The sequence below is a fragment of the Neopelma chrysocephalum genome, unplaced genomic scaffold (assembly GCF_003984885.1).
Source record: "Neopelma chrysocephalum unplaced genomic scaffold, ASM398488v2 Primary Assembly neopelma1_22b, whole genome shotgun sequence".
Classification (NCBI taxonomy): Eukaryota; Metazoa; Chordata; class Aves; order Passeriformes; family Pipridae; genus Neopelma; species Neopelma chrysocephalum.
The window spans coordinates 16,662,382-16,724,446 of record NW_020897690.1 but is presented as its reverse complement, the minus strand read 5'-3'; the positions used below and the strand labels follow the sequence as shown (position 1 = coordinate 16,724,446).

Genomic DNA, 62,065 nt, shown 5'->3' with positions numbered 1-62,065 from the left:
GCGGGCAGCGCGGGCAGCGTGGGCAGCGTCCCGCTCCGCCCCGCGCTGCGGCAGCGGCCCCGCTGGCCGGGCGGGCCGGGGGCGGCGACGGCGGGGAGGGGCGCCGGGAGAGACCCGCGGGTGCGTGGGCAGGTATTGCACACGTATGTATCGTATGTGTATTTGTGTGTGTGCGTGGCGTCGCCCGCACGCCCGGCAAATGACACCTTGGCAGCTCAGTGCACGTGTGTGTACACGGATAGAGCCCGCACGTAATGCAGAGACATAACAGCTCTCTCTATGGTCATGTGTAAGGACATGATGGCATTTTAAGTGCATCAGCGTATGTGTATTCACACCTACACACCTAAACAGATCTAATCACATATGTAAAGCATCTGCCTATAAAAATGGGAACTTATCCATAAAAGGGAACTTACAGGAAAGATGGGGCAAGACTGTTTATGAGAGAGTGTAGTGACAGGACAAGGGGGTATAGGTTCAAATAGAAAGAGAGTAGGTTTAGATTAGGCATTAGGAAAAAACCCTTTACTATATAGGTGTTGAGGCACTGGAACAGGTTACCAAGGGAAGTTGTGGATGCCCCATCCCTGGTGTGTTCAAGACTGGATTGGTTGGCTCTGAGCAACCTGTTCTAGTTGAAGATGTCCCTGCCCATACCAGGGGGTTTGGAACTAGATGATCTTCAAGATTCCCTTCCAACCCAAACCATTCTATAATTCAATGATGATTCTATGAAAAATCGATATATAAATGCAGTTGGAAAATATTTGTAAGTACATAACATGCATGTATATATATATGTGCGTGCACATTTCGGTATTTGTTGTGTTGGGAATGATGTGACAATCTGGGTTTCTTCAGCACAGCAGGTATATATATCCCATCCCTCTCACACCTGCTCACCTCCAGGCCGGGTAGGTCTGTCCTTGTGGGACTCTGTGTAGCACAGGAAGGAACAGCTGATTCCCAAAATCTCTGTCCCCACCACTTCTTACCTTCAGAGACTTGAAGAGAAAAAAAAAGTACAATAAATGCTCTGAATTGGGGAATAGTGAAGGCAGGGCCCAAAATGGGATTACGTCTGTTGTGTGGAGAATGTAAAGCAATAGGCAATGTGTGCATATAGCAGCATTATATTCCATAACACCTTTCCCATTGGGGGATCTGGAGGTGGAGGCCTCCTTGCTCCCACAAGACTCCATAGAGCAAGGTCAGGAGACAATGGCAGAGTTGACCCATGTGCTTCTCCATTAGCCTGCTTTGAAAGAGCTGTGACCTGTCAGTAAAGGCCCTGGGAGGCCCAGGTTCCACAACGCTGTCCTTGTTTCCTCTTGTTCTCCATGCTCTTGACCTGCCTGGTCCAACTGCCTGTCAGTGAGATAACTGGGGTTGCTTTGATCCTTCCCCAAGTGCAGATACCTGGGTCTGTTGCAGGAGGTGTTTGCTAAATTCCCTATCCCGAGAAGATCTGCATGTGAAATACTGTTGACAGAGTGTTTCTGGGGAGGTCAGATGTCCTGGGGAATCTGAAGTGGGTGTGGGCTGAAGTGTCAGGGAGTGTTCTGTCCATCCCACGTTCACCTCCTACCTCCTACTTTTGCCTGAGCAGTTGAGGAACCTGCAGTTTATAAGATATTGGAAAGTGTGTCCAAGCCTTCCCCTAACAGCCTTCTGGGGTGCCAGACACACTGAACTATTCCCCTGAACTACTGATGGCACATCCATGGAGCTGGGAAATTTCTGGAGTGCAGACAAACTGCACCCAGATATTTTGTGGTGTGTAACGCTTCCAGGAGACAAGTAATCTGTGCTTCACTGGGCAAATGACTCCAGCAGGACTTGCAGGGAGAGAGGCTGAGGCACACAAGGAAATTTCTCATTAGCAGATGAAGCAGGGCACAGAGAAACATGATGACTGGGAGGCTGCTCCTGCCCTGGTGCAAAAACTAGAAGTCACAGAAACTTCACCTGCAGCTTCAGTCCCCATGGACTGTCAAAGGGAACAAGGCACTCAGTGGTCATCCCTCGATGAATACCTAGCATAAGGCAGGGTGGTGGGGCATGTATGCTGAACTGAACCAGAATGCCAGCTAGCAACTTGAGCCTTTCCATTGCCTACATTAATGTTTTAAACTGAAAGGTCTCTGCATGGTGCTCCTGTGGCAGGTGGCAGCAAGAACTGTGATCATTAATTTAACATTATGGAAGTTATTTACCTGTCTCATATAACTGAGTATCTATCCAGTGGTCTCTGCCAACGGAGACCAGAACCAAGCAGCCCCCTCTGTGGCCTTGTGCCATTGCTCTGTGAAATGGTACAAGATTAATGATGGAACTGATGAGAAAGCTGTTTCAGTGACGTGAAAGGTGTGATAAGTGTGTCTGACCAAACAGTGTTCTGCTGTGTTCTGACAGGGACTGCTCTAGTGGTGTTGGAAGCAGTGAAATCTGACACAATCTGTGTCCATACTGTGTGCAGGGTTAAAAAGCTGAAGTGATGGAGTCAACTCTTCTTTTTCATACCCAGGCTTCCTCAGCAAGGAATTTAAGTGGTTAGTCCAGAGTGGACTCTAGAGGACTTAAAGTCAAGCCTTGCAGTAAAACAGCTTGCAAGGGAGACTTCTATATCTAGACTGTCCCTATCCATGTATTCCCTGACTGACAAAAAAACCCTCTGAACAGATCTGGTCCATGATCTCTCTTTACACATTCCTAATCAATTATTTTCCTTACTATCTTAAATAGTAGAAACATATCTATTACACATTTTCACCAGTTTTCCAGGTACAGGAGTCAAACTGAACTCATCTGCCATCTCCCAGATGGTGCTCTCCTGTCCTTGCCTTGGAGCAGGACTGGTTGATCCACTTACAGTGCATAAAGACATCCTAGAGCGATGCAATGACTTTCAAATCAGGAAGGCATCTGGGTATGAAAAACAGACTGACCTCTTGCAAATATTTTTCCTACATTTTCAGCTGGAGAGTTGCTTTCAGGCTCAGCCACTTATTAGCGACACAGAACAGCATTCAAAGCTCAAGTCCAGCAGCAGCCCTCGGCTCCACATGGAGCAGGATGCTGCTGCTGAAGAGTATCTCATACTCTTTTTGTGGTAGAGAAGCATCTGCCACTAGCTGGAGATTCAGAACTCTGAACTCCCATTGCAGTACCAATTTGGTATTGTTTGGGCCTACCAGGAAGGTGTGTTTTTTTTTCTAAAAGGATAATACTGGCCAGTGATTTTCTTGTTTTTACTGAGTTTGCAAAAAAGGAGTTACCCGGGACTCAGCAAAAAGTTCATATGTGTATTGTTTACTTCCACTTAAATGCAGCAGAATTTTAAGGCCTGAGTGGGTAGAAAATATTATTTAAATTGAACAAGTGAAAAGAAGCATTTCTAGCATGATTAGGGGAACAAAAGTCATATTTTCATAGGAGAATTAGATGATCTTGTCTTGTTTAGTATAGCCCAGCAAAGACTGAACAGGGCTGTGATAAGACTTTATAAATATATTTGAGAAGTAAATGTCAGAGAGGAATATTGACTTCATCACATGATCAAATGGCAGTACAGTGAGTAATTCTGAATACATCTGCTCTGGAAATCTAAAGGTTTCCAGTTATATGATGAATGAAGACCTCAAATACTCTCCCAAGCACTGGAAGGAGTAGCTTGCAGTCTTGTAGGATGGAGCCTGAGAACTTTATTGACATAATTGTACAACACAATAGAACAGAAGAATGCCTGAAGATAGAAAATTAAGCTTATAGTATGAATCCCTGGGTATCTGATGTGTCAGTATCCCCAAATGTGCGATAAAATAGATTAGATCACTGTCAATTTGCATTAGACTTATAATAATTCCATGCCTCAGGGCTTTCACTGGAGTTGGGAAAGATTTTATTTTATTCTTCCTGATGCGTGACTTGTCCTCTACTGCTCTTTTTGTGTCTTCCTCTGCAGGTCTGAAGATAGATTGTTATATGTGGCATTAAAATCTTGGGGTTTATGTGTCCTGCTGATATACTCAGGGATGGGCCAGCCTCTAGGCCTGGAACTTTAAAAAAAAAATTATATACCTAGGTCAGCTTGGCAGGCTCCATTGGTTTCATTTATAGCATGGGACACAGCCTCCTTCCTAGAACCAAATGAAGTTTTATTTAGCTAAGTCTTTGCAAAATCTGCAAACACACACCTTTTCAGCAAGCAAGTTATTTATTAATCTCTCCCTTCTTTGCCTGTCTGAGTGTCCCAATGCTTACTAGTATCTCACTGGGCACATTTGATTATTCATTTTTTTCTGCCTCCTTTCATACTCCAAAGTGACATCATCATTTATTTTTAAAAGAATATTCTGAGGAAAAGCATTCTCAGCAACAAACAGCAAGAATGAAGAAAGACACAAAAATGTCCATTCCTGGAACGTTCAAGCCTATAGAGGTGCACATGTGGTTCCTGTGTTCCTGTCGACACATCCTCCACAGTTGCCTTCTTCTCTGCGTCGGAATTCTGTATGGCAATTCTAATCTCTTTCACTGACTTAGATAAACAAAATTCTTGAGGTGATCGCCGCTCAACAGACATACTAAGCCCATGTAAATACAAAGGATACCTGGGTAAATGAATTAATGAGGTAAATGAATAGCCATTATATCACAGTGATAGCTTTTGGGAATGAGCAAGGTAAACAATATCCCTGGAGAATATGGCTGTCTGACTGGCACTACCAGTAGGTTCTGAACTTTCAGCTGGCACTCCATCCAGTGAGCTGCTGCCACCTTTTCCAGGACCTTACCTAATTCAGGTGCTACACAACTTGGCAGATTTTATCTGCTGCTTTTCCTTTCAAAGAGCATGTTTCAATTAACTCTCCACTGGATGTTATTAATGTCCTTGTTTTTCTTTTCTTTTTACTGAGTAACCCCTTTTGTGTAATTGAAGCAGCAGTCAGAGTCTTCAGCACTGGGTATGAGCAACCTGGTCTAGTGGGAGGTGTTCCTGCCCATAGCAGGGGGTTATAACTAGATGATCTTCAAGGTCCCTCCCAATCCAAACCATTCTGTGATTCTGTGATTTTTAAGTTTGCACATCACTGGAAATGCTCAGGAGAAGCTTTTTATGGTGTTCACCTTCATGTATTGCTACTTACTGATTAAAAGAGATTTGCATCCAGGAATCCTGAACCACGAAACTGTGTCAGATGTGACCATCTCATAAACACAAAGGTATTTTTAAATAATTGCACTCATACACAAATGGAAGATGGGACCAGTACTGCAAAGAGCAGAATCACTTATAAATTTCTCGCAAAATAGACATACAGTGCATCCTTTATCTTGTTCCACTTTTAGCTTTGGCATTTTCTGGCCACATTTTTGTCCTACAATATCACCTTTAAAGTCATTCTGTAGCTGCTCAGTGAGGAAGCTCTATCCCATGGAATGGTTGGAGGAATGGTAACTATAGGATGGGCCCTGTACTCTGGATGCAAAAATTTTTGTTTGTGTGACTCTCAGAATTTTCTGTCTAGAATTTTTACACGGTCTGAGATCATGAACTTTTCTAGGCTCCCACATAGAACCAGAGAGCCAGGGCCATTGGTGAGGCCTTACAGCTCTCCTGCTTTTAACTGGGGGCAAGAATATGCATCTGAGCCCTAGGTACCCCTTTTTTTCAGAGTATCCTGCTCATGATAGATGGCTTTTTACCCCAAGGAGAGTTTGAGTGGTGTCCTGCCTCAGCTGCAGTCCACATGAAGCTGAGGACTGCTTCCAGACCTGTTTCATTTGTCAGTGCCCAGTGGCTGAGCTTGAAACTAGCACTCCAGGTACTCCAGTACTGTGGTGCACAGCACCAAAGTGACACACAAATGTCTGTTATTACCCACTCAGAGTGCCAGATGAACCCCTGGCTCAGCAAAGGCACTGTAGATCATCTAATTGACAGAGGGATGTCAATGTTAACCACACAAAATTAACGCAGGGGAACCAACTTTAGTTAAACCTTAAAGGCAGAATGCTGGAATTTCAATAACTTAGCCTCGAATACCTTATATGCCATCAAATAATTTTTGGCTTCTGAAGTTTTAAAACTGCATCACAGACCTCTTGCTCACCTGAAGTGACAGGAACAGGATAAAGTTCAATAGTACAAAGTCCAAAGTAATATACTGAGGGGCCAATGGTAATGAGTTTTTACATAAATCTGGAGAAGCAAAGAAGAGACAAAGAAAGAACAACGTGGGTAAAAACCATGTGCTGTCAGAGTGATGCAGCTTTAAAAGAACAGGCTGATGTGACTGAAGATGGCACTAAGTGAGGTGCTTTTAGTGAAGATGGGGAAGTATTAGAAACTTTGTATAAGATGATAATAAGATCACATTTGGATCCCAGAACAACACACACTCATCTTTGATGCCTGCTTAACACTTTTTCTTTGACTCTGGTCAATCCTTTACCTTCATGTTCCCACTGTATTCTCTCATCTTCTTTACAGCACACAGCCATAAAAAAGGTCAATTGCAACACATTTACAGGTAATGAACTCTTCCTCCTTTATCCTAAGATCTTAATGTCAGCCTTGCCATCTCAACAGTAAGAGAAATGTTTTAGCTTTCTGTTTTGCAATGCCAAGTATAAATCCCAAACTACTATGCAAAAAATTCAAAAGGGGTGACAAAGGATTAGAGAAGCTAAATTCTTTTAAAAATAGATTAGTTGCAAGATTACTGACAATGGTTCAGTTTTTTAAAAGTGAGAGTGTGTATTTGCATACTGTGTCATGCAGTGTCACCAGGAACTGAGATCAAGTCCTCACAACCTGATCTTGGAGAAGCTGCTGCTGCCACCAGCTGGTAGTTCCCCGGTTCTTGGCTGGAGAGATGAATACATAGCTTACTCAAAGAAGTTGGAGACAGGTGGGCCTGAAGGAGGTCATATCTACAGAAAGTTACAGACACATTGCTCAAGTCCAAAGTACATTTTGGACAATGTCAAAAACCCTGTATTATGCGCAGATGTGGCATTTAGAGACCTGGTTTAGTGGTTGGTTGGCTCAATAGGAGATCTGGGAGGGACATGGCAGGTCCAGCACCCTTGTGAATGCATAGGTGAGCTGATGTTCAAACGTCATTCTCACTGCAACCACAGGAAATCAGGGGAAGGAGAAAAGGGGCTGCACCCTGAAGATCCCTTCTTTCCTTCTCCAAGTCTGAACCTCTCTACCAGCTCCCCAGCTCGGTCTCCTCTCACCTGCTGCCAAATACAGATAGATATTTTGCAATGGGGAGCAGGGTTGCCAAGTGCAGGGTGTTTATGTCACCTTCATGGCATATAGTCAGTCACAGGTAGATAGTGGTTTAAACTGGGTCTTCATTTACCTGCACCCAACCTTAAAAATCTTGCCACAAGATCCATATATATTCTTGGACTCTGGGCCAGTGGTGGCATTTGTATATGAAATGCAAAAGCAGAAAAATATGTGAAAACTGGAAGCAGAGGGCTTCTAGGTAAGGTGTGTTTATTTTCAGAACTGTCTCATGAGGCTTGGCCAAGGACTCATCCCTTTACCTGTGGTACTCATCCAAGGAGGCTGTAAGCAGGTCTGACACCGTGGTTCTGGTGGCCAAGGGAAGACAGAGAGTGGAAGTGCTGCTGTCAACCCAGTAGCACCAGGGCCTTGAGCAGGCAGGGGACCAAACATTTCCTGAATCAGTTTATCTTATTTGATTTCCTCCTGTTCTGAGAACAGATGGTCCCTTCCTCTTCCATCAGCCTTTTTCTGGCACCAGGGCAGGCTGTTCCCTACCTGTGCATGATCAGTCTTCTCTGTCATGGTCCCTAGGACACCAAGTGTCTTCTGTTTCTCCACCCTCTGGCAAACAGTAGATGCCTGCCAAGGTGGGAATCAGGGAAGATACACAGGTCCCCAGCCACGACACAGCACGGGGAACTGTTGCTCATATGGATTTTCTTGCTGACACCTCCATCTCACATTTCGTTCCAGAGGTGTTATTCCTGAACTTAGGGAAACCACATTCCAGAAGAACTGCTGGGTCAGGAGGGCCAGCTGGCATTCCCCAGAGTGGTGCTCTGAGGTTTTGTCTGAAGACCTGTGCTGGGGAGCAGAAGGGAGGCAACAGGAACAGAGAAGAGCCAAGCTATGTGGTCTGTGAGGTGATCGTTGTGAGAGAGGGCTTTTCCTGTTCTAGCTTTTGAAAGGAGGAGTCTGTGCTACTAGTTCTTTTGGAAAGTCAGGGACACTGAAGGACCTGAAAATAGTGTTTTAATGATATGATGACAAGGATGTACATGGTATAGCCTGAGCCAGGGCTTGTGGAGACATGTAGGGATGATGCCGGTTGGGATAGCATTGGACTAGTGGCCTGAGCAAGGCAAATCTGACACAATCTCATCCTTACAGTTTGTAAAAAGAAGACCCTGGAGCAATCCCTTATGCCAGACTTCACCTGGAATTTGCCTCACATTAGGCTGGTCCAATCAATCCAAAATCAGTTTTGGGAGCAGTGTGATAGACAAGGTGGTCTGCTCCCAAGTAGGACTTTATTTGGCAATATTGCCAGTAGAGTGCCCAGGGGACTGCTACTGCCATAATTTAATAGTTGTATTGATGATCTGGAGGTAAATTAAAAAATTGCAAATGAAAAAAAGAGCATACAGAAAGGCCAGCAAAGTGATAAATAGTGTGGAGGCAAACTAAATTGAATAGTTGTGTTTGTGAAATAAATGCATTTTAATAAAAACAAATTGCAAAGTCATCTTACTAGGAGCAAATCATACAAGTTCATGTACTGCAGACTATATTCCCTGTAGAGGGAAACTCTAAAGGAAATTAGTGGTCACAATGTACAAGATCATCACAAGTTTCCCATGGAATCTTCTCATGTGGAGGAATTTTGCAGTCCTGCAGTGCATAAAAGGGGAGGAGCAGCACAAGGCATGGGAGAACAGGGACCAATACCTCTGCAGAGACCAATACCAGATTGTGATGTGCAGGTCACCTTCCCTTTTCTGCTGATACTGAAAAAACAGAAACACTGAAAAAGCTGAAATTCATTAAAGAAAATGGTGTAAGGAATTCAAGTGTGTTTAATTTATCATATAGAAACCTGGGAGATGATTCAATTATTTGATTAAAGCACAGAATAGATATCTGAGAATAAAACTAACTGGACAATAAAGCATTTCTTCATCAGGTAGACAGAGGTGTGGAAAGAATCGATAGCTATAAATTGGAGTGTTCCTCAGGCGACTTCTGTAAATAAAACCTATTTAAAGACTGGATCCTGGACATGAACAGTAAAGTGTCTTTCCCAGTGATGCAAGCAGAATGTAAAGAGAGTGGGATATCAACACACAAGAGTGTGAAGAGTAAGTTTAAAACTGAAGAATTACTTGAACTCCTCCTGCCTATAATAGTAGAAATAGAGTCTTTAGCTCACTGCCTGCCTGTTTCTTAGTGCCTTTCAGGAAGGAATGCCAACTGACATGATAAGGTATGCCAGAGAGCCAACTGGCTAGGACTGTGTCCAAAGAGTCCACGTGACAGGATGGACTGAAGTAGCCATATACTCAAGCCTTTTGCCCCACCGTGTTCTGAAGTCACCCAGAGCCTACAGTTGCCCACTCATTCATACACCATTATTGGTTTGAACCTGGGCAGTTCAGAAATAGCTTGGAAGACCTGGTAGTCCCAGTTTGAACTGGAGGTAGCTTGTGGGCAGTTCTGCTGAACATGAGACACTTTGTGTTGATCAGGCTGAATCCTGTTGTGCTCGTTGATTCCAGCCTCTCCTACAGGACATCTACATAAAGCCCAGGACTATAAAAAGGAGGCAGAGCAACATTTTTACACAGATAGATAGTGATAGGACAGGGGGGAATGGTTTTAAATTAAAAGAGGAGAGATTTAGATTACGTGTTAGGAAGAAATTCTTCACTGTGAGTGTGATAAGACACTGGAACAGGTTGCCCAGAGAAGCTGTAGATGCCCCATCCCTGGAAGTGTTCAAGGCCAGGTTGGATGGGGCTTTGAGCAGCCTGCTTTAGTGAAAGTTGTCTCTACCCATGGAAGGGGGGTTGGAACTAGATGGTCTTTAAGATTCCTTCCAACCCAAACCATTCTGTCCTTTTCTCTATTCTATCCTTCTATGATACTCTAGCCCAAAGTTACCAGTGCCAGTAACTCCATACTGGCTGTGACCAGGGCTCTGCACAACTTGCTTATTTAAATGGTTTTCAGATGCATAACCCTGAATGCTAAGTAATTCTTCTTGTTTTCTGATTTGTCCTGTTTTGAGCCCATGTGGCCATTACTTCATTTTTCTTGCATACCATGAGTAATAGATCTACCTTATAAAAATGAGAAGTGACAGGGAAGGACACAAACACAGGAGCACAGGTATCCACACTGTTTAACAGTGACAAAGGTACCCAGCCCACTTTTTTATCCGGACCACCCATATTCTTCCAGATCTGCTTTAAGGTACCTTTCAGGAGCTGGAATACAAATAAGGGCTGCTCCATGCCAGCTGGACTCAGTGCTGGAAAATGGTCCCAGGTCCTTTCATTTGCTACCACACGTGGTCTGGGAGTCTTAGTAAATGTTACTGCCTGGGATATTCCTATGCCCTCTTTCCTACATTTTTGGTAATGAAAAAAAGTACTAGTTTTAAATACAAGGCTCTAGTTATTCTGAGCTACAGGGAAAAAATATTTGAAAAAACTCAACAAAAAACACAGCAATAGGCAAATCAGCCTTACTTTTTAGTATTGTATAATCAGAAGAGTATTTTTCTAAAAGTAATATATATATATGTATTTCTCACACCTGTGAAAAAAAAATCACATGAAGCTGCTTGATGAATATTAAAAGCAACTCTGTGTTTCAGAAGAATAGATCTTAATTTTGCTTTAAATGACATATGGCAGCAATATGGATGCAACATAAACTGAGTCTGAAAAACTGCAACATAAATGGAGCGGAAAAAACCCTAGATAATTCTACTGATTTCTCAGCATATTTTTGAAAAACAAAATTAAGAATCAATTCTTTATGGGATAATAAAGGTACTATGAAATAAAAGTTTTCAGTATTGCAGATCTAGATGAATTATCATTACACTGTGGAAATAATATTCCTGTCCTGAAACATATATGTAAGTCCTTCGCTGTGTTGCTGACCTCCTCGGAGCCAGCGTTGTGAGAACAGACTGTCATCCAATGTCCATCACCATCAATAGAAAGAGTCTCATGGGTCTCAGTTATCTTTGGATCAGGTCCCAGAAAATCCCCACATCTGCAGGACTTAGAAGACCAAAAACTGTCTTATGAACAGAATTCTGATCCTGCTACTTCTTAGATAAATAAATTTAGATGATTTCAATAAGATTGAGATCCAGCCATGATGCATAAATGCATCATCCTGCTAACTTGTGGTAAGATGTATTATTTCAAGTCATTAATGAGCATATTACTAAACACCAAATCTGTATGGAAACTGTAATTACAGCTCTTATTCAGTTGCATAATTGACTTTAAAAAATTGTTTATTGTATCACATTATTTTTGTGCAGTAAAATGCGAAAATACCACATGCTTCTGAGTCAGTTGAAAAACATTCTAAACAAAATACCATAAGCCCGACATATCAAGAGCAAGTAAATTGTATCGTCTGTGCTCTTCACATCTATCTCCCCTGCTTCTCTTCTGCTTATTACCTGTTGTAATTAAAACAGTGAAGGGTAGACGGCTCCCCAAATGGAATTCTTAGGTAGGTGATTCTCTCAGTTAATGGTCTAAAATTTCAACCTCCATTTCTTTGTCTGCAGAATGAGGAAGAAGTGATCGGTGCATTAGATACAATCATGCAGAAGAAAAGTGAGAAAGACAGAAGGAGGGAAAACATGAGTGACTGGAACTTGATGTGTTTTACTTTCTTTACTCATTTTCCTCCACTTTACTGGCTAGCAGTAGAATACAGGAGCTCAGAGGAGAGTCACAATTCTAGAGACGGAAAAAGAGATTAATTATTTGTCACTTTTTGTATTTCTGAGAAGTTGATTGTATCAGCACTTTCAGCAATGATTCTTAAACACCACATTGTGCCATATTGTATTGGACAAGTCATTTATCTGGAGTATATATACCACTAAACAAGAAAACAGTGAGTTGATCTTTTTGCAGACCTGAAAGCTGTTTAAACATTCTCAAATCAACCTTTTTATACTCTGCTTGATAAGAAACCACTATGCAATCTGTCTGCATCCTACACAGCACAGGCCATCCTTTGATGTTCCAGGCAGGCAGCACCTCACAGCAGTAACCCCCCAGATTCAGATGGCTACTGCTCAGAAGTAACCAGAAGCAAATGCTGAAGAGCAAAGACAAGAAAAACATCTATGAGACCTCTCCTGACTACCCTCCTGGCCTTGGGCTACCTTTGGTTCATGGAATTTCCTGAGCCAGGTGTGCTTTACCTACCTCTCTCTGACTCTGTCTACCAAGCATTTGTCCCATTTTCCCTTCATCCCAGCTAAGCTTTTGCTATATCCATTGGCAAATACTCCTACAAGGCTGATGAACTTTGCACAACAAAAATCACTGCTTTTTGCATGTTTTGAAGCTGTCTCTTCTTGTCTTTAATTTGATGGCCCCTAGTTTTTGTGCTGAAAGACAGTCTAGACTCCAGAGCGCTCATGGCTTTGTAGATCCAGTAAAATATTGGCTGTGGGCTCTCTCTGAAGCTGAAGAGTCCCTGTCGGTTCATGCTTTCCTATTACAGAAGCCATTTCATATCTACAGCCGTCTTGGCAGCCCTGCTCTGACTCCTTTCCAGGTCTACTCCAGGGAACCCGAACTGCATGCAGTATTCAAGGTTGGGGCAAACCATGGATTTATGCGGTAGCACAATGACATTTTCTGCTTTGTTCTCACATTCTTTTCCTAACCATTCCTAACTCTCCACATGACTTCTGATCACTGCTGAGCTCTGAGCTGATTTTTTCACAGAACTTTCTATGGCGATTCTCAAATCTTGCTCCTGTACGGTAACGGTCAAGAGGTCTCGAATCTTCATGTGAAACTAGGAGGTTTTTGCTCGCTATGTGCATTGCTTTACACGATCTGTCTTAAAGCCTTTTTACGTCCTTCTACAATTTCCTATAACCTGTATTCATCTTTAGTCTGCCAAATAACTTTCTCAGAAGCCAATTTTCTCATTGTACCATCTACCATCTGATCTTTTTTCTGGGTCATCTGTGAACACATTAAATGGCACAATTTTCAGCCTAGTTCCCTGTTGAACTCCTCTGGGATCAATTCTCCCCTGAAAGAATTAAATGTTTACTCCTATCCTGCATTTCCTATCTGGCCTTCAGTTCTTTATTTAGTCAAAGATTTCTCTCCTTATTCCACTGCTTTAGTTCCTGTCGTGGTTTAAGCACAGATGGAAATTAAGTACCGCGCAGCCACTCACTCAAGTTCCCCTCTCCTCCCTTCCCTGAGGAGGAGAATCAAGGTAAAATTTGTATGTTAAAAACAGTTCAATAATTGAAAATAAAGTAAAATACAATAATAATGGTAAATAATAATAATGATAATAAAAAGGAAACAAAAAGTGATGCACAATGCAATTGCTCGCCCCCTTCTGAACGATGCTAGGCCCCCCTTCCCAAACCCAGACTGGCCGTGCTTCTGGGTAACTCCCCCCAGTTTATATACCAGGCATGACATTCTGTAGTGTGGAATATCCCTTTGGTCAGTTTGGGTCACTGTCCCAGCTATGATCTCTCCCCCTGACAGAGCATGAGACAAGAAAAGAAGTCCTTGACTTAGGATAAACACAACTTAGCAAAAAATCCAACACATCAGTGTGTTATCAACACCATTCTCATTCCAAATCCAAAACACAGCACTGTAACAGCTACAGAGAAGAAATTAACTCTTCCCTAGCTAAAACCAGGAAAGTTCCTTAAAAGATTTTGGTCAAGAATTTCACTAAAAGCTGATGGGAAATCAAGTAGATTGTATCATTTAGATGGCTCTTATCTACATGCTTGCTGACCCCTTGAAAAACCCATTAGAGGTTTGCAAAACAGGATTTTCTTTTATGTAATCTGTGCTACTCTTCCCAAATGGGTCATATTGATCCATATGGCCTCTCATTCCATCCTTTATTACAAACCCTACTTAACTGCTAGTGCAGATGTCCAGCTTACAAGCTAGTAATTGCCCACTCTCCGTATGGAAATCAGGGTATGAGTGCAATATGGTTATTTACATCACGAGCTATGACATTTTCTTTCTAAATCTTTCTGTCTCTATGTACCTATTGATCAATTCATTTATTGGTCGGACTTTTCTTTCTTTCTTTCTTTCTCTCTTTCTCTCTTTCTCTCATATTGGAATACAGGTTTCACTTTTTTACTTTTTATCCCCTGAACATGAAAACACTGCCCAAGTTGGTGATCACGAGAAAAAATTAACAACTGGTAATACATTCATAGCAATCTTTAACCTTAAAAGCACTGCATACATTTATCCAACAAAATTCATTAATAGGATGACAATATTGTCAAGGCCTAGATCTGATAAATTGCTTTCTGCATCCTAGGCTTGTTTTTTTATTTCACATTTGCAGAGTACTATATCTTCTTTAATATTCAGTGCTCTTTACAGACACTTGCTTTTTAATTTTAGGCATACTTTATATTTTTCAAAGACCCAACTTTCTGCTACTGATCTAGCATGGTAACCCAGAACAGAAACTGACCATTTGAGGGTGGTGGTGTTGTTATTGATACCATAAATGGAAAAAAGAGATACATCCAAGAAATTAAGAACTGCTGATTTTGATGGTTCTCATTGTGGAACAGAAATGGCTGCAAGTTATAGCTACAAAATGCATAAAATACATTAAATCTGTTGATTGATTAGAATATCTATTCTTTCATGGCTAGGCTTCGCAAACGAAGATTTAGGAAGGCTCTATCCATGTTTGTTACAGGAATATCTATTCTAGTTAGTCCATATTCCATTCAAATGTTCATTTAAACCCTTCATTGTGAATCAAACCATCATCATAGAATCATAGATTCATAGAATGATTTAGGCTGGAAGGGACCTTAAAGATCATCTAGTTCCAACTCCCCTGCCATGGGCAGGGACACCTTCCACTAGACCAGGTTGCTCAAAGCCCCATCAAGCCTGGCCTTGAACACTTCCAGGGCTGGGACATCCACAATTTCTCTGGGAAACTTCCAGTGCCACTCTCCCAGTAAAGAATTTTTCCTTATATCGGATCTAAATCGCTCCTCTTTCAATTCGAAGCCATTACCTTTTAAAAAGTCCCTCTCCCTCTTCCTTATAGGCCTCTTCAGGTACTGCAAGGGTGCAGTTAGGTCACCCCAAAGCCTCCTCTTTTCCAGGCTGAACAATCCCAATTCTCTCAGCCTTTCCTCATAGGAGAGGTGCTCCATTAGTCTTATGAACTTGGTGGCCCTCCTCTGGACTCGCTCCAACAGGTCCATATCCTTCCTGTGCTGGGAACTCCAGAGCTGGATGAGTTATCTCCTGACATTACTGGACCGATCTGCGCAGATTCAACCAAAAACAGGCATGCTGGAAACAAGCTATTTATAAAAGATACAGTTATTGTGAAGTGCCATGGGATCTTAAGCATGTCAAATAACCTTCCCACAGGGATAAATGGCAACTGGATTACTTAGTATGGGCTGATATGCTATAGGACAAGGAGTAATGGGTTCAAACTGAAAGAGGGTGGATTGAGATTGGATATTACGAAGAAATTCTTCACTGTGGTGAGGCACAGGAAAAGGTTGCCCAGAGAAGCTGTGGATGCCCCACCCCTGGAAAGTGTTCAAGGCCAGCCTGGATGGAGCTTTGAGCAACCTGGTCTGGTGGAAGGTGTTCCTGCCCGCGGCAGAGGGGTTGGAACTGCATGATTTTCAAGGTCTCTTGCAACCCAAACCGCTCTGCGATCCTGCGTTTCTACATTTTGTCACTACCCAGACGATTCCAGTGTAGGCTTTTATTATGAAGCAGAACGTGCTTCTATTTCCTACACAGACTAGAAAAACACTCAGAACCGGCAGACACAGCACAAGTTCAATCACACCCAGACGGACGCCACGATACTCAAGCAGCACCACCCCCGCCCTGAGGGGGGCGGAGGCGGCCTGTGCCAGAGGGGGCGTGGCTTGTGCCGGAGGGGCGCGGTCACAGCCACCTCCCCGCCTCCCTCCCGCGCATGCGCCCCTGGCCGGAAGCAGGCCGGGGTGGTGCAGCGGCGGCCATGGCGATGGCGGAGAAGTTCGACTCCCTGGAGGAGCACCTGGAGAAGTTCGTGGAGAACATTCGGCAGCTCGGCATCATTGTCAGCGACTTCCAGCCCAGCAGCCAGACGGGGCTCAATCAGAAATTGTGAGGGGCCGTTGCCGGGCCGGGCCGGGCCGCGGGGCTTTTTCCCTTCCCACCCTCCCCAGCCCCAGGGTCTCCCTGGCTGGGGTGTCATGTCCCTGGCCTCGCACCCGCGCAGTGTCCCCTCAGTCGGCTAACAACGACCCGTTTTTCTTCCCAACAGGAATTTCATGGTGACGGGCTTGCAGGATATCGACAAATGCCGGCAGCAGCTTCACGATATCAGCGTGCCTTTGGAAGTCTTTGAGTAAGTCGCGCTGCGCCTGGAAGGGGAACTGCTGCTGTCGGGGTGACCCGAGGTAGCGTGTCTTTGCAGCCTGAGTATTTTCCCTGAGGGCTGCTGGTCTCTTAAGCCCAATCCTTCTGAATGCCTCACAAGAACGTGAGCAGGCAGAGGAGGGTAAGATAAGTGATAAATTAGACAAGTGTTTTCACAGAATCACAAGACGGTTTGGATTGGAAGGGACCTTAAAGCTCATCTAGTTCCAACACCCCCCCACAGGCAGGGATGCCACCTGCTAGATGAGTTGCTCAGGGCCCCGTCCAACCTGGCCTTTCAGATATTTTTTTTTTCTTCTTTTTTTTTTTCATGTTGACTTTTACATGTGCGGGCAGTAACACAGATTTTGCTGAACCTAGTGATTTCATAACATCACAGAATGGGTTGAGTTGGAAGCGACCTTAAAGAACATCTAGTTCCAACCCCCCTGTCATGGGTAGGGACACCAATTTAGTAAGCAAGCTTTTATTTTGGAAATATACTTTTACAGTGGAATAGAGTCGAGATTTAAAGTTGGGGGTGAAAATAAAGCCAGTACTCAGGTGTTTAGTTTCAGGAGTGGCAAAGAATTAAAACATTAAAAGAAAAATCATAAGTGTAGAGGAAGAGCTACACACAACAAGTTCAGTGATGTTACTGACAAGTTAATTTACTGGTGTGTCTTGTAAGTCTAGATGTCACTGGTCTGCTGTATTCTAGTGTGTTACTGGCTATATAGGTCTTTTTTGAGTTGGGCTTTCACTCCAGCTGTAAATTTGTGGTGACGATCTTAAATGTTGTTTTCTTTACTCAGTGATGGAATTTCCCTTTGCCAGGCCCTTGTATTGCAAATACATATAGGTTTGCTGATACAGTTGTGTTGATTTTTACTCTTTACTATAGTATGTACCTCCTCATATAGTATGTGCCTCCTCATCCTTGAATTGCTGGGTGCTGTATTTCTGTTGTGCTTATTACTCACCATGTCCAAACTAAGCTACTTCATGGTTACTGCTCTTTCAGTTGCTTGGAAGAAGACCATCTTTCTTCATTCATCTGTACTTACTGCCTGTGAGGAGCTGGTAGATACCTATTTTTGTTTGCTTTTAATACTTTCTTCAAAGCTCTCCAGGTTTCCTGGAAACAGAGTTTTAAAGAAGCTGTTTGCTGGCCATAGCCTCGTCCTTCTTGAACTGTCTTTTGGAAATGGCTGAGTTAAACTGTGGTTTTTAAGTGCACATTTCAGATAGTAGTAGAAAGAAAAAGTAAGGTAAATAATGCTGTACATTGGAGAGCATCCTAGTAGGAATTTGGTCATTTAGGCAGTATCTTTTCTATTTTCAGATACATCGATCAAGGCCGCAACCCTCAGCTCTACACTAAAGAGTGTCTGGAGCGAGCTTTGGCTAAAAATGAGCAAGTAAAAGGAAAAATTGACACAATGAAGGTAAACTAGAATTAATAAAATTATTGGTGCAATAATGTATTTGATAAGCCTTTGTTAATTACTTTTCTTTAATTATGTAGGTATTTTTCACTTGTACCTTTATTAAATTCTGTTATTATATGATTTGTATTAGAAATTGCTGTGCATCCATGAATCTTAATTGATGCTAATATAGCCTGTTCAGGAAGGGAAACTTGTAGTTCATCCCACAGTTGGGGATGCAGATGTCACTATGATTTTCTTTTGGTTGCAATTGTATTACCAGTACAGATATTTTATTTGGGGTTTTTTGCAGGTCTGTAATTCTGATGTGTGTAAATTTAGAAATAAGCAAAAGAAAAGGGGTATTTTTCCAGTCTTGAATGGATCTTAGAGAGTTAAAACGTCAAACATGCAATATAAGCATGATTTAATCTTTATAAAAGTAATGAAAATGCATGCCAGTGTTTGGGGTTTTCTGAGGTTGTACTTTCATCTAGGATGAACTTAAGCATTCTTTGATACTGTTTAACTGCTGGAACTACTGCAGAAAAGCACAGAGAAGGGAGCTTAGTGAGTTTTGAGAAAGGGCTGTTTGTGTTTCAGGATGTTCTTTGCCTGAACTTAATTAGTGTGGAGTACGACAAATTGTACTGCGCAATGTAGACATATCTCCCTATTCCCTAAGCTTCTCTTTCTTTTTGCTTGTAAATGTTGTGGGAAGAATTATGTATTTCTAAGCCAAGTGTGAGTTTCTTTTTGAAGGTGGAGTGGGTTCCATATCAGATCGAGAGGACATATCTTTTATCAGCTTTTCTTAATAAGGTTAGGCAGATATTGCTGCACCAGAGTTTACTAGAGAAGCCCAGCTTCTTAGTGTTTCTTAGGAGAAAATGCTAGTTAATTTCTGGGAATTTAAGACCATTTTAGTCTGCCTAGTGCATTGCTAGTGGGTTTCACTTGAGCATTTTCTGTGGATTTTGTAAGCATATCTTTCTGTGTTTGTGTGGTTTTGAGGTTTTTTTGGGTGCCATTATCTTAGGTCACTGAAATGTGAGGCTGTGTTGTGTACAAACATTTCTGTTCATCAGATAACGTTGCTTGATGAAATCTAAATAAATTTTTCAGATGATGTATATACATTTTCTTCTCTTTCCAGAAATTTAAAAGCCTATTAATTCAAGAACTGACAAAGGTGTTCCCAGAAGACATGGCAAAGTACAAAGCTATTCGAGGAGAAGATCCTCCTCCCTAAGTTGGCCTTCGATAGCTTTAAAAATATCCCATAAACTGACACCACCTTATAAAAACACTGATTGGAGAGAGGGGGAATCCAGGCCCTCATAACTGTATTAAAAATGGCAGTGATGGACTGTAAAGGAGCTTGATGATTGTTGATGGTTCTGGTCTGAAGCTGCTTTATCTTTCTGAAGACTTCTACTCAGACACTGTAGTTGAAACTTCCTGTGGTAATCTGCTTTTCTTTCCTGAAAGGTTTTGGAGATTTGTAAATGCCTACAGGTCATCAATACAGAGCATTTCCCACAAAGTGCATTTCCAGAGCAGAAAAACACGTTTTTTTGGCCTCTGAAAACTGTGCCTCAGGATTGTGCACTCGTCTGTTTTTAAGAGAAATGCATTTATTACACTTGATTATTTTTCATTTGTAAACTTTGGGGTTTTTTTAATTGCAGTACAAACAGTTGGCTGCTTTTGTCTTGCCAAATTCTGTTGAGCAGGAGTCTGTCAAGGGCTGCAGTTTTCATGTGTCATAATTAGTTGCAACCAGGAAAACCTTCAGATGTTTTATTTTGTTCTATGAGCTACAGTGCAGGTGGCTGAGGATAGAGTAAGTGAGCATACCTGGAGACTATCTCCTCAGCAACTTTAATGTTTTGTGCAGTATTTAATGTAAGCTTTTGTTTATTCATATTCTGCAAACACGTTGTTGAATAAAATTTGAAAAAATCTAAATCCTGATGTTTTTCTGTTGTATGCTGCTCTTTGGAGTGTGAACTGAAAGCTGTGAAAAAATAGCATATTCCTCAGTTCCACCGTTTTAGAAATAAAATGTATATCAAAACTTGGCTGTTAAAATTTGGTATTTTGGTTTTGTAGCGAAAATTTCTGTCTTAGTACCTGAAGCAGGAGATTTTGGGGATCAGCAATTGTCACCTGAAGTCCTTCTGGTTAGCTGCAGGGTAATCCGTGGGATCTATTGATATGTAAAGTGGTCCTGACAGCACAATGGGCACCTCACCCAGGGGTCTGGTGTGTGTGCAGAACACTGGGTTTGCAGTGGGAGCAAGAGGAGCTCTTTTAGTTTTGGGCATTTTTGAAGCTGGAACTATTTGTGCTTACATTTGTTCTTCCAGATTTACCTTTTTTTTTGCAACAGCAAATTATTACTTTAACTTTCTTCTAGTTGCTAAACAGAATGGTTTTGGGCAGGAGCTCCAAAATAGCACTATATGCATGTGCTCCATAGCAGACCTGTCTAGCCTGCTAAAGACCTTAATAGGGATTTAGGTATGGTTTGAGTTGTTGGTGCCATATTTTGCACACCTGAAGCACCGTCTGTGCTGTTAACTGCCTGAAGCAGAGCCCATCCATGATGCCGAGCACCACGGTGCCTGACCAAACTTTGACACAGCAAAAGAAAAACAGAAAACTAGGTGTTCCTTTTAAAACTTATTACTTGGCAGTCTAAACGAATTCAATTGCTGCCTGATATTATCCTGCGCACTTCCTTTTTTGTTTGGTCTTTGTTCCACCACTAGCCACTTTTTCCTTCACAGTTTTACTGCATGAACTTAAAGCGTGTTTTGCTCAGCCTGGATTGCCCTAGGTCCCTAAGGCTGTTGAAGTCAATCCTGTGACTGGCAGGTGGGATGTGTATAGAACACAAGAGGGTAAAGTATTTTTCCAGTGTGTATAATGTGGGGAAAAGCTTGAGAGCAAAACAGTCAACAGCAGGTAGGTGAAACTGTTTGCATGGTAGTTCAGAACATGTAGGGGGCAAGAGGCTTGTAGATGCTGGTCTGGATACTGGAGTATTCTGGTTCCTAGCACCGACAGCAGTTTGTGTGTCAGATTTGGTGGAGTAGGACACTTAAAAACTAGAGCTTCCAAGAAGTCTTGTTTTTATCTCTTAGATTCATAGAATCACAGAATGGTTTGCATTGGATCTAAAAGATCATCTAGTTCCAATCCCCCTGCCATGGGGGAGTTGCTCAAAGCTCTTTCCAACCTGGCCTTGAACACTTCCAGGAATGGGGCATCCACAGCTTCTCAGGAAAACTTGTGCCAGTGCCTTACCACACTGTCAGTGAAGAATTTCTTCCTAATATCTAATCTAAACCCACCCTCTTTCAGTTTGAAGCCATCACCTGTTGTCCTGCCATCAGCCTGGAGTCAGAGAGCCATGGAGGCGCAAGCATTTCCTCAGCCCTGAGGCCCTGAAAATGTGTGAAATGTCTGCTCTGTAAGTGTATAGTTTGTTATTGTTGTCAGTAGTTAATAAAATAACTACCCAACTCTGGCCACAGTGAGGATGGTTACCCTCATAACACTGGCACCTGTGATTGCTGAAGGGAGGAAGGTCCAAAGCTTCCCCGGTTCAGAGAGATGATTTACAGCCAGTGCATGGAACACACACTTTCTCTGGATACATAGATGGTCGTGGTAAACATGGTGATTGGGATAGTTAGTGGAGATGGAGAATTAGGGAATAACGTTCCTTATAGGTCACCTAATCATGAGATCCCAGCAGCCTGTGTTTTGTGAGGAGTCTGTGTAAGAAAACATTTTTTTTGGCTTGAGGGATACATACATCAAGAATATAAATAAATAAATAACCCTAGAAAAAAACCTCTGCTAAATCATCAGGTTTCATGTTCTGCTCAGCTTCAGTTCCAGCTTTTTGAGACTTTCTTACCCTATCATTTTGTCCTTGCTTCACTTACTGTTTCTGGGCTAGCCATGCAAAATATTGCTATTGCTGCAACTGTCCATATTTAGCATAATATAGAAGAGAGGTAACTGTTGTAATTAATGTGTATTTTAGAGAAGAAAAGGTGGCCAGAATAAGTACCTTTGAGTTTATAGTGTAGGATGAAAATTGCTAGAAACAACGGTATTTTCCATCTCCAGTTGCATATGGAACAGAAAAATCCAACCTAATTTTTCTCTAGTTTGTTAATTGGTTCTCTGAAAAGGAGCATATATATGAATCACCTTGATGTACGCTCTGGTTAGATGATAACCTTCAAGATATTTGTTAAAGGAGACTTACATCTCTCCTCTTTTCCACTCTGCTACCTGGTTTGCATGGTTGGAGGTGAGCTGGAATTTTATTTAAAGGTAACATCAAAATAACATCAGCCAGGCAACAAATAGCCTAAAATAATTAAAGGGCAACGCAAATCTGTCTCAAAGGAAAGTATAAAACCATTTGGGTTTCAAATGTGTCCTTGAATTTTTAGTAAGATTTTGGAAATAACTGGGAATATGTAACAACAGGTAATTACTTATATCCTTATTACGTACATTGTAAAATTAGGAGATACTAGATAATGCTGCTGGGTACACAGATCTTTAGGATGGAGCGTGTGCCCCTATGCTCCATTTAGAATAAACAAAGTCAATATAAAATTCTTTTGCTCGGGCATGGAAAGAAATAGATCAAGAAGGTGCAAAGGATTTTGCTGCAACCTGTTAAGCCTCAGCATCCTTGAAACCTCTTTTTGCTCTTTTATGCTTAAACCCTCTCATGAAGAAAACCTAATGCAGAGCTGTGAAGTCTGACAAGAATAGACGTACCTGTTACAGGAGTTGGATGCTGCAGCTAACCTCTTTGGGTTTTTTTCATGCAGATCAAGATACTGTCGTTAGCCAGTTGTCAGCATAAGATGAAGCACCAGTGTGCCTGGGGCAATCTGTTACTCTTACACCATTCAGAAGAGAGTTTCTTGACTCTCTAGTCATTCTAGGCAGAGCAGTTTGGGTTTCCCTGATTGATCTTTCTAATTTAGTTGGATGAACTGCTAAGTGCTGGGAATGGTTTGATGATTTCACAAATATTTGATATTGTGATGGTTTTATAAATTGCTTTCTTCAATGAGTGCAGTTCCCAAGTGATTGAAAGTGCTTATAATTCTAGCAGTTACCCCAGGTACTCTATAATTTAATCTCTGACTGTCCTGTGATCATAGAAATAGAGCAGATAAACCCTGCAGTCCACTTATTTTTGCCCTAAATGATCTTTGAGATTTTAATGAGATCAGTTAGAAACTGCTAACTGAACTTGCTGGTTTACTGAAACCTCTCTAAATCAATGTATTCAAAAGGTGAATTATATAAACAAAGCCTTAAAAAATGTGTAAGAAGTGTTCCAAATAGCTTAACAGCAAGTTCATAATGGAGAAATATCCTTGCCAAGAATATTTCTGGATACTCATGTTTCAACACAAAGTAATTTCTTACTCTACTATGATTAATAGCAGCAGTGTTTCTGGGCAGGTGCCAGATGTCCTCCAGCTCTGCAAAGCAGAGAGCCAAGGTGACACGAATGTCTGTCCTGCTCTGTGCTTGCTGCATGTATTTCAATTACTTCCATATGGTGAAGATCCTCCTGTATATTTTCTTAATTAAAATAATGGAGGAGCACACATTACAGGATACTTCTGTAACAGCTCTTGTAATGCTGTTAATTCAAATCAGGAATCTGTATTTTCTGTATTGTGATATATTTCATACTGAGTACTAGGTTGTGTTTAGTCTCAACAAGATGTAATGCAGACAGTAAAAAAGAAACATCTTTCTGCACAGTATAATAATTTTTAAAACAATTCCTTCTCTTCTTCTGAAAAAAAAGTCCCCTTAATGTGCTAAGAAATGGCACTTAAAATTTCCGTTCCTAAAGTGCTGACATGAATCTACTTCACTTGCTGTTGGCAATTTGGTCATTACATTAAACAAATTTATCCAAATATTCCTTGAAGGAAGACAAGGCTCTTTTTTATATATTTTGGGAAAAGGTTATTCAAAATTAGTGTTAAGCTTTGTTATTTAACAAGTTACTTGGGTCATATTTATATAGTTTCTGCTGCAAAAAATAGCATTTACTCTTCATGTTAATTGTTGACATTCATAAACTTTTATTTGGAAGGCTGCTAAGGATTCAAAATTCCTTGGGTGATATAAATGTAATGATATATACCAAGCCACTTCTCTACCATCATGGAAATTTTCAGTCCTAGTCAGTAAACAAAGAGAAGTTTATAATTGTCTGTTACTGAAATCACCAGTAGGTGCCATTTTTGTAGAGAAAATATTTTACCCTTAGGCACCTTAGAAATGCACTGCTGAAGTAAGAGATTATCATTTGAATATATGAGAAATTCCATCCTCCAGCTTGTTATTTGTTTCAAAGTATTACTTCCTTTTCCATAATAGTCTGTTATCTATTATTTTATTACATTTGACCTATACTATTTTGAAAGATTCTCTTATATGGTCAAAACCCAAGACCCAAGAAGTTTCAGCAGATAAAAATGGCTATAACTAGATCTCTAATCAAACATTAGATGTCACTCGGTCTAAGACTATTTAATATAATTTCCGGTCATCACATATTAGGTTACAATACTTACATGAATAATTGAATACACATCTGGTACCCAATAAAACAAAAGATGGATTCAGTGATACAGCAAATCTTATTTAACTGAAGTATGTTAAAAAAAATCAACAACATTTCTTCTTTTAACAATCTTAAGCATAAATTGTACGACAGCTGCTTTATTGCTTTTTACTCAGCCTGGGAATTTCTCCTCTTACACAACATACTGCAGAAGACGCATAGCTTCAGAGATGCACTTTTTCCTTGGGCAGACTTTCTGCTTTTATATAAGTGGACTTCCTCAGGTTGTCCCATGTACGTGTAACCTCTGTGATCTCTAGAAGTTGCAGAGCATTAAGATTGCAAGAAAAATCTGACTTGCTGCTAGAAATGATGGTCTATTTAGATCATGTGGAAGGGAAAGAACCATTAGGAGTCCATGTTGGAACTCACTGAGATTATGGTGAAAGCGGAAGAAAGGAAGCCATTAGTAAAACTCCTTTCTCTCATTTTTTTTGCTCCAAAATTCATCATAGAATCAGTTACAAAGCTTGCCATGGAAATATTGCTGTTGCTGTTACCTTTATCATTTTTTGAGGAACGTAAACAGCCTGAGGAAACATGATAGACGTGTGAAGAGAGGATTCACAGGCAGAGAAAATTGTGCCTCAACAATGTAGCAGTACACAGGTGACTGTCTGGTACACTTCCCTAGTCTCTGATTAAGGATGTGTAGATGTGACACTTAGGTGCATGGTCTAGTGGTGAACTTGGCAGTGCTGGGTTAATGGTTGGGCTCGATGATCTTGAGGGTCTTTTGTAACCTTAACAATTTTATGATTCAATGACATCCTCATCCTGTCATCCTGATGTATATTACCTTTGAGCTTTATAAGTCTCCATGGAATTTTTTTCTCCTCCATGAATTTGTTGGGCTGCCCTCTGAACCCCTTTAAACTGTAACATCTATATTCTTATAGCGAGGAATTCCACAGTCCATATTTGCATTATGTGAAGAAGTTTCTTCTATTTGTTTTGAATCAGCCATCCACTAATTTAATTCTTAGTACTTGCATTAGAAGATATATGGAGGAGGCATCTCCTCTCCTGTTCACTTCACTTATGGTTGTATAGAATACTGCAATATTCCCTTCCCAATAATCTTTTTTCCAGGCTGCAGGCTAATCACTGTTCCTCATACGGAAGCCTTTTAGTACTTTAGTTCATACTTGCCACTCTTTTCTGAACTGTTGCTAATCTTCATTTCTGTCTTTTTAAAACCTGAGTGCTCTAAGATTCATTACAAGGAATGTTGTTGAAGGCCATCAGGGAATCCAAACAGAGTTCATCTGTGCATCATTGCTTTCCAAAACTCACATATACTTTTAGGGAGCTCCAACAGCTTTCCCTGTATCTATGTAAAGCCTTCCCTGCACCAAAAGCTGTGTTAGTTTTTCCCCAATACATACTTTCCCTGATACATAATCTTGCTTTTGCTGTTCCTGGGTGATTGAAGCATTCTTCTTTATAATTTCAGGATTACAAAAGTAGTTGGGCAAGTCACATTCGTGGCCTACAAAGATATCTGCACAGACTTTATTTATCCAGAACCATGCCATCTAAGGAAAAGACAGTGTACACAGCTTTTAAGCAAACAATTGCATTAAGTATATGTCAGTTTATGTTCATATATAAAATCCTCCAGTATTTTTTCAGAAGATTTGTCAACTTTGATGGAATATTTTGAAATCCTCTTTTCTAAATGATGGCGAAGGACAAGGATGCTGCATCAGGTACATGTGCTTTTTAAGAGTAAATATTCAACTAAAACTTATAGAGATATCCTCCTTTGCACAGAATAAAATCAGATTGTTTTAAGTCCTCTCATATATAAAATTAAATTTACTTTCAAAACAGCTTAGTAGACTGAGTCTTAATATTGTAACATGTTAACTCACCCCTATAAACCATCTGGGAACTAGAACAAATGCATTTTGAAAGTATAGAAAAAGGAATTTTTGTCTCATAGGTTTGGCATTTCTTATCTGTACTCTTCAGCTGGTCAAGTAAACACAGATGCATTTAAAAGAACATGTGAGAGTTCAAACTGTCATAGCCTGCAGTTGTACAGTCATTTAAATAACCACAGATACATGTTAGCAATAATAAATAAATACATATAAAAATGGTATTTAAATGTACAGATATGGAGTCATCCAGCTCTACACAACCAGGAATTGTGCATTTTTCAGATTCTGATGAATTGACCACCGTACCACACTGTACATACTATAACCTACTGACATTTTCTCGTATAAGAATCCAGGAGCCTTTTTTTGAACTATAATTCTGTATTCTCTAGTAACTTATATTTTTGTAAGTGAATATATGTACTTTGTGCAGTAGTATTGAACGTTCTTCAGAAAGTTGTGGCCATATTGTAGCTCCTTGAACTGTAACAGCTGCTTTATTTACTCAGTGCTTTAACAATTTCATACAGATTAAAGCCACAGCACAAGAGAGCTATTAAAAATTGAAGGGAATTATAACAATTTTGCTGGCCTGTTTTCTGCAAGTGATCTTATATACTGCAGAGTTAGAAAACTGCAGAACACTTTCCATACAATCTTGTTCAGTTGTCAATAGAATAAGAGGGGGTTGAAGCAGGTCCCAATAATCAAATACATGGTTAATGGGATATGTACTCCCTTCGAAGAAGGCATCCTCAAGACTCATCAATAATTATAAATTGCTGCAAATTATTGAAGCTGGTTTATGTCCTGGGCATAGCAACAGAAAAAAGTATTGCAGAGGCAGCAGTATTTTGGGAGATGTGATGATGAGACATAAAGGCTACTCTGATCTATTTTTATAGTAGTTGTCTTTGCAACAGTTCTGAGGTAGCCCCAGTAAGGGTGGGATGAAAGATTTAGATTTGCCTGAGGAATTAACAATATTCTCCCATTCTTCCATTGGTCTGAATTGACTCTGTTCACTAGAATAAAAATCTTGTTTAATTTTGCGGCTTTTGCAATAACGGTGGAACCCAGGGACCTGAGGGCAGGCATTGATTTACTGCCTCTTTCACGTTTAGGTGCACTGAACAACAAACTGTTGCTAATTTGAAAGGACTGATGTGTCTTAAAGTAAGATGCTGTTCCATTGCTACAGAGAGAATGTGCAAAAGTGACTGAATTTTTTTATACAGTTAAAGCTCTTATACAACAGCAACCTTTAGTATTATTGCAACTATGTTAAAATTGCAAAACCAATGACTCTAAATGTTACATACAAAGAATTTGAAAGAAGATAAAGAAGCTTAAAAAAATGCTTATGTATAAAGGTAGAAGAGACAAGGTCATATTACCAGCCCTCCTACATTCCTGAGAAATTCTTAATGTTGGAGACCATAAATTTTCACTCAGGTATTCTTTGACTAAGTTATAAAAGTTGAGCTACGCCAGTTAAAATATTTCACTAAAAGCCAGGCAAAGTCCAAATGTATGTCTTAGACACGATGGTTCTGATGTAAAGTAAACCTTGCGACCCCCAAATTTATGAGCAAGCTCTAGCAGTTATGTGCCTGATCGATGTTATCAAAGTGATGATTCACTGTATCCTTTGTTTTTCTCTCTGCAAATGACTGATCCATGTTGCTCAAGGCAGGCAGGAACCAAGCCAAAACTGTAAGAGGACAGGTCTTGTAATGGCATGCTGGGAATAGCCTGTGAGGGACAGAGATCCATCCTGATGTCCTTGACAGCATCCTGGGTAAATACAATCGTAGAATTGTTTTGGTTGGAAAAGACAACTAAGACCATAACCCAGCACTGCCAAGTCCATCGCTAAACCACGTCCATAAGTGCCACATCTGTACATCTTTTAAATACCCCTAGGGTTGCAAATATTCAGCAGCAAAGTCGTCTCCTTGCAGAGGTGCGCAGGTAAAGCTGAGGTGCAGTGTGCAGACACAATGGGCGATACGTTACGTGGGGCGCCCTGTAGTGCTCTTACAGTCCTGTCTGCAGCTCCATGTCCCCACAACATCCATACCCTCTATCAGGAATCGGCTCTGGTATGGTCTGAGTCTACCATATTCCCCCTGTATGGTTTTTTTAAGACTGAAAGTCTCTTTGGTTCTCATTTATGTGAAGCAGGGTTTCAAAACTGAATCCTACTGTGTAAATAAACTACTGGCAGACTGTCATCGAGAAAATAACAGGAGTGAGGCTGAGGCATCTCCAAAGAGCAGTGCAAATACTAATTTTCACAATGTTCCTGTGGCAAGTGTGGTTCAAGTTGCAGAATTATGAAGTGAATGAGAACCATAAACACAGGCTACAGGCAGAGAAGATGTAGGAACCAAGCTCCAGCTGCCTCCAGACCTGTTCCTCAGGTAGACTAGAAGTGCTTTATATGTGCAGTACAGATAATCAGAAAATGTGCCAACCTTAAACTGAAAGAGTGCTGAACTAATCAATATGACAAAATATTTTGAAGCAGCATTAGCTTACAAAGCTGCTCAAATCCGTTTTTTTCAGGCTGTGTTAAAATTAATTTGAATGCACTTTAGCAAGTGTGTCAAAAGAATTCTGAGGGGAGAAGTCCGTTAATACAGGTCACTCGCCAGATCCAGACTGAATGGTTTTACTGCCTGGATCATAAAAACAACTTTTGTCTATTTTGCAAGACGCCCCAGGAACCAATTTTCTGGAGCCATTGCAGTTGCTCACCATGAAAATTGCAGGTTGTGTTCAAGAAAGGGTAAAAACCAGCAGAACCTTTGTGCATTTGCTCCACTTTCTGCCTAGCAGCTTTGGCTGCAGCTTTCTGAGCATCGTATCTCATTTACAAGGTGACCCAGAACACAAAACCTTGTAATTAGCCTGAAAACCCAGCCTGCTTTCTACCCCTGCCTGCCAGCCCCCTCGCCTTCTGCTGCCCTTGATTGCAATGGCAGCAGTCTCCCAACAAAGGGGGGTCTCATGCAGAAGGAGAACAACAGAGCCAAGATGCTTAGAGCTTTTTCACGCAGCCAGATAAATGCTCATACAACTGTGTGCTTAAGAGGTGCTTTTTGAATTAAGTTCTAGGGCTATTGTTCATCCTCAAATAACACCCAGAAGAAACCTTTCCTTATTAAAAACAAATTCCCAGATAGACTGCAAATGTGAAATCAGCTTCCTTCCCCAAATAGCAGTTGGGAACTGCCAAGTGAGGAGGTTGCTGTACAAAGAACGATGAATCAGGTGCTTGACCAGTGTAAATCGGTCTGTTGAGGTCCGTAGAACCTCTCCAGTTTTCACTAGGTGACAATTATCATTTGGCACATTGCATTCATGGTACAATCAAAAGCGGAATCATTCTAACTGATGAGTATTATGCAGTGGTCTATGTACTCCTTTTAAGTATGTGGTACAGATTTCTTAAATAATACAAATCACAAAAGGTCATAAATGAATACTTACATCTGCAGTGTATTGAGTGGCTGATCATTTGAATAATTTCTCCTTGTATCCTGTGTGGATTTCTGTATGGCATCTCTTTTCATGTCACTGAATTTTTTTGTTTCCCCTGAGGTGTTAAACAACCAAAATGGCTGAACACGCTTTGCCACCTATTCCAGTGTTACAAACTGGAAATTGTAAAATATTTTAACATGTCATTAAAAAAAAAATAAAAACTATTCTGGGATGATTTCAACAGCATTTTTTAAAATAGTTAACATCTATGCTGACCGGGACTTATTTTAGCTCATAAATCTCATAAGTGTCAAACAAGATACTGTACCTTCAGCAGAACCCTGATTACTATAATACGTCTTTATGTCATGTACTGACAGAGATGCAGATTCAAAAAAATAGGAGGACTTGAGTGGTAGAGAACAGCTTTAGGTTTGGTGATATTAAAACATCTCAAGGAGGGGGGAAAAACTGAGCAAAGAAGGCTGCTTCTATCTGGGTATCCCAGTTTGGATTAAGGGTTTTGTATTTTTTAACCAGTGTATGAACATGTTAGTGGCAGGCTGGTGTAAAGTGAAAGACTGAGAAGTACTGTATCAGTAGAGAGTAAATTTTGGGTTCCCCTAAATTCTACAGAGTAGACTGTAATTCATTCTTGAAATAACAGAATTTACTTAATCTCGAAGTCAGTAACCATTACATAGTTGCTTAGCAATTCAGACAATACTAACATCCTTAGCCAGGTAGGATTGAGTTCCTTTTCTGAATTTCTGACAGTATCTTTCCATTCATGTAAAGCTTTGGAATAGCTTCCCTACCTCTTATGTTCTAAACCCAAGGCCATTCCCTTCCTTTTCTCTGCACAAGAGATAGCCTTGATTTAGGGGAAGTGATTCCACAGAATTGAAAGCTGTGATGTATTTGATACATCTCTATGTCCCTATAGTCTCTTAGAACCATTTATGAGGAAATGCACATGAATTTTGTTTTCATTAAGTAATTTGGTTAATTTTCATTGAGTTTTTTTTTAACCTGGTCTTTGTCCTGAAACAAACACGTTGATGACATGACTGGGATAAATGGAAAACCAGACTTCATAGGGTACAGGAGCAAACTTCCCTTTCATGCAGGGTTCCAGGAAGATCTGAAGCCACGCAGAGTAAGCCTGCTGGAAGGCCACCAGGATGGCCATGACGCTGGAGCTGGCCAGAGGGAAGGACCTGGCTTATCCTGGTTAAAAGGCTAAGGAGGAGTCTAACTGCTGTCTTAGAGTAACTACATCTGATTTATAAAGAACTTTGCACCAGACTCAGGTTGGATGTGCACAGTGACATGAAAGGAGGAAACTTTTCCAGCAACATGGTACAACAAGAGAAATGCCAGAGATGTGTAAGGAAGAACTTGCATGGTAGTTAAGCACTGAAACAGGTTGCCCAAAGAGGTAGTGAATTTCCTTCCTTAGCAATTCTCAAGACTCACCTGGATGGCTTCCAGAAGTCCTTTCCAATTGTGTTTTCTGTGATTCCTTCTCAGGGACGTGTTATTTATATTTTTCTGTGATTACTGCACCGGGACACATTATGGATTCCATTCCTCACTGAAATACATAGGAAGATGACTAGGCCCCATTGTGAGGCTTAGATAATGTAACAGACCATGAGAAAGTACTGAACATAACAAGAGAAACCACCAAACATAACAAACAGCAGAGTGAGCAGCTGGCAAACATTACAGCATAACACCATGAGAAATAGCTGGATTTCACAGCTGGCTATGGTGAACTATGTGAGAGAAAGACAAGCTCCACACTTGTAACTGTAAGAGAAAAACTTCACAGAAAGAGTCCCTGGAGATATTTAAAAAATGTGTGTGGCACTTGGGACATGGTTTAGTGGTGGACTTGGCAGTGCGGAGTTAACAGTTGGACTTGATGATCTTAGAGGTCTTTTCCAACCTAAATGATTCTGTATCATATAAGGCTGAGATATAGGTAACAGTATCAGAAATGCCAAATCTAGTTATGGATATACAAAACTGGAACCAATGGGGAAAAAGTAGCTAACGTAATTTGTTTATTTGGCAGGAGACAAGGGTAGAAAAAGAGAGACATCAAGGTGGGGGTAGGAATTATAAGCTTCAGAAAATGGAGAGAAGTGGGGATAAAAGAAGACAGTCATGTAAGTGAGCTGCTGGTTGATATGGCTGTCTGATCAAGTCCTGCCTCAACTGCAGTCTCTCTTATCTTCTTACTCAATCTTGTTCTTTACTATTTTCTCCTGTGCAATCTCACTCGTGAACCCATGCTTGTGTGGAGAGGTCTAAGTGTCAGCAGCTGGAGAAGGGGCCATGGCTCAAAAGGGTCCGCGATGCCACAACAAGACAGCACAGGATGCAGACATCCCTCTGGGATGAGGGAAAGAAGATTAGGGCTGGGGCCTGTGAGCTGCCAGTGGGAAGTGGAAGACTTAGCAGAGCTGTTAGCTCATATCTGCTCATTACAGCAGTCACTGCTCATTACAGCAATCACTCCTCATTTCAGGTGGGACAGAATCAGGCTGAAAAGCTTCAGCAGGAACAGAACTTTGAAGGACTGGAGATAAAGTGTTTTGCCCTGTTCAGTAACATGACTCTTTTAACCTTGACATTTCTGATCCAGACATCATAGTATATATTGCTAGCAAACAAGAGAAAACCAGGAAGAGGGATGAAGGAGATAAGTATGCAGCAGTAGATGTTTGCTTATTCTTTTCCAAATTGCTTGGCTGCCATGGAGATAAGCATAGTGCAGATACCAAGAGGAACTACTGTTATTCCTGCACATGCTGTTCTATAGCACTGTGTATATTTATTAAGCCTTAAAAATAAAGTATTTCAGGAGAGATCGAATTTAGGAATTCTGAATTCTCACATCTACAAACTGTATTGTCCTCCAAGAGAAAAAGAAAACTTCAGGAAGCACAGGGCTTGAGACCAAGAGCTGGCTCTCCATATCTGAGATTTTGAAATGAGGCTTGGAGAACAGGAATTTTATGTGTGTTGTAATAATAATTTATTTAATTCTATGGGCTTCATTCTGTGTTTTTTTCTTCTATTTCAGTAAGGCTTAAGCAGCTGAGCAAAAAGGAGGAGATGGTGGCATATTAATGACGTTTTATTTGATATTTGATTCTTCTTTCCATAGAGAACTCTTCCAGAAGGCGGATATCTACACTTGACATCTCTGGTCTGGTTCCACAGCTAGGAGGAGTATATCTGCATGTATAGATATATATCTGCATCTGTTCTTGTTTGGGTTACTGCCTCTGGAAGTCTTAATAGGAATATACTCCTTTTGGATACTTGTAGCAGCAAATCTGCATTATATGAGAAAACTGTGGTTTAAACATGTTTTAAAATGGCTTTTTTGTAGTCTCTTTGCTAACTCATGTTCTTCTTTCCAAAATCCCCCACGGCCAGTTCTTATCTCTGTCTCAGGAATGTCCTGAGAAGATATCAAGAAGTCTTCTCATTGGACCTTTTAACCCCTTCCTGCGATTGGGTGTCCTGTAAGCCCCCTGACCCCATAATTGGTCACTCTGTGAATCCTCCTAGGACCTATATATGTAACCACCCCATCAATAAAGTTCTCTCTCTCGCCTCCTCTCCAAGTCCCGTGTGCTGTCTGTGGCTGCCATGGGACCTCGTGGGTGGGGGGAGGAGGAGCAGCTCTCCCCTCCGTGCGTCCAGAACCCGAAGAAACCCCTGGAGCAACCCCTTCCCTATCTACCTCAGCCGTCGGAAATGGTTCCTCAGATGGAAATGGAATTAGGACTGGTGCATCCCCACATCATGTGAGGGGAAAGAGATCCAGAGATACTGGCCCTAGCATGGCTTCGTAAAACCACAGACGTCCCTGTTCCCTCCATGCATTCTGTTCCATACAGATAAGAGAGAAGAAAGCCCAGCACCCTGAGAACCTCTCCAGCTCATAAGAAATGTTGAGGAGAGGCACATACTTTAAGCCTTGCTCTCAAAGTCTGTTATGACTTCACCCAGGTTGAAGGAGAACATCTAACCCTCAGTCAAGATTCATAACTTCGAATCACCTCTGGCCAAGGTTTTCTTAGGAAATACAAAACTACCTTTGGGGTGTATAGGACCTCTTCTGGCTCTCCTTGTCTTCTTGAGGAAACCTGAACACCATGTCAAACCTATACTATACCATCAGGATACCAGCTACTCCGAGTGCTGGGAAAAGTTTACAGCCCTTTCTGACAGCAGTGCTCTCCTTCCCACTGAAATGGAAGCTGATGAATTGGTGAACTCCACCTTCATTTGTTGAGAAAGATACCAGGTTTGGCCAGTGTTGCAGTTAAAGCACTCTGCTATGATATGGGACATGCAAGGATTTGTAACAGAAACAAACAGACTGAGATGATGGCATGAACAGAAGCAGGTTTACATGAAAGCACCCCAAGAAGCATAGAGCACAGGTTGGAAGACTGACATCAATAGCCAATGTGACAGAAATAAAATCAGTAGCAACTAAGGAAGGTGCTGCTGCACTAAGACAGCATTACAACTAACTTGGTAGCAGAAGACCTGCACTCTGACAGCAGGAGGATGGCTGCATAGCTATAGCACACGGGTTGTACCCCTCTCATCCTGATATGCGAACAGAAAGGTAGACTGCAGCCACAAGACACAGAAAATGAGGAAATGAAAGAAAATGGGCAGCCACTTGCCTGACATTTTTGGGGGCTATTGTAAGGGAACTTCTGAGGCAAAAGATTATGCTTCAATAACTGGTGACTCCTGAGGGGTGCAAAATAACTGCCCCAAAGCAGTTGTTACCAGCAAAGAGATTTCAGAATACATTCAACAGCTGTCACCTCTCATTCTCCATTATATGCATAAGTGATCCATCCCAAACTACTAATGCACATGTTTATTTGAATAAAACTGAGGAAAGAATGATAGGATGGATGGAGAGTAAGTTTTACTTAAAATTAATATCACCTTCCTTTCTCATAGAGTCTTGTATTGATTTTCATTACCTTACTTTGAAATGGTTCCAGTCCTTGTTTTTTGAATATATCACTGTCATATTAGGTATTCAGCAGCTTCTGGGCAAGTGTTCTAAAACTTAAGCTACAGGTGCCATAAATCGCTGACTCAATAATCAGTAATTATTCCAGACAAAGTAGAACAGGCTGAGATACTGAGGGCTTTTCATATCAGAACACCTGATATCAATAAAAGGCTGTTCCACCCTTTTATTTGGGGGGGTAAGGTCTGGCAAACTAAAGGAAGATGAATATACACATGCAAAGGGTTGGTTTGAGTGAGGAAGGAATGAGTAGTGGTATTTGAGTTCTACTTCCTCTACTCTCAATGCAAAAGTCTAAAATAATCTCTGGCCCTTTCCTCATTCACACATGTTTATCACATCCCATGAAGTGTTTGGTGCAGAGAAAGTCTCCTGCTATCAACAGGATACTTGTTGGTTGCTTGCAGTTCAGATTAGGCCGTGAGCTGCCACTTAAGAAACTGCAATAGAGTTTCATGGTAAGAGTGTTCAAAAAGAGCTTTAGATCCTGATTTCCACAGGCAGAGAAACACCATCTCTGCAGCATTGTCTCTCATGTCAACCCCAGGACTCTTTAATAAAAGACATGACAGCACTGTTTTCTCTACTCACTGTGTTCTCCTTTGTCTTCAGCTCTTGTCTGTGTACTTGGTGAGACCATCCTCTATAGGATATCCTCCCTATATCTGCAGCATGGCAAAGCCATAAGTTAACATATATAGCTGTATGGATTCTTCTTCCACTTGAAGTCACTGGGATCAGAAGCTGCTGAGAATCCAGGTGTTAACTGGTAGAAATACTAAAGAACTTTATTGGATGTAATTCTTATTTTTTAAGTCAAGAGAAGGTAGAATGTTTTAAAAGGGGCTGGCAAGTGCTAAAGGCAAGGTCAAAGTTATCCACTGCTCTCCCTTTGTCCACAAATCCAGTCATTTTATCGTAGACAGCAATCAGATTGTTCAGGTATGACTGACCACTGGTAAACCCATGCTGATTCTTTCTAGTCACTGTCCCCTGCATGGGCCCAGAAATGTGCTCCAAGGGGCTTTGGTCCAGGGTTTTTGCAGGCTGGCCAGCCTTTAGTTCCTGATCCTCGCTTTCAGATCTTTGACCCCAATGGCCTTGACCTTGACTCTTGACCCCAGTGGTCTCCCCTAGCAGTGTCATTGGCGCCCATGTGGATAAGCAGCAGGGAGTGATAGCCTGAGAGCCTTGGCGGTTCCTCTACAGCATCTTGGATCTGAGCCCCTGGCAAGCCATGCATCGATCTAGATAGCAAGCCAAGGAGACAGATGGGAGCTTCTGTCCACCACAAATGGAAACCTACCACTGCTGTCCCCTGCCACTGCCTCCTGTCAGTAGTATGCGGTTCATGCTTGGACAACTCTGATGCTTCCACAGGTATGACATTCTGCTTCTCACATGCTATCAGAGCACCAAACCTGTTCTGCAACTGTAGACCTGCAAGTGGAGAGGGAGCCATGTTCTACGTGCCAGAAGTTAGAGTAGGCGAATTAATTATATTTAATTCAGTAAAGATTATTTTTTAATTATCTCTTCCTTTGATGTTTCATATTGCAAAGACTAAACTCATGCATTTATGCGTCACTGCTTCCAAAAACGCATGTGAATCCTTGAATAGCTGAATGTTTTACCATCTCCAGCATTAGAATGGTGGTGGTGGAGGAGGAACATTATTCCAGATAATACAGGGTCTAAAGCTGATGGTTTGTTCTCTCCTGCAGTAAGAAGGCTCTGAATACTTGACAGAATGCAAGGAATCATCTTAAAGACTAGTAAACCAAAAATGCTAGGGATACTGCATAGCATGCTTCGAATCTGGTTGCTCTTGCAACTGTACTTTTCCATTAAAATCAGTTTGTGAAGTTTGGGGATTATTTTTCTTTTTTACCTGTTTGTAAGTTAGTTGCTATAAACTAACTGCATAATATTCTCCACATTGAAATATCTGTGGACTACTGCATTCATTTTCTCTGCTATACCGCTTTTAGGGACTTTTCCCACATTTATGTTCTTTGCTAAATGAATAAGATGGGAAGATTTTAATTTGGATCCCAGGGTGCGGGGCTGGCCATGAATAAGTCTTGCAAGAAAATCCTTTGAAACTGGAAAAACATGGGAGAAACTTAGAGCAAGTAGATTTGTACCTGAAACTTCCCGGCTTGTTACACAGGTCTTATCTTCCCATTTTGTAATACCACATGAACAAAAAACCCAACCCCATTCTGCATAGCTTGTACAGAGTGTTTTACTGTCTTTAAACCCACAAGACCAGATTTATGGACCTTAAACATAACTATACCTGATAGTGAAAACAAAGCTTACAAACCCCCAAACAGTTCTCTCCCCACTGGAGCAGGCATGCTTTTTTATGGAGGAAGTGGGGCTGGGTGCAATCATGCCCCATGCACAGCAATGACATCCAGCTCTGTTCCTGGCAACCTACAGATGCAGCAGCTAGCATTATAATTACATTTTTTCCAAGAGACCTGAGTTAACAAACAGTGCATTAGGTTTTGTGATAAAGCCATACCCAGTGCATCACCGACACAGTCCATCCTGTTTTCCCATGAAACTCCATTTCTAACTCTTTTCCTGGGTGTGAGGCTCCTTGCTCTGTGTGTGAGCGTGCATAGGTGTCTGTGTGCAGCAGCTGGGGTACAGCTGTGGGTCACAGGGACCCTCTGTGTACGTGGGGCAGCAACTCGGCAAGCAAGAACAGGTGTCAGTATACTCCCTTCCAGCTGCCTTCCAGGCAGTCTGCAATTCCACTTCAAACAGTGCGTGTTTCCAAGAGGTAAAGAGGGGATGTTCAAACCTTTCCTCCTTGTCCCTGTCTCCCAGCGGTTATGTCCCAAAGAGCCTGTGGCCTAATGATTAGGAAACATTCTGAGGAGACAAGAAGATACAGTCCCCATTCTTGCACTCAGGCAGAAAAGGAGTGAGCCTGAGTGCTAAATTATGAGGCAAATTTTCTACACACTGTTACAGAAGAATGACGGAATACTTTTCAGTGGCTGGAGATCTCTCTTGGAAACCTCTAGAGAAGTATCTGAAAAGACTCAGACTTAAGAGTCATATGTGTACTGAATATTCTCCTGCTTACTCTAGGCAGACTTCGAGCTATTCCAGGTAGGATTGATTTGACTAAAAGAAGAGGTTTACAATTTACGTATTTACACCTGAGTTAACCGCGTCAGGCTCCTTGTCTAACCAGCAGAGAGGTGAATTCACATTAGTTTGAAGTAAATATTTACAATAGGTTATCTATCTGAGCTGACTCTTTATAGAGTCACGTTTGGATGCACCTTAACTCTCTGCATTTTCTCTGTAGGGAGCCTGGACAGCTCAAACCATGCTCTTTGGCTCCACATTGGAAATTAGATGCTTTTAATAGACTTGCACAACTACTTTGGGGAATTTACCCATGCCTTTGTGTTCTGAAAGTGGGCTGGTGTCATTCATGTTCTGTTTGGGAAGATGCAATGTGTGAAAATATTCAAGGCTGTGAAAAACTCAAATGTTACAGTTATGCTTTGATTAGCAGACCAGAGAATCACTCTTTGGCCTGTAATGTTCAAGTAATTCTTGTCTAACAATTAGAAAAACATTGTATCATGCTGCTGAAGTGATTTCTCTTCCATCTCCTCTTTCCCTATTCCCTCCTCCCCCTGCCCATCCCCAGACTAATTCAGTTTCTAACTGTGTTTGCTCTCCAGTGTTGAAGGAGGTGAATGGAACAAATCTATATATGTGTATGCTGTTTTCTGGTATATATGTAGCTGCGGAGGAAGATATTCTGCTGCTTCTTCAGAAAAGTCCTTGACTTTATGCATTTCTATATGGGAAGGCAAGAAAATAACTTTTGATTTTTTTAAACTAAGTTTTCAAAATATTAAGATTGTTTGCAACAGAGCAGGTTATTTGGCTATGAGACCTTGTATCTTTAACCTTGAGTTTCAAGAGAATGTAATGATTCAAAAGTATGGAGGAAATGTAAATGCAAAGAATATGAACAACTTCAAATTTTTAATAACAGAAGTGGAACAGAGGCAGTGGCTGAGAAGGTTATACATAAAATCATAATCAAGTATAAAATTGGCTTCTTCCCATAGAGTTCAGGTTCCTGTCTTCTTGCATCTCTCTCTGTACTGTGGTTGCACATTGCTGTAACTTTCACACTCTACAAATTCTGTAAGCTTTTCCAAGAAGGTGCCACCCCTAATTGCTTGAGCAATAAAACTGCTTAAATAATGCTGCTCTGCTAAAGCAGATTTGCATTTCTGGAGAAAGCTAATTCTGCAGTGGATTAATTCTTTTTTTAATTGCTGCTGAGAGGAAAAGAACCTGCAGAGAGATAGCTGAGTTATGAATTTCTCATCTAAGGTTACTTGAGGTCTCAATGTTCATTCCATGCAACTCGCCTGTATCGAACAGATCAATATTTACTTAACTGAGCATATGCTAAGCTGAGTTAGTATGATTTTACTAAAATGCAATGCATTAATAAGCAAAATAACCAAATTCAGGTTAAAATTTAAATATAATCCATAAATCAGCAGTTTCAGTGATTCAAACACTGAATGCAGCAAGCAATTGACTCGACCTCTGAACCACAGAGATTGCAGTGTGCAGATCTTGTCTTGGGTAATTGCAGGTAGATTTCTTTCACTATCTAGGCATGGTGTCTTGGCTGGTTTATGTCAATAAATAACTGTGCTACTTTCAAAAGTGTTTGGCTCACTTTCCTCCACTTCTGAAATCATGGTGGGTATAGGATATAGTCAAAGAACAGAATCATAGAATGGTTTAGGTTGGAAGGGACCTTTAAAGCTCAACCAGTTCAACACTCCTGCAATAAGCAGGAATACCTTCCACTATAGCAGGTTGCTCAGAGCCCCATCCAATCTGACCTTGGCTGTTTCCAGGGATAGGGCATCTACCGTCTCTCTGGGCAACCTGTTCCAGTGCCTCATTACCCTTATTGTAAGAAATTTCTAAATCTACCCTCTTTTATAGAATCATAGAATATGCTGAGTTGAATCCAACTCTTTGAACCCTTCAAATTTAAGACATTGAGGTTTAAATGTGAGTACTGAGACAGAAACACTTAAGTTTGAAAAATGTTCAGATTTGCAATTGATCCAGATCCAAAATTTAGTTTAAAAGCATTACCCCTTGTCCTGTTGCTACATGACCTTGTAAAAAGCCTGTCCCCATCTTTCTTATAGGCCCCTTTTAAGTACTGAAAAGCTGCTCTAAGGTCTCCCAGGAGCCTTCTTTCTGCAGCCTGAACAACTCCAACTCTCTCGGCCTGTCTTCACAGGAGAGGTGCTCCAGTCCTCTGCTCGTCTTCATGTTCTTATCATCACAGCCCTGCACTTTCCACACTAGCCTTCAAGAAATTATTAGTTTCTGCACACATAATCTACTGAAACAGCTTTCAAACAAAACTGCTTTTGAATCAATGGCTGCATTGACTTTTCAAACACCAAATTTACCTTTAGAAAATTGCGAAATTCCGTGACATTCCTCTACTTTTAATTTAGTGCCTTCAACAAGTGGAAAGTACTTCACCACAGACTATAAGAGAGTCAGGATGCTCTGCCTTGATGAGCTTCTGGTTGTTGAAGTGGGTCTCTTCGATAAGTCTTTCATCTCATCTTTCTTTGCCAGGCTTCCACAGGCAGGGAAATACTGAGGCTTTATAAGTCTGTGAGGAAGAGGAGAAAGGTACTTTTCTTCTGGAGGATGTTTGTTTCTTCTTTGAGGGCCAATGTCTATTTTTGTAAAGTAGTGATACTCCTGGTCAAATGGTGTTAGAAATGTAACTTTTCACTTCAATGCTGCAGTATACCAACTCACCTTCTTAACCTTCAAAAATGGGCTTAAAGTGCTCTTACCTTGCAACACTTCAGCATGAACTCTATTTGTGGCAGATTGCCTTATCTCAGAGTTGTAAATTAAGTTCTGTGCTCTCTCTTGATGCCTTTGCAAGCAAACTCTCCCAATCCTTGACCTCAGTTTCAAGACAGTGTTTTAACTCGGGGGCAGCTGATACTGTCAGCTTCAGTCTTCCCAACTGCTTTCAGACTGCTTACAACTGGATTGCCTGGGGAAGCTTGGACAGGAAAACCACCTGTGCTGATTTGGGCTGGGGTAGAGTTGATTTTCTTCACAGTGGCTGGTATGGGACTGTGCTTTGGTATTGTGCTGAACACAGGGTTGATAATATAGAGATGTTTTTGTTACTGCCAAGCAGTGCTTACACAGAACCAAGGCCTTTTCTTCTTCTTGTATTGCCACGCTGGTGAGGAGACTGGGAGGAGACACAGCCAGGATAGCTGACCCCAACTGACCAAGGGGATATTCCATTCCATGTGCCATCATGCTCAGTATATAAAGCTGGGGCAAGAAGGAGGAATGGAGAGGTGTTTGGAGTGATGACATTTGTCTTCCCAAGTCACCATTTATGCATTTACACCCTGCTTTCCAGGGGATGGTTGAACATCTACCTGTCCAGGAGAAGGGGTGAATGAATTCCTTGTTTTGCTTTGCTTATGTGTGTGGCTTTTGCTTTACCTGTTAAACTGTCTTTATCTCAACCCATGAGTTTTCTTACTTTTGCCCTTTCAATTCTCTCCCTGATATTGCTGGTGGGGAAGTGAGCAAGTGGATGTATAGCACTTAAGCAAGTGCTGACTGGGGTTAAAACCATGATACTATCCTAAAACTGTAAAAAATACCGTTTGTAAGGGAATTCTCTACTCCAACCTTCTGGTTGAAACAGGGCTGTGGCTGCAGCATATTAGATCAGTCATATTTATGTTTAAGAAGTCTTGAAAATCTCCAAAATCATAGATTCCAGCTGTCCCATGAATAACCTGTTTCTTTGTACCTTCTTGGTGGATATATCTTTTTCTAATATCCACCTTAAGCCTCCCAAGCTGCAACTCAAGTCCATCACCAGCTTCTGCAAAGGCCCATCAGCTTTTAGCTGCAATTTACACAGCTGTACACTGATGCTAGGTCACCTCTTTGCAAGACCAGCTCCTCTGATCACCTCTTCAAAAGACCGAAGTCTAGCTCCTCACATACATTCTGAGTCCCAAACTATCTTAGCTGTTCTCTGCTGGACGCTTTCCGGTTTCTCCATGGTCCTATTTAATTCAAGGGCCCATATCTGCACATTGATGGGGATTCATCAATAATACTGAGTGAAGGAAGCTAAGAACTTTCCTCAAACTGCTCGCCTTATCTTAATGTGGCACAGTCCATAATCTGCTTTATTTACAACAGCACCACACTGTCAGCTTGTATTCAGCCTGCCATTCCCTATTGTCTCCCCACTCTCTTCAGCAGGACTGCTGTTCATGCAGTCAGTTTCAATGCTGATTCAGTATTTTGCACATATTGAACTTCATGTCTCTGTTCTCCCTAATGATTAGTTCAGTGTTGAGTTGCTGGACATTTGTCACAGTCAGCAAAAATCTGCTTTTATAAAAATATCTGACGACTTGCTGAACACATTCACTTTATTATGCCCTCTTTTATGACATACATACAAGCATCTTCAGCTTTCTGGACTTCTAGCAATAAAGCTTTTGGGGTGCTAATAGAAGTTCATGACTTGTCCTAAAACACCCTGGACAACCCTACTTCTATATTCTGTCAGAATAAATCCTATGTACAATCACATCACTATTTGTCTTGAACTAGTTCAAATCTGTGTTCCTGAATGGGGAGTCTCTTCCCTAGTTTATTTTATTCACTTGAAACACAATGTTCGTGTTGATCTCAGACACCAATAGCCTAAGCAGAAAAAACTGTGATGTACTGCACCTGTACTAATACATTTCCAAAGAACCAACTAAACAGCTCCCTATTGACCCTTGTAGACAGCAGCAGTTTTCTGATGGTTACCAAAGACTTTCTGTCCTTTGTTCAAAATGTGTCTTCATGTCACAACAGCATTTTAAACACATCAAGTTTATTTTGAGCCCCATCTGCTACTTGGTTGGTTGTGTCTGTAGGGGCCACAGAAGTGGCTCCCTGCGTCAATTTAGGAATATCTTCTCTGTTCTGTTTAGCAGATGGTCATATAAGTGTCAAAAGTTTTCCTAAAGTAATGTCACATAAACTATTCAGTTCATATAGTGAACTGAAAGTTTTCATTTAGTAGAGATGCACAAATCCTGCTCTTCAGAAGTCTAGCAATGATGCAAAGATTCTGGTTTGTAAAAACAATTGTGAGTGTAAATACATTGTCAAACTCTGATTGTGACTATTTAATGAATTGCAAATATTTAGCACAGGCATAAACAGAAAACAGGTGTTCTCTGCTACTCAGACTTCATTTCCCACTTTCCTGATTTCTGTTTTATTTGCTTAATGGTTGTTATAATGGCTGCCACCAACCGCTGCCACTTCAGTGTGCTAACCGTGACTCACAGAAGTGCCTCATAAATTACATCAATGGGAAAGCAGATGAGCACATGAAGAGGAGGTGCAAAACTCATTAGTCATGCAGTCTCCTTTTCTAGGGACTGAATTGCCTGACAGAAAAGCATTGTGAGTGCCTCGTGCATCTGTCAAGTCCACCAGATGCCAATCTTACTCTTGCAGTTTTAGTGAAAGCTATGAATCGATATGCATTATTCAGTATTGTAAAACAGGACCTTAATTAAGCAGCCAACTAAAGCAGAAGGAAAAAGGTAATCACCCAATACACAGTGAGTTTATTGAAAGGGAATAACATAGATTTTGCGACTTGAAGCAATATCTAGATCATAGTCCCTTTATTTCTTTCTCATACATTATCTTGTATAGTAATTCAGCTGAGGACAGATATTTAGAACAACAGAGCGAAATGAAGAATCTGTGAGCTAGACATTGATTTTGATCAATCTGTGTGAAATAAAGTGCATCAGTGTACTAGATCAAAATCAGAAAAGTACACAGCATTGCAGCCTGACTGTATTGTTAGGGAAAAGCCAGCATCTTCATTATAATCTGTGTGATTTCAGGGATTTATAGCGTACCTAAGGCTGAAACTGTATAAGACTTTCATAGAGCTTTCCAGGATTTTTTCTTCATTTATTTTCGCAGAAGGGACCCTAGTACATTTACACAGGAGCGCAGTACTTGAAACAAAAAGTACATTTTTTTTAATCTTAGCAGCTGCAAAGATGTTTTCTGTGTGAAAGAGCTTGATAGCAGAAAGGACTGCAATGTACCACAACCATTCTCACAAACTGATCTGTTGGTCAGATCGGGCTACCATTTAGTAAACAAGTAAAAATGAAACTTGAAGTCTTTACCAACACTATCAGCACTAGCAGGTGTCGAATCTGCACTATTGCTTTAGCCAGGAAAAAAGAATTTAGGAGACCACTTATAAGCACCTTAAGAAGTAAAATAATGACCATGAAGACTTTAAGTAACAGTAGATAGGGAACCGAAAAAATGTCACAAACAGAAGAGCTGAGCCCCATGGAATCATAGAATCATAGAATCAGACGAGTTGGAAGGGACCTCCGAGATCATCAAGTCCAGCCCTTGATCCAACACTGCCGTGGTTACTAGACCTGACCCACCATGATACTAAGTGCCACATCCAGTCTCCAGGGACAGAGAATCCACCACTTCCCTGGACAGCCCATTCCAATGCCTGATTACCAGCTCTGTAAAGAATTTCTTCCTAATATCTAACCTAAACCTCCCTTGGCACAGCTTGAGACCATGTCCTCTTGTCTTACTGATAGCAGCCTGGGAGAAGAGACCAACACCACCCTGGTTACAACCTCCTTTCAGGCAGTTGTAGAGAGTGATGTCTCCCCTGAGCCTCCTCTTCACCAGGCTGAAGAACCCCAGTTCCCTCAGCCTCTCCTCATTGAACTTGTGCTCAGGTCCCTTGACCAGCCTTGTTGCTCTTCTCTGGACCTGCTCCAGCACCTAATATCCTTCCTGAACTGAGGGGTCCAGAACTGGACACAGTACTTGAAGTGTGGCCTCACCAGTGCTGAGTACAAGGGAATAATCACTTCCCTGGGCCTGTTGGCCACACTGTTCCTGATACAGACCAGGATGCCATTGGCCTTCTTGGCCACCTGGGCACACTGCTGGCTCATGTTCAGCTTCCTGTCAATCCAAACTCCCAGGTGTCTTTCTGCCTGGCTGCTCTCCAGCCACTCTGTGCCCAGCCTGTAGTGCTGCGTGGGATTGTTGTGGCCGAAGTGGAGGACCCGGCACTTGGCCTTGTTGAACCTCATCCCGCTGGAATCAGCCCAATTCTCCAGCCTGTCCAGATCCCTCTGCAGAGCCCTCCTGCCTTCCAGCTGATCGACACCCCCCCGACTTAGTGTCATTTGCAAATTTACCGGTGGTGGACTCAATCCCCTCATCTAAATCATCAACAAAGATACTAAATAGAACTGGGACCAACACTGATCCCTGGGGGACACCACTAGTGACCAGCCACCAACTGGACGCAGCACTGTTCACCACCACTCTCTGGGCTCGGCCCTCCAGCCAGTTCCTAACCCAGCACAGAGTGCCCCTGTCCAAGCCATGGGCTGCCAGCTTTTTCAGGAGTATGCTGTGGGAGACGGTGTCAAAGGCTTTGCTGAAGTCCAGATAGACCACATCCACAGCCTGCCCCTCATCCACCAGCCATGAGAAGGTGTGAGACAGGGGTCTGTTTCTTCTGAAGCTAGCTCTCTGAACAGAGTACAGTGCAGGTTTTTGATCCCTGGAAAAGAGTATAAAATTTTGACATTTTTCTATATGAGGATGCATTGAGTCAGAATCATGTCTAATATGTCCAAATGCTCTTATAGCCTAATACAAACCGGCTTCTCCTTCTCCCAGCAGTTGTCTGCATGCAGGACAAACACAAATATAAACCAGCCAAATCAGGTGGCAGCAGCAGGTCCCTACAGCAGCTTCAAGAGTTCTCTGATTCCAATTTATCCAGATATCTGACCCTGTTTTGTAGCTGATAAATTTGTCTTGTTTACAGCTAACAGAGATATGTCAGTATTTCTTGGCATTACAGCCAGTATACCCAAAAGGACAAAGCCATTTGAGTCCACTTTTAGGTATGTGTTGTTCAGGTGAAGCTCTAACAAGGTCTAATGGACTGCAGCACTTAGGCAGAAGAAGAAAAAAGGGACATAATCAATAAATGCTTCTTGGTATATTTTGACTCTCCACAGTCTTCACTTTACTTTGGTTTTGTCTGTTGTGCACTAATACACTCTTAAATTTGTTTCTGTAACTCAAGAACAAATGTGCATAGAAATTTTTGTAGGTCAAGATGCCCCTGTATAAACCAGCCTTCTCTTACATTCATTCCAATTTTTTTTTCCAATGAGGATAGCAATTTATCTCAAAAAGTTTGTCATGATGCTACTCCTCAGTGTAAGAAATGTCATATAAAAAAATTCAACAGCTGAACTGCACACATCTGATTGTACCATTAGGAACTCTCAAGAGAAATGCACCAATGAAACAGACCATTGCACAAGGTAATCTTACTATCATAATAATAATGATAATAAGGAAAATACTGTTAATGAGCAGTGTGGAGTTCCTTATTAATACTCAGCAAAGAAAATGCACATTCTGCATACTTTATGAGACTGCATTTGCCAAATTGATAAATTGACTGCTTTGTATGCCACAATAATTAATAATAATAATTAATAATTAATAATAAAAAAAATAAGATTTACAACTGCCGTATTTAGGAGCTAAAAATGTAAACTAAACTTAGCTTCCAGCTAAGATGCTTTCTTGGCTGGTGGGGTGTGTTGCTGTGAAAATGTTCACATTATATGTTGTTTACAGCCCTTATATGAGAAATAGTCTTCCTTGTGGTAACTGAAACTTGTAAGGAATTTTCAATGACTAAGGCACGCTGAAGAAGGACCATTGCTGTGAATGGATAAATCCCTGCCTTCAAAACATTAAACAATATGAAAGCTTGATGAGTACACACCAGTACACTGCCAGTCATGGTGAGGAGCAGATAAGACCCTGACTGTGTTGCAGGCTACAAATAAGTACAATTGCAGCCCCCCTCTTGTGCTTTATTGAGCACTGTCCCTCTGAGGCTGGAGCCTGGAAGCAGCTGGCCAGCCCTTTCCCTTAAGGCATTTGTTAGGTGTAAAATCATCTCCTCTGAGTAATTTTATCAAGAGACTGTGTCCAGTTTTGCCACTCCACTACTATTTATGTTGCCTTTAAGAGGTAAGAATAAGAGAAGGATCTTGTTGCTTTCTTCAACTACTTCAAGTAAAGGTTTAGAAAAAATGGAGACAGATGCTTCTTAGGGATAAAAATTATAGGGTGAGAGGAAATGGACAGACATTGCAAAGTGTGAAATTCTAATTAATTATTAGGGGAAAAAAATTACAATTAATGAGACTGCTGAGAGAATTCATTAAATTTCAAGTTTCAGAGTTATTTAAAACTTAACTGGTCAATGCCCTGAATAATGGGATTTAAGTTGATTCTGCTTTGAGGCAGAGTTTGGGCCAGATCATCCTTATGGGTCCCTTTCAACCTATAAAATTCTATAATGCTACGATCCTACTGATGCCTGCAGAAAAAATAAAATCCTTTCTCACCTCAGCGTGGCCAGAGTATTTAGAATCAATTTTTTAAAAATAGTAGGTTAAATTCTCCAGTGATATGGCTGCATCAGTGAATGGAATTGTATTGAATGTTCCTGAATTCTCTCTAAATCAAGTATCAGTTTTAAAAGCAAATAAATATTATGCTGGAAGAATATCTGTCTAGGACAGTATGACATGCCACAGTTCCTTGTTTAAGCTCTAGATGTATTTACTGGGTTTTTTGGCCAACCAAGGTTTAAATGTATTGGAAAGTTGTGTTTAACCTCCTTTTGAATATAATTTCTTATGTTGTTGCAGTAAGTCTGGATTGCAATATCTCAGAAAATGCCTTCAGAATTCAGGATGCATGGAAATCTAATCTTCAACTCAGCCTGAAGCTCTGAAACAATAATAAGCACATTTTTATCTCCATTGTTCCTCCAATAATTTGCGGTGAATGTAATTGGACTGAGTCTCTCATAATAATGTGAACAGATGTCTTGACTTGTAATATATTGTTCCATATTAGATGCTATTTTTATTACCATTGAAATGTGCCTTTATTGCACATCTCCTTCCCATGAACTATGAAATGATTTAGAAGTCTAGGAGCAGTGTCTAACAGATAAAACAGATGGAAACAGAAAAATTTTGTATCATCAGTCAGAGAGAAAAGCCATAACTTTATGAATGAAATATTTTACACTGGGGAGTGAAGATATTGATTCAACATTTCTTGGACTTTCCTATTGCAAAATTAACAGCATTAATTATTATGAGATTAAACAGCCAAACCAACAAGGGTTATTATTGTCCACTGGGTATTTCCCATGAATGATTTTTGTCTTGACAAAAAATCCATTGTCTATCCTAGAAGCTTTAGTGAAAAGGACCAGACAAACAGTCATTTAAAGTTTTTAATAAGACTTGAACACATACCTAAATAAATTCAATATTTCTTGTATCAAGGAGAGGAATATCTTAGTCTGTTTTAGAAGGTCTTGGCAAAAGAGATGGGGAAAGAAGTAACTTCAGACTCTGCCTTCTACGGTTATGCATAGATTTACCTAAAGCAGACAGGATTTGGTACCTGCTCCCTACTAAATAATGTCATAATTGCTGTTCATCTCAGTGTAATTAATGCTTCTACTTGACAGGTCCACAGAGGCATTCTACAGGCATTCTATATCAGGTAAATTGAGAACTCTGATGCAGACGTATCACAGAATCACAGAATTGAATGTGATGAGTTGCAAGGGATCCATTAGGATCCCTGAGTCCAACTCCTGGCCCTGCACAGGACACCACAAGAACCACACCTCGTGCTTGAGAGTATTGTCCAAATGTAGATTCTCCCCAAAGCAACACTGCCTCAGTGCTCAGCTGAACGCACTCCTTAGCTGTCCATAGCACTGCAGAGAACCAATGCACTCTTCATGTCTATGAAGAGCACCACTGTACATCATTCCAGGGTATTGGGCAAATTCTGCCTTGAAATGCATTGCAAGAAGAGGGATTTACTGGCATACAGTGAGCTGTTGCCAGAGGGAAATCATAAAACCATTGTTAGATTTTTCATAGGGAAACCCTTTGGATATTGTTTTCAGGGAGATAAGAAATTCAATTTAGTGACTGAAATCACTTGTCCAATACCTGTAGTACAGTAGAACTAGGTAAAGGTTTATCTCCTGCTGCGGCAGCTCAGTGAATCGGAACAGTCAATCTCCCTGCTCTCCATTGCTATACCTACATCCCCAAAGGCATCACAAAAATGACATGGAAAAAAAGATTGGGGCAATTAGGAAGGAGATGGAGAGGGCTAGAAGAACAGTTGTTTGGGCAAGGTACTAGAACCACTGTAAGCAAGACAATGAATGGTGCTGATACTGGAAAAGCACCATGAGTTGAATGTAGAGGGCCACCACCAAAGCTCAGGACAGGTAAAATGTTTACCAAGAATGATGGACCCTCTGCTTCTTCTCATTTTACCTGCAATCTGGAAAACTATTAGTACTTCTTGTTTCAGAAGCAGGTTAATCACAAATACATCACAAGGATGTGATTCATGTGGTTATTTTGAAAATGTATTAATTCAAGTTTGGTCAATGCTTTGAATCTGTATAGTCAACAATTTCTCTTTGATCCATTAATACTACAATTTAGTGGGAACAAGGAAGAAACATCGAGTAACATTGCCTGAGAGCTGGCAGAAGCACTCATTGGTATCTATGAACAGATGGCAAGCTCAATAAATAATATTAAAGCCAATTCAAGAGAATGCAAGATTTTTAGGACAAGGGTGTTATGCTCTCCTGCCCTTTTTCCAGCTTTACTTTTTTGACTCTCTCTTCCTTCCTTTCCTTTCATTTTCTTTCCCTCATGCTAATTTCATTTGTTTAGTTGTTATATTTTTCTCTCCTCAGACTCTTTTTCTTTTGCATATTTTTCCATTTGGAGACAGGGGGAGGATGGAACTTGTTATAAATAAGGGAAAGACACAATAAGGATGGTGACAGATAGCACATGCTTAGAGAATACTCTTATCTGTCGTCAAATGAGAGTTACCTATTTAAAAAAGACTTTTAGAATGCTACCTGACTGAGTGGTGAATAAAAATTATAGTGAGGCACTGTGGCTGTTTACAAACAACTACTATTCACATTTTGGCACACCAGGAGTCTTTCCAAGTTGCCCCTGCAGATGTTTATTTTCTCCTGACCTGCATCAGAAGTGATGCTAAGGAAGTGAACTCCTGTCTGCTCCAAAGAGTGATACATACTAAGAAAATGGAATTGTTTTAGATGTTCAACCTCTCTTCTATTACAGTGCCAGTTGCAATGCACCCTCATGAACTGAACCTATAAATTGCTCTTAATGATTTTGTCACCACATGCCATTTTTGGGTCTGTTGTGCTTCATATACTTAAGGGTACAGTTTTATCAGCACAAAATGCTCAGAGCAACAGAGTCTAGTCACGTAAGCTTTAGTTTCTAAACTGGTCTGTAGTAACATAAACTTTTGGTATAGACTCTCAAGACTGCAACTGATACCCTGTCACAGGTAAGATCTTTGGTAGGACCTTTTCTTGGTTATGCTGGCAAGCTATGAGCAAAATCTGGTTGGAGGGGACTCAGTAAACAGTGTGATGCTACGTACAAAAGGAGAACAGAAATACTGCCAGCTCCTGTGAGTTCTGTATGGGTCACAAGCATTTTGGATGGAGCTGATACCAGTTCTTTGTGGAAAAAAATCAGTCTTTTATAGAGGTCAGCCCTGATTTGCAGTTTTCTCTTAGCAGAGCTTTCCTTCTCCCATGAGTGGGGAACACTCACACTTTTGCTTGTGAAAAGGAAGGTGATCAGGGATACAACAGCCTGATCTCAGGATACTACTGGGCTTTAGAACTGTTTTTTTCTAGAAAACTTTTTGTCTAAGAAAGCATTTCACTGCCTATTATTTTACTCAGACCAACTCAGCTATCTTATTTTAAGGCATATATCCAAATATTCATGAAAGAGAGGAAGGCTTGTGATGCCTGCTCTGCTGGTGCTAAGAAAAAAATCTAGGAGCCGTTAGCTGGGGTGAGATTAGAAAGGGTTTAATTTTGCCAAGGCAATAGATGGTAAACGACGCGCGCGCCAGGCTGTGCCCGGGATGTTACATTTATAACAATATCTGGCCAATCCCAAGCGTGTCCACCCTATAACTTTTGGCCTGGTCCACCCCCTGGCCCGCCTCCTGGAATTGGGTCGGGGGGCTTTTTGGGACCCCCTCTTCATCATTCTTCATCATCTTTGGGGTACAGAGAGCAGAGTCACCCAGTTCCTTGACTCTGTCCTGCGGTTTAGGCCAAGATACAAGCGTTCTCCAAACAAGACAGGCTTGCCTTGACTAAGAGACTAAACATTTTCTACTGGATATGGGAATAGGGTTGATATGGGGAGTATGGAACGGGGTGAGAGGATTAAGGAATGTATAAACTAAGGGGTACTACGGGGCAGAGGGAGAAAGGGGTTTGTTTCTAAAATCTACTTCTATTACCTATAAAACTTATAAGGCTTACAAAATTAGAAAAATAAAAAACATTAGGGGGCTTAAGGCATCACTTGACAGAATGGAAAATGAGACCTAACGAAAAAGAATAGGAATCTTTCAAAGCTGTTTAACAACCGCGGTTTGCAATACATAGTAATACTACAACAAGTAAAGTTGGTAAAGTGGTAGTCTCTTGATTCCTATATACACACTTTGATTCTAATAGTGAATATATTATAAAGAAATACAAATTACAAATATTTATATACTTTCCCAAGTTAAAAAAATAGGAAAAATACATTTGAATTGCATCTTATGTTCCTACAATTTGTTTCTCAGTGTGAGTCTGTGTTGTCAGCTACCAAAATACCCTTCTAACAGTCTGGAAAGGAAAACTGTTTTATCATTTACATGATTGGAAAGCTATTCTGAACTGGAGGTCTGAAGGAGGAAGCCATCGTGCAGTCTTCCTCTACCTAAGGAGATGGCATGGAGTATGGAACTAGGCTCTTCCTAGAGTGCCCACAGACAGATTATCAGTCACAAATTGCAACAGGAAGCATTTGGGTTGGACGTAGGGAAGAAAATCTTCAAAGGGAGTCCAGCTTAGCCTGCGATGAGATTGTCCAGGGAAGTAACACTGTCTTCATCCTTAGATGTATTCTAAACTCACTAGCAGAAGCTGAACAACCCAACAGACTTGATGATCTCGGAGGTCTTTTCCAACCCGGTTGATTCTATGATTCTATGATTCTATGATTTAGCTTTGAAGTTACCTCTGCTTAGAGGTCCCTCCCGATCCAAACTTTTGCAACTCTATTTAATACAACAACAAGAAAAAGACAGGGTTAAATTGGGTTTGCCCAGTTATCCTTGTCTTTTAGCAATACAAAGTCTGAAAGAAACTAGAGAATAACAATAGATTGGAAAGCATGCAGCATGATTTGCCAAGTTTAGTTTAGTACATGAAGAGGAACAACATCTCACACCAGGAAAAGAATAGGCACTCCAAATGATTGTTAAGCAACACAATACTTTACGTGCTATGTTGTTTGGCTGTTCTTGTTACCAAGTATTGACATCCTGGAGAGATTTGAAAGCAAAAAAGCCAAAATGATCTCAACTCTGAGAAGATACATGACAAAATAAAGCAATAACAGCCTATATCTTTTATTTAAAAGCCATGACTTTATTCTGCGAATAGTTAAAACACATTAACACAAAACAAAAGAGAAACATTAACAAGGATAAAGAAGATGAAATCACAATAAAAGAAGATAAATTTAGATTTCGGTGCAGAAAACCTTTCTAGCAGTGAGATATAGTATTGGCTGCCATATTTTAACTCTGTCAGAATTTGAATAAGTATATAACCAGAGTTGCTTTTTTCATTCGAAGGGGCCTAGAGCCATTTAACTACTTTCTAAAACTAGATTCAATTAGCCAAATTGATTTTTAGTGCACTCTCTTCAAGCAATGAACTGCAAAATACTCAATATTCCATCTCTTTTAATAGGGATGTGTGCACTCTTTTGCTTCTTCAAAAATAACAGAATTACTTTACGAAAAGAGAATGCCTGAGCTTAGTCATAGTAATATTTTTTTCTCAGAAAGCACAATAAAAACATTTGGAATAATAAATAGAAAAAAAAAGGAAATATAATCTGGAATTTCTCTGTTCATCTTTGAATGCTAAAAATCATAAATAAGTGATGGGTAACTGATGATAAAATCTTCTACCACATATGGAGAAGTTGCTAGGAACTATTTCAAGCTGAACAACCGTAAATTTGTCAGAAATATTTAGGCATATCATTAAAAAAACCACCAAAAACCTCACCTGATTTTTATTTAATTTGACAATAATATTATCTGACTTATCTGTTCCCAGTAATTTTTGAAGGAGACCCCTGGTGGCCTAGTGGTTAGCATGCAGGACTCTCACTGCTGCAACCCGGGTTCGATTCCTCGGTCTCCTGGGCAGATGGAACCCGTTAGCCCTGTGAGGCCATCCATCTATGAGAAGGTCACTCTAAACAAACCTACGTCCTGAGGACCTCACTGCCATTGTCCAAGCTTGCTTGGCCCCGGCAGATGAACCTTAGGATTAAAGGGTGGGCTCAGTTCAGCGCAGGCTGTGTCTCACCTAAAAAATCCATTGCACAGGCTGGAAAGGTAAAAGACCTTTCCCCAGATCTTCGTTCGCGAAGACTGGCCATTATATTTATTATATTAATTTTTGAAGACATGGGTAAGAGTTCATAAAGTTTTAAAGGTGGGGGGGGTGTTACATTGGGTGGGTGAAGCTATACTATTTTTTTTCTTGAATCAACTTTAACTACTTTAATGTTGTTATCTTGTTGTCCATAGGAAAAAGTTTTTAACCTCTGACCAACCACCCTAAACTTAAATAGGAGCTGCAGGTGTTCAGCATTTCCCAGGATCAAATCATACAATGAAGTCCTTAGGGTTTTCTAATTCTCTGCCTCATTACATGAACAGGTGGAAAATATTGCATGCTTTTAAGAATTATCAATAAATCTAATCTATATTATATACTACTAAGGTTTGAATGCACATTATCCCATCAGAATACACAAAAAAGTGCTTTTACTTTGCATACAGAATTTACTTCCTATGTATTGCTACTGTTTTGGTCTATCTGACTCCCCAGGAATCTTTGCTACCTTACCAGAGAGACTGCATTGTTCTGTCCTTCTTTTGATCTTTGAAAATGGGAAGTAAACACTCTATTAAGCTTACAAGAAAAAAAAAGGCTGAGTTGTTCCCTTTTTAACATTCAGACTACAAGATAAACAAACAAGGACACAATTACTGTAGAAATATGTCCTGACAAGAATGTTAAGCATTAAGAATGCAATCTTGGAGTATTAATGATGTTCTGTGTGCATGTGAACATATTCCTGTGTGATATGAAAAGCCACAGGTGTTTTTTTGAAATCTGCATTCTTGTTTCACAGAATGGAAATTCAAATGCTCACACAGGTGGAAATTCCTATTATGGGTACAATCTAATTCATCTGATTAGGGTACTGCTTTAGCTGTAATAGCGTTAATATCTTAGGCCACTATTAAATTAACAGGAAAAGCAAGTTATATGAAAATATAAAGTAATTAATATCAACACAGTTGAGACCCAACCCCCATTGCTGAATTATCTAGATGAGCTCTACTCCATCAATTATACCATTAATCACAGTCTGGCACATTTTTTGTTTTGTTATCTCAGGACTAGGTGCTTCTTATAATCTCATGGATTTTTATTCTGGGAATTTTTCCGCTGGTTCAGTTGCAGCATTCCTGTCTTGAATTTTAGAACAGTTTTATATCCCTGAATTGGAGTCATGTTGCAATTTATTGATACTCCGTGTACTAAGCTGGAAATGGTAGAGAAATAATCAATTGGTGGTATTTTTTCTACGGTTGCATTATTTTTAATTTGTCTCTTCTGTATCCTCATCCCTTATTATTTCTTCTGATTTTCTCTCTGCCTTCCATCTCCTGAAGCATTCAAAGAGGATTTATAGTTAGTTTTCATGCCTTTTAAAAGGTAACACTCGTACACTGCACAGACAGGATACTTTTACACTTAATCAAGCAGTATTGATCATCTTTCCTCTTTTTCCCGTCACTGAAGGATCATACACCACTGTTCAGCCATGCTAGTTCCTTTCTGGCCTTTCTGAAGTTATCTCCAGTAAGTGGAATGCATTCTGGATTTCCAGTACAATGGATGCTCAGAACACTCTCCCTGCTGCCTGAGAGGGTGGTTTATTTCATTGATAGCTTCTTTTTAAAAAATCTAGACTTAGAGAAGGGTTTAGGCTGGAAGCTCATCTTGTAGTCGCCTGCTCCTAGTGAAGTTAACTACAAAGCTGTATCAGCCAAGGCCTTGTTCTGGGCAGTTTTAAAAACTTCCAAGGACAGTGATTCTGTCACTTCTCCAGTCAGTGTTTAAACCTGCTATTAGTAGAGATTTCTTTCCCCCAATAAAAATGCTACTAGTTGTGGCTGTTGTCTCCTATCCTTTTGATGCACTCTGAGAAGTTCTCTTCTGTTGATGGTATCCCTCTTGCAACTGAATGAATGCAGGGGCTGTCTTTGTTGCTCCCACACTCTGGATATGTTATGATCACTCTCACAGAATGACTCTTCAACAGTAATATTCTCAATCAGGTCTTTGTGTGCTGCTCAGAACCAGGCCAACAGATGTTGATGGCATCTAAATTTTAGTTATAATCAATGTCATTTAAGTAGACTATGTGGTCTGTTGTGTTTCTGGAAGGGGCTAATGACCCTTAGGGTGCCTATGTAGATACATACTCTGACACTTTAATCCTCCCTCTAAGTAATACAAGCCTATATCTCTTATTTAAAATAGTTTCATCTCACAGAAAAAGCGGTAATTCCTTACAAGTGACCTTTGCCCCCCTATTTTTGCAAATGCAAGTGTATTTATTGATGTACTGCAGGTGGTAAGAGCATCTGAAGAGAAGGACAACAGACCATATTTTAAATATCCAGAAATAAATAAGCTGGATCAATATAGTGTAACAGATTGTTTTGCTCATTAGAAGGTAAAAATAAAAAGGAAACTTGTCAATCTACCAGAAATCTAGCCTTTCAATAAGGATATAATTGGAACAAGCTGTCAAAAACAACTTTGAAATTAAATTCACAGCAGCTGGTACTCAATACATTTCATGACAGGTCATCAAAGATAAAAATTTACCTCTACATGTTACTTCTTTCACGTCTGTCAGATATTTCAAAATGTCCAGGATTTTTAAAAGAATATTAACTATTTCAAGTTAGAATAACACACCAGTTGTACCTTTATCTTAAATGGAGGCTTTTTCTTCACTGGAAAAAGCCTTCATTAAGAGAAATACTTTAACATTTTTTACTGTTAGTCACAACCCTTTCCTAACCCACCACTTAGAGCTTTGATTAGTCCTTAGTTTTGTTGGTGCTTTATCTCTCTAGCAATAGATGATTTGCTTCCTTCATTATAAATATTAGACAATATTTAGCAATATTTTCTATCATTCAACAGACTTTGGATACTATTTTGCATGTGAATGTTTCTTAGGAACCCAAACATACAAATCCAGAGGTATTTAGAAAGACAGAGGATAGTATTAACACTTAAATCTGATAAAGATCACTGCAATTCTGCTCTGCATTTGATTATTAAAAAAAAAATCATCATTTTTCATAATACCATCATTTTAAAGAAACAACAAATAATTGTTTCTTTTCTACTTGGAAAAGTCTCTTTTGATATTTCCTACTCCTCCAGAAGCCCCCCCAAAATAGTATAAAATGCCTCAGGTGACTGTTTTCCTCATTTGAGATAATCCACGCTTTCAGACAAAATCATATTTAAAGAATGAGTACATCTGCACTGCGTGGAACTATCTGTGATATTTGTAAAGCAGAGTGTGACCTCTGACAGTGACTTCACATCCCCAGACCACTGCTTGACATTGAAAAGCTGGAGTTAGAAAGGAAAGAAACCTTGCTCCCCATGTCTAGCTGCCATGCACCTGTTTGAAGGCTGCTAGAAAGACAGCTGATTAGGAGGTTTTCACACACTCCACTCTTCTGTCATTGAGGTTGGTGAATGATTAAAACTTGCCAGCTACCTATTTTCTTATTCACACTCTTGTGTTTTGTACCCATCTCCACTTTGTGCTGCATCACCTTTATTGATTCCTTTTGTCATTTGCAAAAAACCATAGTGGTGGGGAGAGTGTGTTAAAAAAGTGGTTAAGGATGGGAGCTAGCAACATGGTCTGCTTAGGTCAGGGGACTGTGCTAGACCTCCAGAGATCCCTTCTAGCAAAATTCTTCCTAGTGAAAAAGTATTTCAAAGAGCAAGCTCAGGGCAGGGCTCCAGACTAAACTTGCTGCAACCTGTCACTCGTAATAGTCTGGGTGGTATTACCATTAGGGCTGGCATGATGCTGCTTTTTTTTTTTTAATAAATCTTGTAAAATTCAAGTAGTTGCTCCTGTCACTGCTGCCCTGGTGTGTGAAAGAGAGAGAAGTAAGCGGTATGGTTGAAATAAAAGTCATTGCAACTGCACCCCCAGCACCCTTATTCTGCAGCCATGCTAAGGCATCAAGATTCAAAAGGGAAAGTGTAATCTCATAGAATGACTGTAGACCTATAAGCTTTCAGTAGAATGGAATTCTTTACTAGGGAACTGGGGTCCCACCATTCAGGCTATTTTTATGAGCATATTAGCTAAACCATAGTGCTTTTGGAAGTTCGAGTTCAATACAGCAAATGTTGTAAAGTCATGTTGTAAAGTCACCACTTAAGCTGTCTTAGCAGTATTAGTTTCACAAATAATTGATTTAATTAGCTTTTTAAAAAAAACAAAAACAGAATACTCAAGAACTAAGCAAGCCTTTTGTCTTTATTTTATGTTATAAGAATAAAACTGCATTTTATGGAATCATAGATTCATTTGGGTTGGAAAGGATCTCTAAGATCATGAAGTCCACAATTATCACAATTATCACATAATTCACTCAGCAGATGGATAACATTTTATGGAAAGGTCTGTTTCTTTTGTTTTGAACGTAAAATATACTTTTCAGAGAACAAGTGCAATATTTAATTTTGGCCAATTTCAGTTTATTATATCTGTGTGCAACAGAATAAGATTTTCTCTGAGTTTTCCCCGTAAGTCTCTTTGCAGCATTTTACGGACTGACTTAGAATTACAAAATTAAATACAGAGCTATGTTCTTTTGACCTGAAATCTCTGACCTGTAAGATAAAGTGACATTGTTTGTGCTTGAGGACCAGTTCAGATAATTGTTGATTGATGTCTGTGACACAGCTGGTATGCGATTTTGTTCCCAAGGTAACTCTGCCATATAAAGTGATTCAGAATCAATCATTTGTTTTATAGGGATACAGCAGGTGTTACGTGCTGCACATGGGGAAAATAGATATTTTTACTGAGAGGGTCATCCTTTTATTAAAATATCCTTTCACCCCCCCTTTGTGACATAGAAGGCACATTTTCAGTATTATAACTGAAAAGAACATAGTGTTTTCAATAGGAAGAATACTCAGGAATTTCTCCTTTGCTTAGCATGAGTTCCCTGGGAATAACATGAACCTAAAAAGCTGTAATAAAACTGCAAAGAAATACCTTTTTGTTTTCTCTTACCTTCAACAAAACCATGTAACCTTTCCCTGTGCCCCCCACCCAAGAGCATTGGTTCACAATAACAGTCAATAAGCCACTTTATATTTACAACAGACAGCAGAGACCAGCTCATTAAATACGAATCTTAGGCAATTAGGATTGAGTTCATCTCCCACAGAAGTCTAATGGATTTGTGTATTTACAGTCAGGAGAGCCGGACTGCATTTATAGTGCTGAGACTGTTGCCGGGGAAAGCAAAACCTCTTACACAAGCAATTATATATGCCTTCTTGTTCATGAGATAACATCAGAAAAAGGAAAGTTAGAATTTGTTCCCCTCACATAGGTGAAGAAAGTCTAATTTTTCATGTGCTTGAACAAGAAATAATTTCAAACACAGACCCTAACCCTAGATTATAATTTATTAGAATAAAAAAAGAAATACAAGGGAATTGAGCTACATGTAATGCTGAAACAAGAACATGGGGTTTGAATTGTTGCTCACTTTTTGTAGCTGTACCAAACAATCCTTGATTTTCATGAAGTTTTACATGCAGGCAACCACCGCAGGATTTGGCTTATTATGTCTAAAGAAAAATATAAAATTTCGAAGGTGGCACAAAAGCTTTTTTAAGTTTGGTGAAAAATACATTTTAAAGACCTGCACAAATAAGTACTCTCAGTTATTTTCTATATATTTTCTGGGTTTGGTTTGTTTAAGAATATAAAAAAAGATTTCTTCATCTATATTAAATCAGGATTTCTTAGCTAAGAGCTGTGAAGAAAATCTGTGATTGAATTTCAACAAATTGACTTTTCTTTTAAAGCTGGTTCCTGTTTAATCCAGCCACAAACCAGCATTAGCATAAATTCCTGTTAAACAAGACAAGATCCTGTCAGATTAATTTAATGCTATGGGAAATCCCTTACAGATTTATTATCACTTTACAAGTTTAAAAATTAGTAGGATTTTTTTTGGCAGCTGTATTACATGGTAATATTTCTTACCATTTCAATAATTTCCTTGATGTTATTTTTTTGTTGAAGGAATGCCTTTGTTGCTTATGGGTTTTGTGAAAGCAGAGTGTGGTGGGTTAGCCTTGGCCTGCAGCCAAACTCCCACCCAGCCACTTGCTCCCCCCACAGTGAAGTGGGGGCAGGGAAGAAATGGGAAGAACAGGAATGAGAAAGCTTGTGGGTGGAGAAGTAGACAGGGAGATCGCTTACTAACTACCTTCATGGGCAGACTAGACTTGATTTCCGGAAAATTAGTTTAATTTCTGGCCAGTTAAAATACACATATAATTACTGATTTTGTAAAAGGTAACAGCAGGACAACCATTAAAACAACACCTTTCATCTCCCCTTTCCCAGGCTCAGCTTCACTCCTCTAATCCCAGCTCCTCTCACCAGAGCAGGACAAGGAGATGGGGAATAGGGACTTGACATCAGTCCAAAATAGCTCTTCTCTGCTTGTCCTTTCTCATTGTCCTGTCCTCCTTTTGTCACCTAGGTCCTTCCCAGGCTGCAGGCCTTCACAAACTGGTCAAGCATGAGTCGCTCCTGCAGGCTCCAGTCCTTCAGGATAAGCCTGCTCCTATGTTGGTCCTTCATGGTCCCCAGCTCCTTCAGGGTTTGTCCACTTGTGGCATGGGGTCCTCCATGGGCTACAGTGGGGATATCTGCTCCACTGTGGTTTAGCTGTTTCCTATGTATCAACTCTAAGCAATGGTATGGCAGAATTAGTGTATTTATTTATCTATGATTGGGTATATGAAGTATTACTAATCAGTAATATTAATTATCAATAGTAAAAATTAGGTTATTGTTAAAGTGAATTGGTGTGTACATATAAAATTACATTGGATTTGTAGTAAAAACCTCTCTGTAGTTACTTATGTAAGACTCTCATGCATTTCAATTATTCTGTTGACACAGGGACTATAATTTTTTGTGAAAGTCCTAGCCATTTGAAAAAAAAACTACCTTGAACCAAAAGATTAAAGCAGCTAACTTCTCATTCATTTCAGATACATTTGTGTATTCAATTATTTTTTTCAATTTCAATCTTGCTGCAGACACTGTCTTTTGTTAAAATTAAATAATTGTTTTCTAGGCTTTTTTGGTAATAGTATATGTATGATCCTGACTACATTTTGGTTATGCTGCAGAGATCTAAAGATGGATAAAATGGATTGCATCTGTCTTTTGAACTATTAGAACATGAAGTATAGGCAAATCAAAGAGACAGGTGAAGTAAAATTCAGTAAAGAAATGTATTTCTATGATATGTCAACAGCCTCAATAGAAAAACTAAACACTTTTTTAAAATGACAAAAGTAAATGTTGACTGGCTTTTGCACTCTTGCCCTTACAGGGTTCATAACATCAAGACTAAACCTCTGATTCTGCAAAACCACTGTGTGAATTAGGTGTGTCAGATCAGAACTTCAAAATCTATTCTTTCAAAACAACCACTTCAGTACAGACTGGATGAAACCCATCAGGCTGCACACATTATGGATGGCTTATGTATAACACCTTATGTAGAGATGTTCTTACATAAATGAGGCCTGGCTGCAATGGAACTCCAATTGACTGACTTCTATGGCAGTGGAAGTCAAAGCCTATTACCAATGCATTTCTTCCCACAAAGGAGGCTAAATTTTTATAGATCTTTATTTCCTTTTTCTTTAGTAGGAGAATATTTGACTAGAATACAAACTTACAAATTCTAGAATGTATTGATTTCTGAATGTTGGATTTTTATAGAAGAAACAATTCTAGCTGTACAGAAGCATTGATACCGGCATTATACTCTCCTCAGAATCCCTGGTATAAGGGACAAATTTTCTCAATATGTCACTCACAAGAGATGTCAATCCTTTCACTCTCTT

The 62,065-nt window shown here is 40.4% G+C and overlaps 1 protein-coding gene across 1 annotated transcript; it reads left to right on the top strand.

The window, feature by feature from the left end:
- Window positions 1-16,285: 16,285 nt before the first annotated feature.
- MED10 (mediator complex subunit 10) lies at window positions 16,286-20,246 on the top strand. Its single transcript, XM_027680887.1, has 4 exons — window positions 16,286-16,464; window positions 16,625-16,708; window positions 18,065-18,167; window positions 19,306-20,246. The coding sequence occupies exons 1-4, from the start codon at window positions 16,292-16,294 to the stop codon at window positions 19,399-19,401; spliced, it is 456 nt and encodes a 151-aa protein (XP_027536688.1). The 5' UTR covers window positions 16,286-16,291; the 3' UTR covers window positions 19,402-20,246.
- The last annotated feature ends 41,819 nt before the right edge of the window (window positions 20,247-62,065 follow it).

Coding starts and splice junctions, on each gene's coding strand:
- MED10 (XM_027680887.1), top strand. CDS start 16,292: ATGCGCCCCTGGCCGGAAGCAGGCCGGGGTGGTGCAGCGGCGGCCATG. Junction 16,465..16,624: donor ACGGGGCTCAATCAGAAATT/GTGAGGGGCCGT, acceptor TCTTCCCAACAG/GAATTTCATGGTGACGGGCT. Junction 18,168..19,305: donor GAAAAATTGACACAATGAAG/GTAAACTAGAAT, acceptor TTCTCTTTCCAG/AAATTTAAAAGCCTATTAAT.